This window comes from Tachyglossus aculeatus, unplaced genomic scaffold (assembly GCF_015852505.1).
Source record: "Tachyglossus aculeatus isolate mTacAcu1 unplaced genomic scaffold, mTacAcu1.pri scaffold_96_arrow_ctg1, whole genome shotgun sequence".
NCBI classification, from domain to species: domain Eukaryota; kingdom Metazoa; phylum Chordata; class Mammalia; order Monotremata; family Tachyglossidae; genus Tachyglossus; species Tachyglossus aculeatus.
This window is the reverse complement of record NW_024045099.1, coordinates 18,902-80,279: the sequence shown is the minus strand read 5'-3', so window position 1 is coordinate 80,279 and position 61,378 is coordinate 18,902. Positions and strand designations below refer to the sequence as shown.

General features: G+C 43.0%; 1 protein-coding gene and 2 pseudogenes across 1 annotated transcript; all 3 read left to right on the top strand.

The window, feature by feature from the left end:
- Positions 1-10,441: 10,441 nt before the first annotated feature.
- LOC119924332 (olfactory receptor 4P4-like) lies at positions 10,442-11,338 on the top strand (the record flags this gene model as incomplete). The annotated part of the gene is made up of 1 exon (XM_038743214.1): positions 10,442-11,338. A coding segment is annotated over exon 1 (897 nt), but the record flags the coding sequence as incomplete, so codon positions are not given.
- A 7,135-nt stretch (positions 11,339-18,473) lies between these two features.
- On the top strand, positions 18,474-19,403 carry LOC119924311 (annotated as a pseudogene).
- A 5,135-nt stretch (positions 19,404-24,538) lies between these two features.
- On the top strand, positions 24,539-36,172 carry LOC119924310 (annotated as a pseudogene).
- Positions 36,173-61,378: the final 25,206 nt, after the last annotated feature.

Sequence of the window (61,378 nt, the reverse complement as noted above, 5' to 3'; positions counted from 1 at the left end):
AACATAACAATCTATTAGTAAAAATGGATGATGATAATTGTGCCTCTATTTGCTAAGCACTGTGGTAACTGCAAGGTAATCAGATCCCACATAGGCTTCATAGTGTAAGTAGAAGGGAGAACAGGTATTGAATCCCCATTTTTTTGATGAGGAAACTAAGGCCCAGATAAGGGAAGTGACTTGCCCAAGGTCACATAGGTACATGAAGGAGCTGGGATTAGAACCACATTCCTTTAAGGTAAAGAATCACTTATATGAACAAGACATTGAAAACAAATGATTACTTTTGTATATTTGGTATTATTTCAGATCATTTAAAGCTTTCCTGCCCCCTCACTGATTTCACTGAACACAAGGACAGCAGCGTCACTAAATTTGTTCTCATGAGAATTTCCCCCAAACCTGGAGGTTCAAACACTGTGATCTGTCCTGTTCTTAACATGTTGGCTTATAGTCTTCTTGGGAAATCTTCTCATTTTCACACCATCAGACTTAGCCATCTGATTGACTAGCCTATGCATTTATTTCTCAGTCTGTTGTCTGCCATGGATCTCTACTATACCTCCACCATTGTGCCCCAGATGATCTGAAGCCTACTTGTTGGGAGAAAAACAATTTCTTTTTCCAACTCTATGGCTCAACTCTTTGCTGTGCATTTATTTGGCGGGGTTGAGATCTTCATTCTAGTGGGAATGGCTTATGGCCACTACATTGCGATCTGCAAACCCCTGCGCTACATGGCAGGGTGAAGTTTCTAGTTGGCCATCTTTATATGATGCCCAGATGTTAGGCGCTATAAGCCAAACCACCTTTTTGCGGTGTATGTTAAGTGCTTACTATGAGTTAAGCACTACTCTAAGGACTGGGTAGAGTACAGTGTAATAGAGTTGGTAGATGCATTCCCTGACACATACATACAGTCTAAATAGGAGGGGCAACAGACATTTCATCCCCATTCGACAGTTGAGGAGACTGAGGCCCAGAGAAGTTAAGAGACTTGCCCAAGGTCAAACAGCAGCCAGGTGGCAGATCCAGAAATAGAACCCAGATCCTTCTGATTCCCAGCCCTGTTCTTTATCCAAGAGGCCATGTTACTTCTCTGTCTCACAAGGATGGAACTTTGGCCTTCTCCTCAACTCATTTCTCTTATTCAACCCACATATTAAATCTGTTACCAAATCCTGTAGGGTCTACCTTCTCAAATCATTAAATTATGCCCTTTCCTCTCCATCCAAACTGCTAAAATCTTGATCCAATCTCTTATCTTGTCTCTACTTCCATGGTAACTCCCCAACTAGTCATAGATATGCTGTCTGAGAAGAAAACCTTCTCTTTAGACCACTGCATGATGCATTTCTTCACCGTGCACTTATTTGGAAGGATTGAAATCTTCATTCTCATGGGGATGGCTACGATCGCTATGCTGCCATCTGCAAACCCTTACACTATATGGTCATCATGAACAAGCAGCGGTGTGCCACAGTGGTTGCAGTGTGCTGGGGAGGAGCAGTTCTCCATTTCATCTTCCAGTGGCTCCTTGTCATTTTTTTGCCCTTCTGTGACCCTAATAAGATTGATCACTATTTCTGCGATGTTTACCCTCTCTGGGAACTGGCTTGCTCAGATACTTATGTTCTGGAGCTTTAGTCCTCGCCAGGTCAGGAAAAATTGTGTTGGTTACTTTTGCTGTCTTGGTCTTCTCTTACATCACCATTTTAGCCAGGCTGATGACCCGCTCTTCGGAACGATGTCACAAAGCCCTTGCCACCTGCGCTTTCCACATCATGGTGGTGGCATTGCCTTTCTTGCCCTCCATCTTCATTTACCTCTGCCCAGCCCATATCTTCCACGAGGATAAGGTGTTTGCTCTGTTTTTCACCATCATCGCCCCCATGTTCAAACCCTTCATCTACACTCTGAGGAACAGAGAGATGAAAACGGCCATGAGAAAGGTGTGGTGTTGGAAGCCATGTTTGAAGGGAAAATCAGACAGGTGGAATAGATGTCCACATGCCCTGTCTTCCCCTCCTCCATTTGGCCTACTCTATCCACCCAATTCTTCTCTGTACAATCAACCTAGGTTTTCTCCTAGGCTCAGGGGAAACGAGAACTCTTACTGTTTATTGGACTGTAAACATCTCTTCCTCCACCTCAGTGCCTATATTTAATACAGCCATCCATTATCCTTTGCCATTTCAAATAAAATATTTTCAAGAAAAGGAAATGCTTACTTAATAGAAAGGAGAGCTTATTACTGTCTTCAGTTAATGTTGAAATTAATTGTAAGCATCTTGGGAGAGGGAGTTACATCTTTGATGTGTGCTGTGTAGCAATGGCAGATGTGCGTTTTAGTAGATACAGTTTCTAGTAAATGTTTCTGTGTAAAGCAGGTTTCTCAGGGGGTTCTACTCATCCAGTTGCCTCAGTACCTCCTTGCTAGTAGATGAGGCACAGAACAGAGGTTGAAAACTCTTTTCAGACATGGGTTGGGGGCAACATTTATGATTTTCAATGGGACGTAGTGTGTTCAGTGGTAGGAGTACAAGTCTAGTAGTCAGAGGATTTGGGTTCTAATCCTGTTTTTGCCACTTGTGTCCTGTGTGACCTTGCGCCAGTCAATTAATGTTTTTTTCTGTGTCTCAGTTACATCCTCTGTAAAATGGAAATTGAGACTCTGAGCCCTATGTGGAATCTAGACAGTGCCCAAAATGATTATCTTATTTTTACCCTTGCACTTAGTTCAGTATCTGGCACACAGTAAGCACTAAAAAAAAATCATTTAAAATCATCATTACATCACTTAATGCATGTTATTGGTCTATAATATTGTTAAGGAACGAATACATTAGGCTGAGCTCTTTTAAACAAGTTGGGTAGTCCTGGAATTGCTCAATGGAATGAATTAATTTGAGACCATATTTTTCTTTGAAGGAAAGGGGGTAGTGTTCTTCGTAATACGTTCTTCTGCTGTTGAAACTATGATGGGAAGATTTATGACTCGAAAAAGAAGAAACTCAGAATAGGGAGATGGCTGCTGTTAAGATAAAGTGGAAAACCTACTAGAATGGAAGATAAATACTGGGAAAAGTAGATTTCAGAATGTTGGAGACAATAATGTGCGTGGCCATGGAGTTTAAAAAATGTGATGTAGAAGTAAGAGGAGCAGTAAGGAGCTATCCCTATGAGAATGTTCAGATATCTTTGTTGCATCTTTATGTTATAATGTGGAAGGGAATTTGTCCCTCACTTAGCAGGTAGACAATCAGTACTGTACTATCTAAAAGATGATTTTTGCAAGCAAGATGCATAGTAGTAGGGTCAGAATTTTTCTTCTTTTTGTCTTTTTTCTAAAGGTATTAGTTAAGTGCTTACTATATGTCAGGCACTGTACTTAAGCACTGGGGCAGATACAAGCTAATCAAGATGGACAGAGTCCGTGTCCCATTTTACAGGTGATGTAACTGAGGCATAGAGAAGTTGAGTCATTTGCTCAAGGTCAAACACATTCATTCATTCAATTCATTCATTCATTCAATTCATTCATTCATTCAATCATATTTATTGAGCGCTTACTGTGTGCAGAGCACTGTACTAAGTGCTTGGGAAGTACAAGTTGGCAACATATAGAGACAGTCCCTACCCAACAGAGGGCTCACAGTCTAGAAGGGGGAGACAGACAACAAAACAAAACATATTAACAAAATAAAATAAATAGAATAAATATGTACAAGTAAAATAAATAAATAAGTAGAGTAATAAATATGTACAAGCATATACACCTATATACAGGTGCTGTGGGGAGGGGAAGGAGGTAAGGCGGGGGGATGGGGAAGGGGAGGAGGGCGAGAGGAAGGAGGGGGCTCAGTCTGGGAAGGCCTCCTGGAGGAGGTGAGCTCTCAGTAGGGCTTTGAACGGAGGAAGAGAGCTAGCTTGGTGGATGTGTGGAGGGAGGGCATTCCAGGCCAGGGGAATGACATGGGCCAGGGGTCGACAGCGGGATAGGTGAGAACGAGGCACAGTGAGGAGATTAGCAGCAGAGGAGCGGAAGGTGTGGGCTGAGCTGTAGAAGGAGAGAAGGGAGGTGAGGTAGGAGGGGGTGAGGTGAGGCGAGGTGCTGAATGGGATTTATTGAGCGCTTAGTGTGCAGAGCACTGTACCAAGCATTTGGAAAGTACAATCTGGTAAAAGATAGAGACGGTCCTTACCCAGGATAAAAATCCAGTTCCTTCTGATTCCCAGGCCCTTGTTATATCCTCCAGGCCAGGCCACAAGAGTTGGAACTATGACTCAGACCAGGGCTCTGGGTGGAATTTGGCTTAGACTTCAAGCTGGATTTAGATCCCCAGAGAGAAGAGAATGTCAACCCCAGCTTCTCTTAAGTAGCATGGGGTGGCTTGTATCCATACAGTAAGCACATAACAACTACGATAATAAAAATAAAGACCACTTGCTTGCCGTGTGACTTTTGACACATCCCTTAACTTCTCTGTGTTTCCATTTCCTCATCCGTAAAATGGGGATTCAATACCCGTTCTCCTTCCTACTTTAACTGTGAGTCCTATAAGGAACAGGGACTGTGTCTGAGCTGATTATTTTCCATCTACCCCGGTGCTAAATACAATGTTTTGCACATAGTGAGCATTTAACAAATATCACATTTCCAACTATAACTTCTCTTAGACCTCCAGTAACTATAGAGAACCTTTACAAAAAGGACAGGAATATAACAGGGTGTAAGAGAAGTCATTGTTTCCCTCTGAGACACAGAGCGCTGGAGCGTGGCTTAGTGGATAGAACATGGGCCTGGGAGTCAGAAGGATCTGGGTTCTTATCCCTGCACCATACCTCTCTGCTGTGTGACCCTGGGCAAGTCACTTCACTTCTCTGTGCCTCAGTGACCTCATATGTCAAATGGGGATAAGACTGTTAGTCCCATGTGGAACAGGGACTGTGTACAACCAGGTTAAATTGTATCTACCCCAGCTCTTAGAACAGTGTTTGGCACATAGTCAGCGTTTAACAAGTACCATAATGATTATTAGTATTCCCTTGGGAAAACAGTGCTGGGTGATAGTACCACAGTACTTGAGCTTGGGCAGGGACGATTTTAATCAATCAAGAAATCAATCAATCAATTGTTTTTATTGAGCACTTACCATGTGTACGGCATAAATTCATTCCATTCAATTGCATTTATTGAGAGCTTACTGTGCACAAAGCACTGAACTAGGCAATTGGAAAGTACACTACAGCAATAGAGTCAATCCCTGCCTAAAATGTTCTTAATTGAGTCGCATTTATTGAGCATTTACTGTGTGCAAACCACTGCACTAAGCGATTGAAGCACTTAACAAAGTGCTTCGGAAAGTGCAATACAGCAGAATTGGTAGACATTACCCCTACCCACAGTGAGCTAATAGTTTACAGAGGGAGATAGACATTAAAATCAATTACAGCTGGGGAAACATTAGAGCATAAGGAGGTATAGTATGAATGATGGGGGCCGCGGTGAAAACCAAAGGTACACAGCCAAGTGCAGAGTCATTGCAGAGCGAAGGTAATTGAAGAGAGAGCTTATTCAGGGAGGGCCTTCTGGAGGATACCTTCTCCACTCACGGCTGGTCTGTGTGTTTATGACCTGCTCTTCGTTCCACATGCTGAGGTGGGCTGTGCTCAGGAGGGAGACACAAACTCCATGACTAAATTTCCAGTTGATTCTTTGATTCTGAAAAAATTTAAAGACCACCAGCAAAGATTTCTTCTATGATTTAGAACTACTAGGTAAACCTGAGTGCATGCATGTGGATGATGTATAATTTATTATTTCCAAAGGGCATTTTTAAACAGCTTCCCTATAAACAAGACACCTGAGCTATATCATTTATGAGTTTCTTCAATGTTTTCTATAACTGTATAATTCTGTAGCCAACTAGTAGAATGAAATAGTTTGAAATTTAAAGGCGACTGAACATCTATCCTTTATGTTGACCATTAGGGTTATTGTATGCTTTCTGTAACTGGCTCATAAAAAAATCAATCCATAGGATTTCCTGAGTATCAGCTGTGTGTAGAGCATAAAGCTAAGCCCTTGAAGGAGTATAATAAAGATAAAAGACATGATCCCTGGGCTCAAGGAACGTGCAATCTATTGGATGTGAGAAGTACAGAATACGTGGATGAAAAAGAAAATGGAAAGATGGTTAAATGAGTCTTTAAATTCTTTAATAGCGTCTAAGGTGTATGATTGGCTGTGAGTGCAAATGAACTGACTGGGTAGTTGAAAGGGTATAATCTGGGGAGAAGAAAATAATCAACAAATGGTGAAATTATAATCGAAAATATGGGCAAAGTTACAGAATTGATAGCAGTGCCTACGAAGCTGTATCTAACGTGTTTTCAACGTGATGAAGAAAAGTTCCTGGGTTTGTTCCACCCCCACCTCTGATAAGGAAAATCTTCAGGGACTTTGGGAGCTGACACAGTCCCTGGACCTTTACAGTGTTTAGCTTTAACAGCCGGGTCTTCTAGGCAAGGTTTATTCCAAAGGTAGCTCTGCAGCAAGCATTTGCTGGATCGAGGGGGAATACTTTGTAGCTGTCATTGTTTTTATTTCCCTCTGAGCTCAGACATAGGTGGTTGAGGTGGCATGTCTCAGACCGCCCCAAGGATACAAATTTGACTCTTGGGAAACCAGAGATGACTCGAGATTCAGAAACTCCAGTGTTTTTGGAAACTGTCTCCATCCAATATGAAGGTTGAAATCCACTGAGACTTGAGTTCTGTCCTGATGCAGCTCTGCAACTCTGAAAAGCCTTTGTTTCCCGTGACTGGACATCAAGATCCAAGCACAGAGAAATGCATCACTGTGGGAAGACTAACAAAGGGGTAAGGTTTTTTTTTTCTTTTTATAACAACAGAGTTTTATCTTAATTTCCCGGTTCTCATTCTTAGATTCCCTCATTCCCTCCCATCTTTTGAAAACTCTCGCCCCTTCCCTCCTCCCCTCCTTAACTTCCATCTTCAGCTGCCCACTCTCCACTGGTTCCCTTCCCTCTGACTTCAAACATGCCCTCATCTCCCCGATCTTATAATAGAAAACCCACACTTGGCCCCAACTCCCCTTCTAGTTATCGCCCTATCTCCATCCTACCCTTCCTTTCCAAACTCCTAGAACGAGTCGTCTACACTTGCTGCCTCGAATTCCTCAAATCCAACTCTCTCCCGGACCCCCTCCAACCTGGCTTCCGTTCCCCTACACACCACCGAAGATGCCCTCTCAAAGGTCACCAATGACCTCCTTCTTGCCAAATCCAATGGCTCCTACTCTATCCCAATCCTCCTCGACCTCTCAGATGCCTTCGACACTGTCGACCACCCCCTTCTCCCCAACAAGTTATCCAAACTTGGCTTCACAGACTCGTCCTCTTCTGGTTCTCCTCATCTCTCCAGCCATTCATTCTCAGTGTCCTTTGCGGGCTCCTCCTCCCGCTCCTATCCCCATACTGTAGGGGTTCCTCAAGGGTCAGATCTTGGTCCCCTTAATAATAATAATAATGACGGTATTTGTTAAGCGCTTACTATGTGCAAAGCACTGTTCCAAGCGCTGGAGAGGTTACAAGGTGATCAGGTTGTCCCACAGGGGGCTCACAGTCTTAATCCCCATTTTACAAATGAGGTAACTGAGGCACAGAGAAGTTAAGTGACTTGCCCAAAGTAACACAGCTGACAGTTGGTGGAGCCGGAATTTGAACCCATGACCTCTAACTCCAAAGCCCGGGCTCTTTCCACTGAGCCACGCTGCTTCTTATCTTCTATTCTCTATCTATACTCACTCCCTTGGTGAACTAATTCGGTCCCACGGCTTCAACTACCGTCTCTATGCTGATGACACTCAAATCTACATCTCCACCCCTCCTCTCTCTCCCTCCTTCCATGTTCGTATCTCCTCCTGCCTTCAGGGCACTTCCATCTGGATGTCTGCCTGCCATCTAAAACTCAACATGTCCAAGACTGAGCTCCTTATCTTCCCTACCAAACTCTGCCCACTCCTTGACTTTCCTGTCACTCTATATGGCACTACCATCCTTCCCATCTCACAAATTTGCAAGCTTGGTGTCATCCTTGACATCGCTCTCTCGTTCACCCCACACATCCAATCCGTCACCAAAACCTGCCAGTCTCACCTCCACAACTTCGCCAAGATCCACCCTATCCTCTCCATCCAAACTACTACCTTGCTGGTTCAATCTCTCATCCTATCCCGACTGGATTACTGCATCACCCTCCTCTCTGATCTCCCATTCTCCTGTCTCTCCCCACTTCAGTCTATACTTCACTCTGCTACGTGGCTTATCTTTGTACAGAAAGGCTTTGGGCAAGTCACTCCCCTCCTCAATATTCTCCAGTGGTTGCCTGTCAACCTACGAATCAAGCAAAAACTCCTCACTCTCAGCTTCAAGGCTCTCCATCACCTCGCCCCCTCCTACCTCACCTCCCTTCTCTCCTTCAGCAGCCCAGCCCGCACTCTCCACTCCTCTGCGCTAGCCTCCTCACTGTGTCTCATTCTTGCCCATCCCGCCATAGACCCCCGGCCCAGGGCCTTCCCCTTGCCTGGAATGCCCTTCCTCCACACATCCGCCAAACTAGCTCTCTTCCTCCTTTCAAAGCCCTACTGAGAACTCACCTCCTCCAGGAGGCCTTCTCAGACAGAGTCCCCTTTTTCCTCTCCTCCTCCTCTCTCCATTGCCCTCCACTATGCCCTATGGCACTTGTATATATTTGTACATATTTATTACTCCATTTATTTTCCTTGTACATATTTACTACTCTATGTATTTTACGAATGATGTACATATAGCTATAATTCTATTAGTTCTGATGGTTTTGATACCTGTCTACATGTTTTGTTTTGTTGTCTGTCTCCCCCTTCTAGACCATGAGCCTGTTGTTGGGTAGGGACCCTCTCTATATGTTGCCCACTTGTACTTCCCAAGCGTTTAATAGAGTGCTCTGCACACAGTAAGCATTCAATAAATATGATGAATGAATGAATGAATAAATGTGTGTATCGCCTCTGTTATATTGTACTCTCTCATGCACTTAGTACAATGCTCTGCACATAGTAAGTGCTCAATAAATAGGATTGATTGCTTGTTTTATAATATTTATGGTATTTGTTAAGTATTTGCTCTGTTTTATACACAGGAATAAATTCAGGATAATTATTCCTGTTATTATTTGTTAAGTCCTATGTGCAAAGCACTGTACCAAGTATTAGGATGGATAAAAGATAATCCGTATAGACTAGCCGTGTGATCCAGTGAAGAAATCATGGACCTTGGAGTCAGAAGGACCAGGGTTCTAATCCTGGCTCCACACTTGTCTGCTGTTTGACATTGGGCAAATCACTTAACATAATAAGACGGTGAGCCCACTGTTGGGTAGGGACTGTCTCTATATGTTGCCAACTTGTACTTCCCAAGCGCTTAGTACAGTGCTCTGCACACAGTAAGCGCTCAATAAATACAACTGATTGATTGATTGATAATAATAGTAGTAACAATGGCTTTTTAAAGTACTTATTATGTGCCAAGCACTGTTCTTAAACTTGAAGTAGATACAAACTAATCAGATTGTACCATGTGTGGCTCACGGTCCCAAGCCCCATTTTACAGCTGAGGTAATGGAGGCACAGAGAAGTAAAATGACTTGTCCAAAGTTGTGCTGCTGACAAGTGGCGGAGCCAGGATGAGAACCCACTACCTCTGACTTCCAACCCCAGCCTCTTTCCACTAAGCCAGGCTGCTTCTACATGTCAACATGTGGGACACAGACCCTGTCCAACCTGATTAGCACTGTTCAAGTGCTTAGACCAGTGCCTGGCACATAGTAAACACGTAACAAATAACATTAAAAAATGGGAACACTGAGTCTAAGTAGGAGGGAGGTAGAATTTAATCCTCCTTATACAAATGGGGAAAATGTGGCACAGAGTCGTTCAACTAATTGGCCAAGATCACACGACAGGCAGGTGGGAGAGCTGGAATTAGAACCCAAATCTTGTGACTCACTGGCCAGTGCTTTTGCATTGCAAAATGGGGATAAAATTTTCCATCTCCCTTCTTGTTAGATGGTGAGCCCTATATGTTAGAAGGACTGTTTCCTACCTGATTAGCATGCATTCTCGTACTTTACACAATGCCTGGCACATAGTGAGCTCTTAATGAATAAAAATATATTTTTGTCATCTCACTAGAAATAAAAGGGACGCATATCCAGAAAAGATATAAAGTTTCTCTTGCAGTGTTCTCATATACATTGACACAGTATTGTAAGTGGTATTTAATTATAAATACAATGAACTTGTCACTGAAATTTTCTAAATGTTATTTACGATGTTTCATTTTGCAATTATTTCAGGGAAATATTCCCCATTCCCAGGATGGAAAATAAGAACAACGTCACTGAATTTGTTCTTTTAGGTCTGTCTAGTGATATAAATTTGCAGATGTTCTTCGTTGGGCTGTTCGTCTCCTGTTATATTGCAATCCTAGTAGGGAATCTCGTCATCTTCATCACTGTCAGAGGCAGTTCACTAATCAAACAGCCCATGTACTTCTTCCTCTGCCACTTGTCCTTCGCGGACCTCTGCTACACTTCCACGGTGACTCCCAAACTAGTCAGAGATTTGCTGTCCGAGAAGAAAACTATCCCTTTCGACCACTGCATGATGCAACTCTTCACCTTGCACTTATTTGGTGGGCTAGAGATCTTCATTCTCGTAGGGATGGCCTATGATCGCTATGTTGCCATCTGCAAACCCTTACACTATATGGTCATCATGAACTCGCAGCGATGTGTCACAATGGTTGCAGTGTGCTGGGGAGGAGCATTTCTCCATACCTCTGTCCAGTGGCTCCTTATCATTCTTTTGCCCTTCTGTGGCCCTAATAAGATTGATCACTATTTGTGCGATGTTTACCCTCTCCTGGAACTGGCTTGCTCAGATACTTATGTGACTGGATTTTTAGTCCTTGCCAATACAGGGACAGTTGTGTCGGTTTCTTTTGCAATCTTGGTCTTCTCTTATGTCACCATTTTAGTCAGTCTGAGGACCCACTCTTTGGAAGGACGTCGAAAAGCCCTCTCCACCTGCGCTTCCCACATAACCGTGGTGGCATTGTTTTTCTTGCCCTGCAACTTCATTTACCTCCGGCCAGCCCAGACCTTCCCCGAGGATAAGGTATTTACTCTGTTTTACACCATCATCGCCCCCATGTTCAACCCCCTCATCTACACCTTGAGGAACAGAGAGATGAAAACGGCCATGAAAAAGGTGTGGTGTTGGAAGCCTCGTTTGGAGGGAAAATCAGTCAGGTGAAATGGATGTCCACATGTCCTGTCTTCCCCTCCTGCATTTGGCTTACTCTATCCACCCAACTCTTCTCTGTACAATCAACCCAGGTTTTCTCCTAGGCTCAGGGGAAAGGAGAATTCTTACTGTTTATCAGACAGTAAACATCCCTTTCTCTGCCTCAATGCCTATATTTAATACATCCATCCATCATCCTATGCCATTGGAAATAAAATATTTTCAAGAAACAGAATAACTCCTGCTTAATGAGATGGAATGCTAATTATGGCCTTCATTTGATACGAAAATTAATTGTAAGCTTCTAGGGAGAGGGAGTTACATCTTTGACATGCACTGTGCAGTGATGGCAGATGTGGGTTTTAGCAGATATAGTGTCTACTAAATGCTTCTGTGCAAAGCAAGGTTCTCAGTGGGTTCTACTCATACAATTGCCTCAGTCCCTCTTTGCTGGTAGATGAGGCACAGAAGGGGGTTTGAAAACTATTTTCAGACATGGGAAGGCAGCATATATAATTTCAAATGGGAAGTAGTGGAAAGAACACTAGACTAGTAGTAAGAGGATTTGGAGTCTAATCCTGTTTCTGCCACCTGCCCGCTATGTGACCCTGGGCAAGTCAGTTAACGTCTTTCTGTGTGCCTCAGTTACTTCATCTGTAAAATGGAAATTGAGATTCTGAGCCCCATATGGAATCTAGACTATGTTTAAAATCATTATCTTAAATCTACCCCAGCAGTTAGTACAGTGCTTGGCACACAGTAAGCTCTAAAAATGGTTACTAGAAAATCATCTTTACAATCCTTAGTGGATTTTATTGGTGCATAATATTGCTAAGGGACTAATTCATCAGGCTGAGATATTTCAAACAAGTTGGAGAGTCCTGGAATTGTTCAATGGAAGGGATTTATTTTAGTTCATATTTTTCATTGAAGGAAAGGGGGCACTGTTCTCAGTGGTACCTTTTTCTGCAATTGAAGCCATGAAGTGAGGATTATTGTGAAAAGAAATTCAGAATAGGGAGATGGCTGCCTTTAAATTAGGATAAATGGAAAACCTACTAGAATGGAAGATATATACTGGGAAAAGTAGCTTTTAGAATGATGGAGACAATAGAGAAGAAACGTGGCTCAGAGGAAAGAGCCCGGGCTTTGGAGTCAGAGGTCGTGGGTTCAAATACCGGCTCCACCAATTGTCAGCTGTGTGACTTTGGGCAAGTCACTTCACTTCTCTGGGCCTCAGTTACCTCATCTGTAAAATGGGGATTAAGACTGTGAGCCCCCTGTGGGACAACCTGATCACCTTGTAACCTTCCCAGCGCTTAGAACAGTGCTTTGCATATAGTAAGCACTTAATAAATGCCATTACTATTATTATTATTATTATTAATAATGTGCATATCCATGGAGTTTGAAAAATATGATGTAGAAGTAAGAGGAGCAATAAGGAGCTATCCCCATGAGAATGTTCAGATATCTTCGTTGCAGCTTTATGTTATAATGTGGAAGGCAATATGCCCCTCACTTAGCAGGTAGACAATCAGTAGTGTACTGTCTAAAAGATGAATTTTGCAAGCATAATGCATGGTAGTAGGGTCAGAGTTTTTCTTCTTTTTTTCTTTTTTCTAATGGTATTTGTTAAGTACTTACTATCTGTCAGGCACTGTACTTAAGCACTGTGGTAGATACAAGCTAATCAAGTTGGACAGAGTCCGTGTCCCATTTTACAAGTAATGCAACTGAAGCACAGAGAAGTTGAGTGACTTGCTCAAGGTCAAACATATTCATTCAATTGTATTTATTGAGTGCTTACTTTGTGCAGATCATTGTACTAAGCAGTTGAAAAGTACAATTTGGCAAAGGTTAGAGTTGGTCCCTACCCAAGATAAGAATACAGTTCCTTCTGATTCCTAGGACCTTTTTATATCCTCTAGCCCAGGCCGCAAGAGTGAGAAATATTACTCAAACTAGGGCTCTGGTTGGAATTTGGCCTAGATTTCAAGTTGGATTTAGATCCCAAGAGAGAATTGGAATAGAATGTCACCACAGGTTCCGCTAAGTAGCATGGGGAGGCTTGTATCCATACAGTAAGCACATAACAAATAAGATAATAATAATAAAAATAAAGACCACTTGTTTGCCGGGTGACCTTGGGCACGTCCCTTAACGTCTCTGTGTTTCAGTTTCCTCTTCCATAAAATGGGAATTCAATACCTGTTTTCCTTCCTACTTTGACTGTGAGTCCTATAAGGAAAAGGGACTATGTCTGAGCTATTTTCTGTCTACCCTGTTGCTAAATACAATGTTTGACAAATAGTGAGCACTTAACAAATACCACATTTCCAACTATTACTTCTCTTAGACCTCCACTAACTATAGAGAACCTTTACAAAAGGGACAGGAATACAGAAGGGTATAAAATAAGTCTTTGTTTCCCTCTGAGACCTGGAGCACTGGAGCATGGTTTAGTGGATAGAACATGGGCCTGGGAGTCAGAAGGATCTGGATTCTAATCCCAGCAGCTTACTTGACTGCTGTGTGACCCTGGGCAAGTCACTTCACTTCTCCATGCCTCAGTGACCTCATATGTCAAATGGGGATAAGAGTGTGAGTCCCATGTGGAACCGGGACAGTGTCCAACCAGCTTAAATTGTATCTATTCCAGCGCTTAGAACAGTGTTTGGCACATAGCATTTAACAAGTACCATAATGATTATTAGCATTCCCTTGGGAAAATAGTGCTGGGAAATAGTACCACAATATTTGAGCTCAGGAGGGGATTATGTTAACCAATCAAACAATAGTGTTTTTTGAGCACTTACCATGTGCGGAGCATTCATTCATTTCACTCAATTATATTTATTGAGCGCTTATTGTGTGCAGTATGCTGCACTAAGCACTTGGAAAGTACACTACAGAAATAAAGAGAGTCAATCCCTGACCACAAGGGGCTTCATTCAGTCGTATTTGTTAAGCGTTTACTGTGTGCAAACCATTGTACTAAGTGGGTGGAACACTTTACTAAGCACTTGGGAAAGTGTAATACAACAGAATTGGTAGATATCACCCCTGCCCACAATGAGGCTGACAGTTTACAGGGGGAGATAGACATTAAAATCAATTACAGCTGGGGGAAAATTAGAGCATAAGGACATGTACTATAAATGATGGGTGTTGGGACAAAAACCAAAGTTCTTAAGAGGTACACAGTCAAGTGCAGAGTCACTGCAGAGCAGAGGGTGGGGAGAGAGAGCTTATTCAGGGAAGGCTTCTGGGAGGAGACCTTCTCCACTCACGGTTGGTCTGTGTGTTTATGACCTGCTCTTTGCTTCACATGCTGAGGTGGACTGTACTCAGGAGGGAGACACAAACTCCATGACTAAATTCCCAGTTGATTCTTTGATTCTGAAAAAATTTAAAGACCATCTTCAAAGACTTCTTCCATGATTTAGAAATAGATAAACCTGAGGTTCAATGCATGTGGATGATGTATAATTTATTATTTCCAAAGGGCATTTTTACCAGCTTCCTTTAAAACAAGACACCTTACCTATATGATTTGAGAGTTTTCTCAATGTTTTCATAACTGCATAATTCTGTAGCCAACTAGTAAGATGAAATAGTTTGAAATTTAAAGGTGAATGAACATTTATCCTTTCTGTTGACCATTAGGGTTATTGCATGGTTTCTGAAACTGGCTCATAAAACAATCAATCCATAGGATTTCCTGAGTATCGACTGCATGCAGAGCACAAACCTAAGCCCTTGAAGGAATATAACAAAGATAAAAGACAGGATCCCTGGGCTCAAGGAACGTACGGTCTATTGTCAGTGAGAGGTACAGACTAATTTCCAATTAGATGAAAAAGAAAATGGAAAGATGGTTAAATGAGTCTTTAAGTTCTGCAATTCTGTCTAAGGTGTATGGCTGGCTGTGAGGGAAAATGAACTGACTGGGTAGTAAAGAGGGTATAATCTGGGGTGAAGAAAATTATCAACAAATGGTTAAATTATAATCAAAAATATAGGCAAAGTTACAGAATTGATAGCAGTACCTACAAAGCTGTACTCAAACTTTTTTTCAACATGATGAAGAAAAGTTCCTGGATTTGTTCCACCCCCACCTCTGATAATGAAGATCTTCAGGGACTTTGGGATCTGGAAGAGTCCCTGTACCTTTAAAATGTTTAGCTTTAATGGCTGGATCTTCTACGCAAATTTTTCCAAAGTTAGCTCTGCACCAAGCATTTGCTGGCTTGAGGGGGAAAACTTTGTAGTGGCCTTTCTATTTTTTTCCCTCTGAGCTCAGAAATAGGTGGCTGAGGTTACATCTCTCAAACAGTGCCCAGGAAATAATTTTGACTCTCGGGAAACCAGAGGTGACTCGTGATTCAGAAACACCAGTGTTTTGGAAACTGACTCCATCCAGTGTGAAGATTGGATTTCCACTGAGACTTGAGTTCTGTCCTGATGCAGCTCTGAAAAGCCTTTTGTTTCCTGTGACTGGACATTAAGGTCCAAGCACACAGAAATGCATCACCGTGGGAAGACTAACAAAGGGGTAAGTTTTTTTTTCTTTTTTATGACAACAGAGTTTTCTCTTAATTTCCCAGTTCTCATTCCTTGATTCATGGACTTTTCTGAACAGGTCCCTTGTCGTTTAAATATAAAAAAGAAGCCAGATTGCAAGACCCTAATTTCTAATTGGCTGACTCTCCTTGGAAAATTGAGCATGGATTGTGAATTTTGGTCTTCACCAAAGTCACAGTCTTTATTCTGAAATACTGTGAGACAGATAAAATTCTTTTTTTTTTAGCCCACCGTTTCTCTTTTAGCAGATCTCCAGAACTGTTTAAAAATATCTGAATGACACCCTCATATGATTTTCTGGTTCTAATCAGGTGGTCCGCTAAGGAATCCCGTGACTGATGGGCTTTATGGTTGTTGTCGAGTGCCTTTGAGTCGTTTCTGACCCATGGTGACTCCTTGAACACGTCTTTTCCAGAACATTGCATTTTCTTTCTGTGCTTGTTCTGGTACGTAGTACATAGAGTTTTCTGGGTCAAAGAAATGGCAACTCCTTTTCTATTGCCTTCTCTCTGGTGATGCTGCTGCCCAGCACAGGTGAATCAACTTTGTCTGATGCTCTGGCTTAGACCTTACCATTATGGGTAAGCCTGATGAGAGTATAGCTCTCGTGCTCTAAGCTCTAAGCTTCGTCAGCATACACAAACTCTACTGCCACGATAAGGTGTGTAGTCAAAGGAAAGTGGGATTTATTAGAAAAAGGAAATCAGATTGTTTGAATTCTGAAACATCCTCATGCAACAGACATGATCTCTAGAGGAATATATTTACTGCTGGACAGTATTGCCCAGTAGAAAGATGATAGGACTGGGAGTGAGGGACCTGGATATGGGAAGCAGCACGGCCTAGTGGATAGAGCACAGGCCTGGGAGTCAGAACGACCTGGGTTCTAATCCCAGCTCCACCACATAGCTGCTCTGTGACCTTGGATAAGTCACTTCACTCTCTATTCCTCAGATACCTCATCTGTAAAATGGGGATTAAGAATGAGAACCACCAGTGGGACAGAGACTGTGTCCAACCTCATGAACCTGTATTTGCCCCAGACCTTAGAACAGTGCTTGGCACATAGTAAGTGTTTAACAAGTACCATAATTATTATTCTTATTATTAGTTCCTGCTCTGCTCCTGGACTGCTGGGTGATTTTGAACAAGCCACTCAATCTCTTAATAATGATATTCACAGTAATTGGGCAGGAAATGTCTGTATAAACTCTGTTATATTGTACTCTCCAATGTGCTTAGTACAGTATTCTGCACATAGTAAGCATTCAATAAATAGGATTGATTGCTTGTTTTATAATAGTTATGGTATTTGTTAAGCATTTACCCTGGGCTATACACAGGAATAAATTCACGATAATTATTTTTTTTATCATTTTTATTATGGTGTTAAGTCCTATGTGCTAAACACTGTACTAAATATGAGGATAGATAAAAGATAATCAATACAGACAAGATCTGTTACCTAGTGGATAAAGCATGGGCCTGGGAGTCAGAAGGACCAGGTTCTAATCTTGGCTCCACCACTTGTCTGCTGCTTGATCTAGGGAAAAATCACATAACATAACAATAATAATAATGATAATAATAATAATAGTATTTGCTACGCACTTATTATGTGCCAAGAACTGTTCTAAACACTGGGGTACATACTAAGTAATCAGCTTGTACCATGTGTGGATCACAGTCATAATCCCCATTTTACAGATGAAGCAACTGAGGCACAGAGATGTTAAGTGACTTGTCCAAAGTCACACAGCTGACAAGTGGTGAACCTGGGATGAGAACCCACGACCTCTGACTCCCAACCGTGGCCTTTTTCCACTAAGCCAGGCTGCTTCAACATATCAACATGTGGGACACAGACCCTGTCCAACCTGATTAGCTTCTACGTATCCCAGTGCTTAGAACAGTGCCTGGCACATAGAGAGCACTTAACAAATGACATAAAAAATGGGGGCACTGAATCTAAGAAGGAAGGAGGTAGAATTTAATCCCCATTTTACAGATGAGGAAACTGAGGCACAGAGACGCTAAATGAGTAGGTCAAGGTCACACAGCAGGCAGATGGGAGAGCTGGAATTAGAACCCAAATCTTGTGACTCCCAAGCCTGTGCTCTTTCCATGAGACCAGGCTGTTTTTCTTGTGCCTCAATTTTTTCCATTGCAAAATGGGAATAAAAGTTTCCCTCTCCCTAGTTCCTAGATTGTGAGCCCTATATGGAAGAAGGACTGTTTCCTATCCAATTAGCTTGTATTCTGGTACTTAACCCAATGCCTGGCACATGATGAGCTCTTAATGTTTTTTAAAAAATTATCACCTCAATAGAAATGAAAGGGATGTATATCCAGAAAAGATCTGAAGTTTCTTTTGCAGTGTTCTCATACGTATAGACACGGTATTGTAAGTGATATTCAATTATATGTACAATGAACAGGTCACTGAAATTTTCTAAATGTTATTTACGATGTTTTATTTTGCAATCATTTCAGGGAAATATTCCTCATTCTCAGGATGGAAAGTAGGAACAACATCATAGAATTTGTTCTCTTAGGACTGTCCAGTGACAGAAAGTTGCAGATATTTTGCTTTGGGCTGTTCCTCTCCTGTTGCATTACAATCCTCTTAGGGAATTTCCTCATCCTCATCACCGTCAGAGGCAGTTCCCTAATCAAACAGCCCATGTACTTCTTCCTCTGCCACTTGTCCCTCATGGACATCTGCTACACTTCCACGATGACTCCCAAACCGGTTAGAGATTTGCTATCTGAGAAGAAAACTATCTCTTTCAGCCACTGCATGATGCAACTCTCCACCATGCACTTATTTGGTGGGGCAGAGATCTTGATCCTTGTGGGGATGGCCTATGATCGCTATCTTGTCATCTGCAAACCCTTGCACTTTGTGGTTATCATGAGCAAGCAGCGGTGTGCTGTAATGGTTGGAGTGTGCTGGGGAGGAGCACTTCTTCATTCCACTGTCCAGTGATTCCATGTCATAGTTTTGGCCTTCTGTGGCCCTAATAAGATTGATCACTATTTTTGCGATGTTTACCCTCTCTTGGAACTAGCCTGCACAGATACTGACAAGATTGGGTTTTTAGTACTCGCCAATACAGGGACAATTGTGGTGGTTCCTTTTGCAGTCTTGGTCTCCTCTTATGTCACCATTTTAGCCAGTCTGAGGACCCGTCCTTCGCAAGGACATCGTAAAGCCCTCTTCACCTGTGCTTCCCACATCACCGTGGTGGCATTGTTTTTCTTGCCCTCCATCTTCATTTACCTCCGCCCATCCCAGACCTTCGCCGAGGATAAGGTGTTTGCTCTGTTTTGCACCATCATCGCCCCCATGTTCAACCCCCTCATCTACACGCTGAGGAACAGAGAGATGAAAATGGCCATGAGAAAGGTGTGGTGTTGGAAGCCGTGTTTGGAGGGAAAATAATTCAGGTGAAACAGATGTCTACATCTCTGCCCCTCCTGTGTTTGTCTTATTCTATCTACCCAGCTCTTTTCTGTACAATTTACACGAGTTTTCTTGTAGGCTCAGGGGAAATGTGAATTGTTAACTGTTTATCGGGCTGTAAACATCTCTTCCTCCATCTCAAAGTCTATATTTAATACAGTCTTCCATTACATTATGCATTTTCAAATAAAATATTTTCAGAAAAACGAATATCTCCGCTCAATGAGATGGAAAACTGTTGATGTTGAAATCAATTGTAAACTTCAGGGAGCAAGAATTACTGCTTTGATGTGTGCAGTGCAGTGATGGCAGTTATGGGTTTTAGCAGTCACTATTATATGTTTATGTGCAAAGCAGGGTTTTCAGTGGGTTCTACTCATAAAAAGTGCCTCAGTCCCTTCTTGCTGGTAGGTGAGGCACAGAGGGAGGGCGGTTGAAAACGCTTTTCAGACAAAGGGGAGGAGGCATTTAGGATTTTCAATGGGAAGCAGTGTTACCTAGTGTAAAAAGCACAAGCCTAGTAGTCAGAGGATTTGGGTTCTAATCCTGTTTCTGCCACTTGGCTGCTGTGTGATCTTGGGTAATTCACTTATCTTCTCTGTACCTCAGTTACTTCAGCTGTAACAAAGGAATTGAGACAGTGAGCCCCATGCAACCAACCTGATTATCTTGTATCCACTACAACACTTAGTATTGTGCCTTGCATATAGTAGAAACTTAAATAACAATAAAAAAGTCATCTTCACTTTGCTCAGTCTATTGGTGTATAACATTTGCTAAGGGAATAGTTCACCAGGCTGAGGTAGTTTAAACCATGGGGGGCCTGGAATTGCTCAGTGGAAGGGATTTATTTGAGATCATAGTTTTCATTTAAGGAAAAGGTGTACCTTGTTCACTTGCATCCGTGATGTAAGGATTTAGGAATAAAAAGAGAAAGAAACTCAGAATGGGGAGCTGGTTGTTGATAATGGGAAAAAAATGGAAAACCTACTGGAATGGATAATAAATACTGGGAAATGTAAATGTAAAAAGTCTAGAGACAATAATATGCATATCTATGGAGTTTAAAGAGTAAGATTTAGAGGTCAGAGGGATAATAAGGAACCCCTTATTGTTCAGATGTCTTTGTTAACATTTTAAGTTATAACGTAGAACTTATTTGCCCCTCATTGGCAGGCAAAATATCAGTTAATTGTTGGAAGAATGATGAATGATGAGGGGTGTTAATGTCAGTGTTTTTTTAAATGGCATTTGTCAAGAGTTTACTATGTGTCAGGCACTGTACTTTAGTGCTGGGGTATATACAATCTGATCAGATAGTACAGAGTCCATGTCCCATATGGGGCTCACAGGTCTAATTCCAATTTTACAGATGAGGTAACTAAGGCACAGAGAAGGTGAATGACTTGCCCAACATCACATTGTCGGCAAGTGGCCGAAGCAGGAATAGAATTTATGTCCTTCTGACTCCCAGGCCCACGTTCTATCCACTTATCTGCAAAAGTTAGGACTATGACTTGAATGTGTCTGTTTATTGTTATATTGTACTCTCTGAAGCACTTAAATCAGCATTCTGCACACACTAAGTGCTTAATAAATATGATTGAATGAATTGAATGATTGATTTCTGGCTAGATTTCAAGTTGGGTTTTTATCCCAGGAGAGGATTGGGATGCAGCGTCCAACTGGCTTCCCCTAAGATGTGTGGGGCGTCACCCTGAAGAGACGAAGATGAGCACGGTGGAACAGGACAGACCTGGCCCCGAGAGAGCTGAGGAGATCCGGGCAGGGCCAGAATGGATCTGGAGGAGCCAAGGGGAGTCGGGCCGGACCGATCTCAGCAGAGGAGAGCCCGATGTTGCTGTGCAGGCTCTGAGTGGGACTTAGCTTGGAGGTGTCTCAACCTATCAGTTTTTCTTGGGAAGCAGCACCATGGTGTAGTGGCTAGAGCATGGGCCTGGGAGTCAGAAGGTCTGGGTTCTAATCCCAACTCCACCAATTGTCTATTGTGTGACCTTGGGGAAGTCACTTCACTTCTCTGGGCCTCAGTTACCTCATCTGGAAAATGGGGATCGAAACTAGGAGCCCCAGGAGGGACAGGGACTGTGTCCAAACCTCTTTGCTTGTATCCACTCCAGTGCTTAGTACGGTGCCTGGCACATAGTAAGCGCTTAGCAAAGACCATTATTATTATCATTATTACTTATTGAGTGCTTACTGTGTGCAAGGCACTGTATGAAGCTCTTGGAGGTGTACAGTATAACCAAGTTGGTAGGTACGATACCTGCCCACAGAACATACGATCTAGATGGATAGAAAGGGGATAAGGAACAAACTAAAAAACACCCAAAAACATTATTTAGAGGAACAGATAAAGTTTAAGGGCACTATCATAAATTCTTATCTCCTACTAGACCCTGGTCTTCAAACCTTGCTCCACCTACACCAATGCACTTGGGTCTATACCCGTTAAGGACTATAACGACCCAGAACCACAGAATTTATGTTACTGATTACTTTACCAGTTCCTCTATATGGTGTTTCCTTCTTTTCGTTTTAAGAGTTCCTTCAGTGTTTTCATAACTGCCTAATTCTGTAGCCAACTGGTGGAATGAAATAGTTTGAAGTTAAGAATGAATGGACGTTTATTCCTTTGGCTGATCGTTAGGGTTATGCATTTACTTTCTATAACTGGCTCATGAAACAATCAATCTGTAGTATTTATTGAGTTCTGACTGTATGTAGAACAGAATTCTAAACCACTGATGGAGTACAATAGAGGTATAAAATGTGATCCCTGCACTCAAAGATATTACAGTCTATTGGGGGTGATTGGCAAAGATTAATTTCCAAGTGGGTTAAAAAGAACATGAACAGATGTATAAATGAATCATTAGTTAGTTGAATAATAGCATACATTAATCTTTGTGTGCCCAATTGGTATGGATGGTCACAAAGGAACCAAATGATTAGTTTCTTAACTATAAAACTTATACCTCCTGGATATAATCTGAGGAGAAGAAAATGATCAGCAAAGAGTTCGATTATAGTGAAAAATACGGGCAAAGTTAAAGAATCGATAGCAGTGCCCATGAAGCTTGTTTTCAACATGATGAAGAAAAATTCTTAGGTTTGTTCTCGCCACCTCTGATAATAACAATAATAATTATGATATTTGTTAGAGCTTACTATGTTCTAGGCATTGTACTAAGCACTGCGGTGGATATAAACAAATTTGAGTAGGACATAGTCCTTGTCCCGAGTGGGACTCATAGTCTCAAAGCAAGATCTTCAGGGACGTTGGGGTCTGGTAGGGTCTCTGAACCTCTAACAGTTAGCTGCATCTTCTATGCAAAACCTTTCCCAAAGATAGCAGTGGACCAAACATTTCCTGGGTCGTGGGGGAAAAACTTTGTAGTTGTCTCTTTTTTTTCTCTTCTGAGCTCACACATAGGTGTGTGAGGTTGCACGTCTCAGACAGCCCCAAAGAAATAAACTTAACTCCTGGGAAACCAGAGATGACTCGGGATTCAGAAATTCCAATTTCTAGGAAACTGCCCCTATCCATTGTGAAGGTTGGACTTAAATGAAGATTTGAGTTCTATCTTGATGCAGCTCTGAAAAGCCTTTTGGTTACCATGATTGGAAATAAAGATCCAAGCACAAAGAAATGCATCACAGTGGGAAGACTAACAAAGGGGTATTTTTTTTTTGTCTTTTTATAACATGAGCATTCTCTCTTGATCTCTCAGTTCTCATGCTTTAGTTCATGGACTTTTCCTGTGCAGGTCCCTGGTCATTTTTGTATATAAAAAAGCCATATTGCAAAGACTTAGGTTCAAATTGGCTGACTCTCCTTGGAAAGTTGAGAATGGAGTGTAAATTTTGGTCTTCATTTAAATCACAATCTTAATTCTAAAATAACATGAGACAGACCAGACTCATTTTTTAACCTGCCACATCTCTTTTGGCAGATTTCAAAGTCTGTTTAAAAAATATCTGAATGAACACTTTCATGTGATTCCTTGGTCCTAATGAGGTGGTCCTTAAAGGAATCCCATGACTGATCGGCTTTGTTAGAGACAGGAAATCAGATTATTAAAATTCTGAACACTCCTCATTTAACAGATATTTCTAGAGGCATATATTTATTGTTGGTCACCATGGGCCAGTGAGAAGATCGTAGGACTGCGAGTGGAAGATCTGGGTTTTAGTCCCAGCTCTGCATTAGACTGCTGGACTTCTGGGTGACCCTGGGAGAGCCACTCAATCTCTTAATAACAATATTGATAATAAGGCAGGAAATGTGTCTACCAGTTCAGTGATATTATACTCTCCCAAGTGCTTAGTACAGTGCTCTGCATACAGTAAACATTCAATAAGTGTTTGAATGAATGAATAAATATGATTTATTGCTTGATTTCTAATAGCTAGGGTATGTATTAGGCACTTACTCTGTTTTATGCTCAGATGAAGAATAATTATTATTTTTATCATGATATTTGTTAAAGCCATACTATTGCCAAGCACTCCACTAAGCACTGGGGTAGACAAGAAATAATCAGTCCAGGCACAGTCCCTATACCATCTGGGGCTCTCTGGCTAGGTAGGAGAGAGGTAGGATTTAATCCCCATTTTACAGATGAAGAAACTGAGGCACGGAGATATTAAATGATTTGGTCAAGGTTACACAGCAGGCAGGTGGCAAAGCTGGAATTAGAACCCAAGTCTCATGACTCCCAGGTCAATGTTCTTTCCATTAGGCTGGGCTTCTTCTTGTGTGCCTCAGTTCTCTCAGTTGTAAAAAGGGGATAAAATTTTCCCTCTCCCTACATCTTGGATTGTGAGCACTATATGGGTGAAAGACTGTTTCCTGCAGTTCTTAACACAATGCCTGGCACATGGTGAGCACTTAATGAATAAAAAAATATTTTTAGCATCTCACTAGAAATGAAAGGGATGTATATTCAGCAAAGATATGAAATTTCTCATACACATTGAAACAATATTGCAAGTCAAATTCCATGATATGTGCAATGAACTGCAATTTTCTAAATGGTATTTACAGTGTTTCATTTTGCAAACATTTCAGATAAATACTTTTTATTGCCAGGATGGAAAATAGGAACAACGTCACAGAATTTGTTCTCTTAGGACTGTCCAGTGACAGAAATTTGCAGATATTCTGCTCTGGGCTGTTTCTCTCCTGTTATGTTGCAATCATGTTAGGGAATCTCCTCATCTTCATCACTGTCAGGGGCAGTTCCCTTATCAAGCAGCCCATGTGCTTCTTTCTCTGCCATTTATCACCCATGGATGTCTGCTACACTTCCATGGTTATTCCCAATCTGGTCCGAGATTTGCTATCTGAGAAGAAAACCATCTCCTTCGGTGACTGCATGATGCAACTCTTTACGATGCACTCATTTGGTGGAGTTGAGGTCTTCATCCTTGTGGGGATGGCCTATGATTACTATATTACCATCTGTCAACCCTTGCAATGTATGGTCATCATGGACAAGCAGCGTTGTGCCACAGTGGTTTCAGTGTGCTGGGATGGAGGATTTCCATACTAAACACTTGGGAGAATATATGAGAAGTACGTTTATATGTGGTCCCTGCCTTGCAAGTAGCTAATGAACACAATCTGACACACTCAACAGAAAATCAACATCTTCAAATTCAAAATGTCAAGGTGACAATCAATCAATGGTATTTACTGAGCCCTTACTGTGTGCAGAGTACTGTACTAAGCATTTAGGAGACTACAATACAATAGCCTTGGTAAATATGATCTCTGCCTGCCCACAAGGAGGTTACAGTCTATGGGAAGAAGTTAAAAATTCTAAGACATGAACAGTAGATGATCTGGCAGTGAAATCCTGCCTTGATCAATCAATCAATACTCAGCAATATTTATTGAGCATGCACTATCAGAGACATCTCAGTACTGCAACCAAAAATATGCTGCTTCTTTTCCACATTTTAGGTTTGGGGCAGGCTAGAGCTCTGTGACTGATTGCCACTCTTGAGCTGGGCAGAGTTTGCCCTTTTTTATGCTGGAGCAAAAAGTTACCCTGGTCTCCTCCTTCGCGGATCCCAGAAATGTGGAAGATTCATTCATTTATTCATTCAATCGTATTTATTGAATGCTTACTGTGTGCACAACACTGTACCAACACTTGGAAAGTAGAATTCAGCAATAAAGAGAGAAAATCCTTGTCCACACCGGGAGAGATTTGATCCATGATTACTCACTGCACCTTGATCACATCTATCTTTTTTATGGCATTTATTAAGCGCTTACTATGTGCAAAACACTGTTCTAAGTGTTGTTCTAAGCGCTGGGGATAGTCTTTTAGACTTTGAGCCCACTATTGGGTAGGGACTGTCTCTATATATTGCCAACTTGTACTTCCCAAGCGCTTAGTACAGTGCTCTGCACACAGTAAGTGCTAAATAAATGCGATTGATTGATTGGGGAGGTTGCAAGGTGATCAGGTTGTCCCACGGGGGCTCACAGTCTTAATCCCCATTTTACAGATGAGGTAGCTGAGGCACAGAGAAGTTAAGTGACTTGCCCAAAGTCACATAGCTGACATTTGGCAGAGCCAGGATTTGAACCTGTGACCTCTGACTCCAAAGCCCGGGCTCTTTTCACTGAGCCACGCTGCTTCTCTCAATCATCAATTATTATTATCAATCATAATTCTAATCTCAGGAGGATTAATTCTCTGGAGAAGACACTAATGCTAGGAAAAGTCCAGGGAAAATGTGGAAGAGGCAGACCAGCAGCTAGATGGATGGAAACCATAACAACGATAATGGAAGAACCGTTATAAAGGTTGTGGATTATGGCAGAGAACAGGACATTCTTTGAAAGCATATTTATAAAGTCGCTACGAATCGGAAATGACTCAATGGCACAATAATAATAATCTTATTTTTGTGAAGAACTAATCCTAGCTCTGCCACCTGGCTGCTCTGAGAGCTTGGACAAGTCACTTAACTTCTCTGTGCATCAGTTACCTCACCTGTAAAATGGAGATTAAGACTAGTAGCCCCATGTAGGTTATGGACTTTATCCAACCTGATTATGTTATATGTACCCTAGCACTTAGTGCAGTGCCTGGCACATAGTAAGTGCTTATCAAATACTATTGAAAATTGAAAAAAAAAACAATAAAAAACCTAACTATGGCTGTACTAGGTTCTTTGAGGTTCCATGGAATGACCGCCCTTCTTTATATCCATACTAATGCTTAGTGTTGGGCCTTTTAACATCCCTAACTTTTCCCTTCACATTGCCAACTTTCCCTCTCGTTCTTGAATTTATTCTACCCCAGCTTGAACCTGTTGGAGCTTTCTGGCCCAGCTTCCTGTGGAAATGAATTCCTTGTGCTTGTGTCCACTGTGTGAACAAGGTTACTCTGGTTAGGGGAGGTAATTGTTTTTCCCATCATTACCACACCCTGGTTACCCTTCTTGAAAATGAACAACAAGAAGTAGCATGGCCTAGTGGATAGAGTATGGGCCTGGGAGTCAGAGGACCTGAGCTCTGTAGGGATTCACAGTGTCTGCTATGTGATCTTTGACAAGTCATTTTACTTCTCTGTGCCTCAGTTACCACATCTGTAAAATGGAAATTATAACTGTGAGCCATGGATGGTGTCCAAAATGATCAACTTGTATCTACCGCAGCACTTAGTACAGTAGGACATCGTAAATGCTAAACAAATACCACAAAAAAACAAACAGAGAAAACCCACAAACAAATGGAAACCAAATTGTCTCTTCTCCTCTCTGTGCCCCAGGATCCAGAACTCTTCAAGACTGGCAAAGTGCTTTGAGCTGTGAAAGAAAGACATTCCTGTAAATTCTTTTTATAATGAACCATGAGCCAATTGCATTTGAACACTGCAGATATTAAGCTGGAGTCTCTGTTTTCATTCATTCATTCATTCAATCGTAAGGAATGTGTCTGTTTGTTGTTATATTGTTCTCCACCAAGCACTCATTACAGTGCTTTGCACACAGTAAGTGCTCAGTAAATATGATTGAATGCATTTATTGGGTATTAAGCTCTGTGCTAAGCTCTTGGGAGAGTACAACATAAAAATAAACGGTCACATTCCCTGCCCACTACGAGTTTACAGTCTAGAGGGACTAGACTTCTGCACCAGGAACACCCTCATCTCACGGTCTCTGTAAGCTCTGCTTCTAGACTGGAAGCTCACTGTGGGCAGGGAACAAGTCAACCACCAACTCTGTTATATTGTACTCTTCCGAGTCCTTAGTACAGTGCTCTGCACCAAGTGCTCAATAAATACCACTGATAGATTGCTTGGTTGTTCCCTCCGGAGGACAGAGAACTTTCGAGGGAAAAAAATGCTCAGATTAGAGTTCATTGCCTTCAATCAAGAGCTCTAACCAGCCCTGCAACCTGGCATCTGTTGGAATGTGGCCCAATGGTTCAATGCAGAAAATCCAGGAGGGTCTTCTTTTGCCTTTTTAATACTTACTATGTGCAAAACACTGCTCTAAGCACTAATGTACATACATGTTAATCGGTGGAACACAGTCCCTATGTCACATTCTAAGTAAGAGGGAGAACAGATACTGAATCCCAATTTTACAGTTGAGAAAACTGAGACACAAAGACATTAAGTGCTTGCCCAAAATTACCCAACAAGCAATTGGCAAAGCAGTGGTTAGAATCCAGGTCCTCTGGATCCCAGTACGTGGTCTTTCCATTAGGCCTCGCTGCTTTCACAACACCCCACTGTCACAGTCCTCCACTGAAAACAAAATCAGAGATCAAGGCCACTGATAGGATAATACGAATGCATTTTTTATAATTTTTTTAAATTGTCATGATTCAACACCATCAGTATTTATGGAGACACCTTCTGTGTGCAGACCACTGACCCTGAATAACATTTCTCAGAGGTTTTCTAGGACATCGATTCACTAAAGAGCATGGGCTTGGGAGTCATAGGTCATGGGTTCTAATCCCACCTCTGCCACTTGTCACCTGTGTGATTTTGGGCAAGTCACTTAACTTCTCTGTGCCTCAGTTACCTCATGTGTAAAATGGGGATCACGACTGTGAGCCCCATGTGGGACAACCTAATAACCTTGCATCTATCCCAGCACTTAAAACAGTGCTTGACACATAGTAACCATTTAACAATAATGACACATCGTAAGTGTTTATTCATAATGAGTGCTTACTCAGAATAAATCCAGGGAGTCAGGGTGTCCTAACTTTCATGATGAGGAGGGGAACACCAGACCAAAATAATACCCTAGAGTTGGCTTTAAAGCACCTTCAGGGCTTTTCACAGGACGAGTAGAGATTAACTCCACCCTTGGAACTTCAGGGCCCAGTTCTAAAGAGATCTGAGCTAGGTTGCAAGATGGGCCTCACTGCTGTACTTGAAGGTATGGGCAGTGGTAGATCAGGGGACTTCTGGGGTCACAAAATGATAATTGCAATAACTGTGGTAATTCTTAAGCTTTTACTATGTACCAAGCACTATTCTAAGCACTGGGGTCCCAATTCAAAGTCTGTGCTGTTTCCTGTAGGGCATACTAAGTCTCGCTCCCTCTTCAGGATTGAAGTCATGGAAAATTAAAGGCTTTTCTTCAAACCATGAGATAAATGAGCAGACTAGACACGTGGACATGTTTTAAGAGGTACGTTCTGGCTTCTTTCACCATCACCCTGTATGCACAACTCTATTTATACTGAAAGAATTTCAGGTAGTTAATGGAGTATTGGATTTGGAGTTCAGAAAACAGGCTTCTTTAACTGTTTGACCAATGTAATTACTTTAGGCAAATTACCCAATAACTTTCTGCCTCAATTTCTCCATCTGTAAAATGAAGATTAAAACTAACCTCTCTGTCTCTCCTTTCCCCTCTGGTCACACTGTTTCCAATTGCTCTGATTTTGGGCCTTCCCACCTTCCTCTCACCCAAACCTCCAAACACCCTAGTGTCCCCACCCCCAGTTCTGTAGACTATTCTCAGTTACTTTGGAAGGAAGGGTATGTGTCAACCTACTCTGTTACAATGTACACTTTCAAGCGTTTAATACAATAAGCACCCAGGATATTCAATAAGTATGATTTTATTGATTCTACATCACTGTCCTTTAGAAAATATGGTCACCAAAAATGACAAACTGATGGTACTTCATGTATGTGAGAAGTCTGTGTTATCCAATCAGTCAATCAATCAACAGTATTTATTGAGCATTTACTATGTGCAGAGCACTGTCCTAAGTGCTTGGTAAAGTACAATATAACAGAATTAGCAGACACGTTCCCCATCCATAGAAAGCTTACAGTTTAGAGCTTACAGTACTGCTGGGGCTATTATACTTTTGTATCATTAGTATGCTTGTGAGGAACTCACTCTCATTTCTGGAAGTCAGGTGGTGTGCAAATGGACTTGGTCAATAGAACATCAAGTGTGGGGCACATTCAGGGCACATTTACCATGACCAGGTGAGAATCTGGAATTTGGCTTCTGCGGGCTTCTGGATTCTGTACATAACCTACTGCAAATGTACTGTACATTTAGTAGAAAAACTCCCTGAGCCTAGTCGTAGAGAGAAGCTGAGAAGAAAAGTAAAGCAATTCATCTGATGTAACATTTGAGCTCTGTTCCTGGCCAGGGAGAAATGGAAATGAAATCTGGTTCTTGGCTTGTGACACTTTGGAGAGAATCTGTTTAAAATGCCTCTGGAGAATCATTTCCCAGCTCACTGTAAGGCCCATAAATCATCCTGTTCTGCTCAATCCTTTTCAACACAGCATTTCCTGCATTTCTTTCATATTTATAGAGAGATTAACTGAATGTGTTTCTTTTTCATGCTAGCAGTGACAGATTTATTTCTTGTGTTCTTCTGAGCTGTAGACGAAAAGATGGCTTAGCTCTTGAGAATCCAGCAGAACAAAGAAATTCTCAGTAAATCTGGGAATCGTGTCGGATTCATCAGAGAGAAGAGAGGTGTAACTTGAGTCTAGGGGTGTGTGTGATCCAAACTTTGTAAATTAAGATGGTTGGAACCAGGCACGACTGAACAATTTTATTGTCGGGCTGGTTGGAGTTGTTTTACCCCACTGGATGCTAGAAATCTACTGGATCCATAAAATATATTGGATCCATAAATCACCATCCATACACTTTTCAGCCTTTCAGCAACTACAGACTGAATCTTTTCAGGTTAGTCCCTGTTACAATTGGGCTGCAGAGAAAGGGGAGTGGAAGTAAGGATTGCAAAACTTTAGGCCACTGTAGAGGTGGTCATCAGCTAGTCTAAAAGGGGAAATCAGGCTGGGAAATATGAACACACCTAGGCAGTAACAACTGTCCCATTTTTGTTTGTCCCCACTGCAGTGTGGTGTTGAGTATGCTATTGATTCTCCATTACCTCAGTTTCCCCTATTATTAGTCTCTACACAGCCAACGCTTGAGTGTCCTCTGCTAAATATTTGGATTGATGGTATTCTAAAAGGGAATATGAGCCTAAATGTGTGTGTGTGCGTGCGCGCACACACACACACACACACACACACACACACACACACACCCTGTCGTTCTATGGCTGGGTTACACAAATGATAGTCTTTTCTCACCCTGTTCCTTCTCCCTTCTCTTCTTCCTCTTTTGCTTCTAGTGGCCTCTCCCCTCTTTTTATATTTTACATTTTACATTTTCCTGCCTTTGAAAACACATTCTGATTTCTGGGCAGGATTTTATTTTTTGGTCATTCGACTCCCTTTCATGTGTGTCTGTTTGGATTCCAGCATTTTTTCATTCTTCTCAAATACTTGGAAAATTCATTCAATCAATCATATTTACTGAGTGCTTATTGTGTGCAGAGCTCTGTACTAAGCACATGGAAAGTACAATAGAGCAATAAAGAGAGACAATTCCTGCCCACAACCGGCTTCTTCCATAGTTCTTCCACAAAGTCAAGGGGACTTTTTGCAAGTATTTTTACTTTGTGTTCAGGTATATCTGACTAACCCTTTTCCTCTGCTTCTCTCTTTTTTCAAGTAATTTTCCTTTCTTCTCAACTTGTTTCTCCCATGTTTTCACAGTATTTTGTACTTTCACTTGTCTTTCCTGTTTTTTCACATACCCATCTTTCTCCTCCATATATTTCCCTCCTTCTGCTTTCACTCTAGTTTTTGCTCTTATAACCCTAGACCTTCTATTTATCCATTTTTCTAGTTGCTCTCTTTCCCCATACCTGGTCTCCTGGGATCTTACTCTCTGATTCCTTTCCAACACCAGCAGCAGCGTGGGCAGTCGAACTGAAAAAAAAGCAGCGTTTTTTAAAATAGTACTTGTTAAGTACTTATTATGCGTCAAGCATCATACTAAGTGCTGGGCTAAGTAATCAAGTTGGGCACAGTCCCTGTCCCGGATGGGACTCTAAGTAGGAGGGAGTAGGATTTAACCCCCATTTTACAGTTGAGGTAACATAAATTAAGTGACTTGACAAAGGTCACGTGTCATGGGGAATTAAAACCCACGTCCGTTCACTCCCAGGCATGAGCTCCTTCCACTAAACCACACTGCTTCCCAGCATTTTGGATACTGTCAGTTACTCTCCTTTTCCTGGTATTTATTCATTTCTCAAATTCTCCACTTTCATCCATTCCCTTACTCTCAGCATTTATTCTGACCTTTTACCTCTTTCCCTCTTTCCTCAGTTCTGATACTTCACCTCACTTTGTTTGGATTCACTAGTACTCCTCTATTATCAGCTATTTCCCTCCCGACTCTTGATTGTTATTATGGTATTTGTTAATAATAATGATGGTATTTGTTAAGTGCTATGTGCCAAGCACTGTTCTAAGCCCTGGACGTGCTTGCTATTCATTCATTCAATCATATTTATTGAGCGCTTACAATACACAAAGCACTGTACTATATTCATTCGATAATTCGTTCAATCACATTTATTCATTCATATGTATTGAGCACTTACTGTGTGCAGAGCACTGTACTAAGTTCTTGGAAAGTACAACTTGGCAACAGAGACAATTCCCTACCCAACAATGGGCTCACAGTCTAGAAGGGAGAGATAGACAACAAAAGAATAATATCAATTACATCAAAATAGATAATATTATTGAGTGCTTACTGTGTGCAGAGCACCGTACTAAGCTCTTGGAAAGTACATTTTTGCAACAGAGACAATCCTTTCCCAACAACGGGGTGGGGTAGGGGGAGAGACAGACAGCAAGACAAAACAAGTAGACAGGCATCAATAGCATCAACATAGATAAATGGAATTGTAGATATTTGGGAGAGTTCAATATAACAATAAATAAATACATTCTCATCCCACAGTGAGCTTCCATATGTCAAGCACTATTCTACGTGATGGGGTAGATACTGAATCGTCATGTCAAACATAGTCCCTCTACCCCATAGGAGTCCAGTTTTGGTAGGAGGGTGAAAAGACATTGAATTCCCATTTTAAAGATGAAGAAACTGAGGCACAGAGTAGTTAAGTGACTTGCCCAAGGCCATAGAGCAGAAAGGTGACAGAGCCAGAATTTGAACCGTGGTCAACTGAGTTCCAGGACTGTGCTCCTCATTAGAAGACATTTTTTTCTCAGTTGAGGTGCATTGTGTTCTCAATTCTTTCACAGTGGTTAACTCCCCCTTGTTCTTTGGGGTGATCTGGGGAGGTTTCAGTTTGGAGTAAGTTGTACTGTGCTCTCCTCCAATCATTTTTGGTTTGTAACTGGGGGGTAAGCTTAGCAGTGGCTGGGTATCTTTTTCTATATCTAGTTTTTATAGGTGGGTGTTGTATGTGAAAAATATTTTATAATTTCTCTGTATAGCACCTGAGTTTGATTCCTCCCAGTAACATCATCCAATGTGGAAACTGCGACATCCAACCCCTGAGAAACACTTTAAAGAATTCTAGTAGATTAAAATATTTATTAAGTGCTTATTGTGTGCAGAGCACTGGACTGAGGGCAGGGAAAGAATACACTAGTGGAAATTAGACATGGTGCCTGTCTCTCATGGGCCTTACAGAGCCCAGGCTTGGAAGTCAGAGATTGTGGGTTCTAATAACGGCTCTGCCACTTGTCAGCTGTGTCACCTTGGGCAAGTCACTTAATTCTTCTGTGCCTCAGTTACCTCATCTGTAAAATCGGGGTGAAGACTGTGAACCCCACGTGGGACAACCTGATTACCTTGTATCTACCCCAGTGCTTAGAATAGTGTTTGGCACATGGTAAGCGCTTAACAAATGCCATTATTATTATTATTATTATTATTATTATTATTATTATTATTATTATCATTATTATTATTATTATTGTTAACAGTTTAAATGGGGAGAAGGGATTGGAGACAGAAACACCAGGAGTGAAGATACATTAAAACACAACATAAAAGGATGAATAAAATAATCTCCAAGTCTTAGAGGCGATGGAGGAAGCAGCTTTTATCCCTGGCCCGGTGTATATGGAATATGCCGGGAGTCGGGACCTGGATGGTGGGAGGGAAAGGAGCAGTTACCCTAGAAGCTTTTCTCCGTGGCAATGGAGGAATGGGGTGTGAGCAGGGGAAGCTTTTATCCCTATCCTGGTGTGTGGAGATAATGCTGAGAGCAAGGACCCTCGGTGGAGGGAGGGAAGGTGGCGGTTACCATGTGCTTTTCTCATTGGTGATGGAGGATTCTGAGAGAATATGGGAGTCGCTTTTAACCTGGTGCACAGATCAGACTCGGAGGAGGGACCCACGGGGGAGGGAGGGTAGGTGGTAGTTACCACAGTGCTTTTCTCGAAGAAGATGAAAGAAACCTGAATTGAAATAGCAATGGAAGAAATCAAGTGCACTCAGCAAAATCAAAATTAGGAAACTTCTACTATCTTCTGTCAGTTGTAAAAACTCTGACAAGTCGAAGGATGAGCACCCCTCTCTGTCTTTCTGCCTCTCTCTCTACATATTAATTCTATGTATCTAAATTTCTAAATTTCAAGATGGCCCCAATGGAAAATACCGTAATAATCAAGGTTTAATAAGACTTTGGTTGAAAACAGAGCTTATACAATTCTGATCAACTACACTGATCACCTCTCTCAGAGAGATAATCTTTCCAAATACACTACCTGGGAAAGGGGAGGCACAATTATGAACATTTACCTGGATGGAGATGTTCAAAATAAATTAAACCTTTTCTCAAGGCAACTCTGGACCCACAGTTCTTCAATCTTATCACTATTGTTCAGGTTTCCCCCAACAACTCTAATGAATATGGATTTTGGGAAGGGTAGAGACAACTCTTGAGGGAAACAGAATCTGGAGTATGTATTTCAGAGCCCGTCAACTCTTTTTACTGATCAACTAAATTAATGTTTAGAGAGGCTGGGCTCTTGGATCAATACAGTTAAATCCCAATAAACCATGTTTTTAAATCATTTCAGGCACAGAGCACTTGATGTCTTTTCACCACCTGAAAAAACTGAATAGGCAATAAGAGAAACATCACAGAATTCATTCTCTTGGGACTTGTACAAGATCAGAATGTTCAGATATTTTGCTTTGTGCTCTTTTCGTTCTGTTATATTATACGCTTAATGGGAAATCTTCTCGTTCTCATCACCGTTAGATGCAGCCATCTTATCAACCAACATATCATCATCATCATGATGGTATTTGTTAAGTGCTTACTGCAAAGCACTGTTCTAAGCTCTGGGGGATACAAGGTGATCAGGTTGTCCTGCGTGGGACTAACAATCTTAATCCCCACTTTACAGATGAGGTAAATGAGGCACAGAGAAGTTAAGTGACTTGCCCTAAGTCGCACAACTGACAAATGGCAGAGTCGGGATTAGAACATATGTATTATTTCCTGGCACACTTGTCTTCTATAGACGTGTGCTATACTTCTACCGTAACCCACATACTGATCCAGGACAAAAGTCATTACCTTCGACAATGGCACATTGCAACTCTTAAGCACGCCCTTCTTTACATGCATCGAGGTCTTCATTCATTTATTCAATTGTATTTATTGAGTGCTTACTGTGTGCAGAACATTGAACTAACTGCTTGGGAAGTACAAGTTGGCAACATATAGAGACGGTCCTTACCCAACAATAGGCTCAATGGCCTTTGACTGATATGTGGCCATCTGCAGACCTCTACACTATGTGGTCATCATGAGTAGGAAGAAATGCAAACTCCTGATCTTGGTTTCCTGGGTGGGTGGGTCCGTCCACATATTTCCCTGATAGTTCGTCATTTTCCTGTTGCCCTTATGTGGTCTTAATGAAGTTGACCACTATTTCTGTGATATTTCTCCCTTGCTGAAAATCGCCTGTGTGGATACCTACCTTGTGGGCATCCTGGTCGTGGCAAATTCGGGGATGGTGCCCTTGGTCACTTTCATCATCTTGTTGGTTTCATATGTCATCCTATTGTTTTCCCCAAAAACCCATTCAGTGGAAGAACAATGCAAAGCCTTCTCCACCTGTGGGTCTCACATCACAGTGGTCGTCTTATTTTTCATGCCTTCCATCTTCACTTACCTGCGGCCCCCCTCCAGCTACTCTGAGGATAAGGTGTTTTTCCCCTTTTACACCATCATCCCGCCAATGTTCAATCTTTTAATTTACTCACTGAGAAACACAGAGATTAAAAATGCCATGAGAAAGGTCTGGTGTAGAAAGGTGTCTTCAGAAGGGAAACTTAATTAGCGACATTAATTCAATGGGAGTCCACTCCGAGGAAGGGAAAGCGATTTCTGACTGAACCTAATTCACCAGATGAATCACCCCTTCAACGTCCAGCATGACAATACTGACAATACTCAGTGGAAACAAGGTCCCCAGACTCCCGTGCATTCCATATATGAATGAATTGCTGTTTATTGATCCTTAATGGGAAGTGAAAGTGGATTTGCCTCCCTCTCTGGACTGTAGGCTCTTTGTTGGCAGTGAACATGTCTATCAACTTTGTTATACTCTCTCAAGGGCTTAATACAGTGCACTGCACACAGTAAGCGCTCAATAGATACTATTGAATGAATGAATAAGTACCATCTATTGACTGACTTGGGGAATGCGATTAATCTCTTGGACTATTATCTAGTGTGTGTTATATTCTGTGTGATTCTCGTTCACTTGGGGAAATTCTACTTTGGTGTTAAAGTGGTATGATTGGACTTTATTGTTATGTTGTACTCTCCCGAGCACTTAGTACAGTGCTCTGCACACAGGAAGCACTCAGTAAACACGACTGAATGACTGAATATTCTGCTCAGGAGGAAGAACTTTACATAAGTTAATTGTCTTCAGAAATGCTTTACTGCTCAGAAAAGTATCTTCCCCAACAAGCCTCATTTCAAAAGGCTTACCCATTGCTAAAGTAATATGTTTCACAATAGGAAACATTGTTGCCAACTTGTACTTCCCAAGCGCTTAGTACAGTGCTCTGCACACAGTAAGCGCTCAATAAATATACTTGAATGAATAAATACGATTGAATGAATGAATGAATGACTGGAGGATATACCTGCCTTCCTGAATGTTAGTTCTCTTACTCAAGCCCTAACTCTCTGCAGGGGCAGAAAGCTCATAAACTTTTTTATGTTGGGATTCTCTACCTTTCACTGGACTGCGATAACAGAAATGCTGGTGGAGAAAAGGGGATAGTCTCAAAGTGTTCCACTGAAGGGTTTCACTAGGTGAAATGAGTGTCTCGCATTGATTAGAGTTGAATTTATAATGTGGCACTGTTATTTTTATTCTGGCTTTCTCTGCCAGTGAACTCCTTAAGGATGGGCCAGTGTCTAGTCACATTTGCCATATCCCCATGTGTCTAATTCAGCACTCTCTGCAGAATATACACTCAATAAATCATTTTCCTGATGATGAGCTCTGCCTCAGGGCTGTTGTTGATTGTGTTTCAGGATCTCTGTGCTCAGGACCACTTTCTTCCATTTGGCTATGGCTCATCTAATGCTCTGAAAACTTCTTGAGAACGTATGTGGGCCTCCTGTAGTAGAGTCGTGTCTTATAACTACATAGAGAGTTGGTGAGTTTTATTATAGTATACAGTATGCTATATTGTATACCATAGCATTCAATACTAGTATACTGTAGTATACTATACTAGTTTAAGTATATGGTTTTCTATCTATAATTACTAGATATACTTAGATTATTATGAAAATTGACTGCCCTCAGTCTCACTTTGAAAAGCAGCATGGTCTAGTGGGAAGAATATGGGCCTGGGAATCTGAGGACCTGGATTCTCATCCTGACTGTGCCACCTGCCTGCTCTATGAGCCAGGTCAAGTCACTTAACGTTTCTGAGCCTCAGTATTTTCACCTGTACAATGGGGATTCAGTGCTTGTACTCACTCCTACTTAGACTGTGATCCCCATGTAGGACAGGGACTGTGCCTGACCTGATCATCTTATATTCACATATAAGACATTTACAGTATCTATATTTACCCCAACACTTAGTACTGCACCTGATATGTAGTAAGTGCTTAACGAATGTCACAATTATTATTGTTATAATTGTTGTTATTATTATTCTTAGGAGGAGTAATGATGGGATTTATTGAGAGCCTATTGAGGATAATGCACTGTACTAAGCCCTTGGGAAAGCATACCAGAAGCACAAGGCAAAGTCCCTGTCCATGAGGAGCTAACACTCTAATGGAGGAGATGGAGATTCAAAAGAAATAAATTGAATGTAAATATATTTGATTTTGTTTTGTTTTGGTTGTTTTTATGGCATTTATTAAGCGCTCACTATGTTCCAGGTACGGTACTAAGTTCTGGTTGGATAGGGCTCACAGCCTTAGTCCCCCTTTTACAGATGTGGTAACTAAGGAACAGAGAAAGTGAAGTGATTTGCCCAAAGTCATCTGGCAGACAAATGGCAGAGCTAGGAATCGAATCCAGGTCCTTCTGACTCCCAGGCCTGTGCTCTATCCATTAGGCCATGATAATTCTCTGAATGTTCAAAGGAATATACAAATAATGCTATATGGATGTGCCCAGATACTGTGAAAATATTTCATTCTCTCAGTAGGTTTGCAACAGCGAGATTTGAGATAGAGTAAGTCCTTTGGAGAAGGGTGTTCTAGAAGAGTCTATGTGGTCTGCAAATGCAGCCTCCAACTTTTGGCTAATACAAAAATGTGTTACCCCATTTCCAGGTAAGGGTAAGTATGGCAAGGTGGTTGGAGAAATGCCCTAGGGAAACTGAAATCCACAAAAGCTCTACCACCTCTACCCAGAATTCCTCCTTGCCCAGATCCATGCACTCTCGTTATTAATTAGGGAACAGATTATCCTGAGAGGGAACAATATTACTTCCTGCTCTACAGATTGGACTCATTTGCCTGATGCAAATATATTATGGAAGTGACAATGTGGCATGCCCTAGCATTGTGGATTTATATTGAGCAAAAACAAGTAACAAGAAACCTCCCACTCTTCTCTACCTTTTGCCAGACTGAGGTTTAATGGCAAGGGATGGAAATAATACCCTTACCTATCAAGGGTATTTACTGAGTGCTTCTGTGTGCAGAGCACTGTACTAAGATCTTGGGAGAATACAATCTCTTGTATGGAAAATATGACGGTTGAGAAAAAAAATATGAGGTGAAAGTGTCTTTGCATTTCTGGGACTGCAATTTTATTTAACATTTTCCTCGTTACAGTGCATTTGCAAAATTTATGGATTAATAGGTCAGTTGATCACAGTTGTCCAAGTCGAGGAAATTTGAAAAGCTCGATACTTTTAGAGTAAACTGGACTGATATTTTATCCCAATTGTCTCAAATTAATAATAATAATAATAATAATAATAATGGCATTTATTAAGGGCTTACTATGTGCAAAGCACTGTTCTAAGCGCTGGGGTGGTTACAAAGTAATCAGGGTATCCCATGTAGGGCTGACAGGCCCATAAAAGTGAAGTGAGTTGCCTAAAGTCACACAGCTGAGAAGTGGCAGAGTTGGGATTAGAACCCATGACCTCTGACTCCCAAGCCTGGGCTCTTTCCACTAAGCCATACTAGTTTTTATAGTATTTGTTAAGCTGTCAGTATGTGCCAGGCACTGTACTGAGCACTGGGTTAGATACAAGTTAATCAAGTTGAACACTGTCCCTGTCCCTCATAAGGCTCAGAGCCTTAATCCCCATTTTACAGACGAGGTAACTGAGCCCCAGAGAAGTTAAGTGACTTACCCCAGGTCGTACAGCAGACAAGTAGTTAGGCCGGGATTAGAACCTAGATCCATCTGACTTCCAGGCCTCTGCTCTAACAACTAGGCAACGCTGCTTCTGTGTAATATGCTTTTCATATAATTAGAAACACGGACTAGATTGAGGTACTGCGGGAGGTACATGGATTCCCATTATTACTCCTACACTGAAGTGGGGAGAGAGATACCGAAAGTCCAGGTGTAAGGATGGATTTCTCAGGCGAAGTGATGGGGCTGAGACCAAAGACTCCAGAGGGATTAACAGGAGGAAGTAAATTTTACGGTCCTTTTGACTAGACATGTTAAAGGGATTCTGTGAATAATTCTCCAGGGTAGCGATTTTGCACCAGGAGGTATTTGGTGGGTTTTTTTGGAACAAAAAATTCTTAGCTACTCAAATGGTTAGGAAAGGATGCAATGTCAGGGTTGACAGGTAAGCAGATTTTATGCATAGCCTTCTTGACAGGGTAGTTCTAATTGTACAGTTAGAGTAGCATGTTAGTTCATTCTGGGCAGGTAACATGTTTATCGACTCTGTTTGCACTCTCCCAAGTGCTTAGGATGGTACACACCCAGTAAATACTATTGATTGATATGAGAACCAACGCAGATTCCAATGTTGACTCTAAAGAGGATTTGATAGAAGGATGGTATTCACACACCCCTTACTTTCAAAATGATTTTACTATTTAAATACCTTCATTTTAATAAAATTTCTTAATTTTTGAGTTTGAGTCCCATTTATTTTATTGCTGAAGAAGCCACGAAAAAAAAGAACAAGAACTCATTTAAAGGTTTCGGTGTTTTCTTGCCTCTGGTCAGATGCATGTGCTTGATGATCCTACTGCTACCTAACTTTCAAAAGTCAGACAGACTGAAGAGGTAATAGCAAATCAATCAATCAATCAATCAAAAAGTATTTACTCAGGGCTTACTATATGCAGAGCATTTTACTAAGTGTTTGAGAAAGAACTGAGTTGGTAGATACATTCCCTGCCCACAGGACCTGCAAGTGAAAACTAAACCGACACAAACATCAGGGATTCCGGCAAAAACTATGTTTATTAAATGAAACAATTAATTGTGAAATTCACGATTTCAAATCACTAAAACATTACTATCACTCTCTGTGATTTGGCAATTTGAAAGATTTAGTGACATAGCCTTATTTAAGTGAAGAGGATTTGAAAAATGAGATGACAAGACCTTGGAAGTACATGAGACCTGTATATGGAATGAACATAAATGGAGGAATCCTCAAATATTTCCTAAGGAAAAAAAAGGTGGGTTTTTTTGGTGACAGAGACAAGATAGTCTTTCCATTGAGGTAATAGGGGAAGCCATTTCCAATACTAATGGTGACATCTCCTTAATCAGTTGGCAAACTGAAATCATGTGTAATGGGTCTTAGATGCTCCTTGAATGTAGCTTTTAGTTTCAGCGCTGTCAGTTGAAAATTTATTATGGGTGAGGGAATGTGCATAGAAACTTTGGAAAAATGCCTATAAACAACATCATACATTGTATAATGAATCTTGGCATTATTTACAATCAATTATTCTTGGAAGGTTGCCTAAGATCATCTATAGGTGACAGGTCAGGAAATTGAAGGGCTCTAGCAGAAATACTTTCTATGTTAAAATTCAAACTGAACCTGCCAAGTCCTCACATCTTAATTGGCAAACCAATTTGATACAGTCAAAAGAATGACACTTCTAAGATATGTTCCATTTCGCATATGTCCAGTTGCATTAAAAAACAACAACAAAAAACTACTGGAAGACAGAGTTTCTCAAGGGCAGGAACCATGCCTTGAATGTCTTTTGGAATACCTCTCTGATTACCTTTGAACCCCTATGCCCATTTGCTGTTCAATAGAGAATGTTGACAGACTGTAATCGAATCAGTTCCTTAAAAGAAACTTTCCAGAGAAAAAGAAAGTGCTATTGGCTAGTGGGGCCAAACAAAAGTAGAACAGTCATAATGAGACTTAAGGCTAATGTTCTGTAATAAATCTGCCCCCCTCTTTCGTGAAGTACAGCTGAATTGTCTTCCTATTTTTTGTATTTGTTAAGCGCTTACTATATACCAGCACTGTACTAAGCCCTGGGGTAGATACAAGGTAATCAGGTCAGACACAGTCCCTGTCCCACATGGGGCTCTCAGCCTAAGCATTGAATCCCCATTTCACAGTTGAGGAAACTGAGGCACAGAGAAGTTAAGTGACTCACCCAAGGTCACACGCAGAAAGTGGAAGAGATGGGATTAGAAGCCAGTTCCTCTGCTCCTAGGCTAGTGGTCTTTCCACTAGGTCATGATGCTTCTCTATTTTGTAGTGTAAAGCTAATTTCTACGTGGTTGCTTGTTTCTAGAATAAGCAGGGACAGAGACACTAGACTGTAAGCTTGTAATGGGCAGGGAAGGTAACTACCAACTCTTTTATATTGTACTCTCCCAAACGCTCAATAGTAAATGCTCAATAATTATTGAATCATTGAATTAGACATTTTATCATTGTTTTATTTATTGAATTTGTTAAGCTCTTACTACTTGCCAGGCAGTATACTAAGCGCTGGAGTAGATAGAAGCTATCAGATCAGACACAATCCATGTCCTACATGGGGTTTACAGTCTTAATCTCCTTTTTACAGATGAGATAACTGTGGCAGAGACGTTAAGTGAGTTATCCAAGGTCATACAGCAGTAAGATGGCAGAGTCAGAATTAGAACCCAGGTCCTCTGTACGTACTACCCATCCCGAATGAATCAAATTGAGGTTTTGCCATTTCTTTTACTTTTTCCTTGGAGCATTTCTCCTATTTCACCTTTATAGAATCTCAATTTCTATTTCCATTAATCAATCAATGGAATTTATTGAGCACTTACTGTGAGCAGAGCACTGTACTAAGCACTTAGGAGAGTACAACACAACAATATAATATGTTTCCACTGGGTGGCAATCTTCTGCTGTGTGACTTTGGGCAAGTCATTAAACTTCTCCGTGCCTGTTACTTCATCTGTAAAATAGGGATTAAAACTGTGAGCCCAACGTTGGACAACCTGATTACCCTGCATCTACCCCAGTGCTTAGAACAGAGCTTGGCATATAGTAAGAGTGTAACAAATGCCATAATTATTATTATTACCTTTAGATTTGTTCCAACAGATCGCAGCTTCTGAATGGCCGAGGACAATCACACAGTTGTGAGGGAGTGCATTCCTATGGGATTCACCGAGTTCCTGATGCTGAAGAGAATACTTTTTGTGCTATTTCTAGGCATCAATCTCACCACATTAATGGACAATCTAGGGATGACGGGATTAGTCAGAGTGGAACCCCAACTCCACACCCCACTGTACTTCTTCCTCAGTAACTTATCCTTTGTGGATGCCTACTACTACTCCTTGACCATCGCCCCCAAGATGCTGGTGAAGTTCTTAGTGGAAAAGAAAACCATTTCATTCAGTGGATGTGCTACCCAGCTGTGCTTCCTCATCATTTTTGCCACAACGGATGTCCTGCTCCTGGCTGTCATGGCTTATGACCATTACATCGCCATCTGCAACCCTCTGCTTTACCCAGTGATGGTGCTGAGGAAGACATGCTTCTCGACCGGTGATGGGTTCCTTTCTAGGAAGGAGTCTGAGTTATGTGATCCACACCAGCTTTATCTTCCAGCTCTCCTTCTGCCAATCCAACATCATCCGCCATTATTTCTGTGATATCCCTCCTATATTAGCCTTCTCCTGCTCTGACACCGAGTACTGATGTTTCGGTCTAGGGAGTTTGGAATTGATAGTCTCGCTTTTAACCATCTTCTTCTCTTACTTGCTCATCCTCATAACCATCCTGAAGATCCACTCAGCAGAGGGCAGACACAAAGGCTTGTCCACCTGAACCTCCCACCTGACAACCGTCGTTCTATTATACAGGATGCTGATCTTCACATACTTGCACCCCAGCTCCAGCTCAGTGTTGGATCAGGAACCGGTGGTGTCCGTGATCCCCATGTTGAACCCTCTGATTATAGCCTGAGGACCCGGGAAGTAAAGCATGCCCTGAGAAGAATCCTGGAGCAAAAACTGGTGTCTTGGTCTACGTGCTGATCTGACTCAGCACCCGTGATGTCCCGATGATGAGTATAGGGAATGTCTTCTATACATTTTTCATTCTGTAATATGTCTTCTAGACATTTTTCATTCTGTAATCTGAGACTTCCTCGGGAAAAGACCACAAAATACAACCAGAGGCACCCTGTTAATGGCGATGGTTTGGGAAAACAGGGTGTATTGCAAAATAAGAACCGAGGGATTGACATGTTTATTGATTCAACGTTACTGAAGATACTGATTTTCTCTGAGATGCTGATCATAAGTAGGTATGAGATAGAAAACCTCGAGCATTTTAGAATACCGAATTGTACCTCTAAACTCACTTTCTTTTACTTGCAAGGGCATTAGAAATATTGTCTTTACTCTCTGACTCATGGTATCATTGATTTAATAGGCAAAAGCCTAATTTTATTGTAATGCTGTGTTAACTGTCAGAGTGGGCAGGATTCAGCAGATGGAGGCTTTGATGAGGAAGTTTAAAAGGAAGCAGCTAAAGTACGCCAACCCTACTGCCTATAACTGGAAACAATATCATTGAGAAAGTTCTGAACTGGACAAGGTAATAATGGACAATGAGTCAGCGCACAGCAGAATCAATTTGGAGAGTTGGCCCAGTGTTATGGACTGATTATTAGCCTGAAGAAAACCAAGGATATGCATCATTGTACACACAGGAAACCATAATAATAATAATAACAATAGTAATTATTATTATTATTATTATTGTATTTGTTAAATGCTTACTATGTGCCAGGCACTGTTCTAAGTGCTGGGATGGATATAACTCAAATCTACATCTCTGCCCCTGCTCTCTCTCCCTCCTTCCAGGCTCGCATCTCCTCCTGCCTTCAGGACATCTCCACCTGGATTTCTGCCTGCCACCTAAAACTCAACATGTCCAAGACTGAACTTCTTGTCTTCCCTCCCAAACCCTGCCCTCTCCCTGACTTTCCAATCTCTATTGGCGGCACTACCATCCTTCCCATCTCACAAGCCTGCATCCTCGACTCCGCCCTCTCGTTCACCCCTCACATCCAAGCCATCACCAAAAACTGCCGGTCTCACCTCCGCAACATTGCCAAGATCCGCCCTTTCCTCTCCATCCAAACCTCTACCTTGCTGGTTTAATCTCTCATCCTATCCCGACCAGATTAGTGCATCAGCCTCCTCTCCGATCTCCCATCCTCCTGTCTCTCCCCACTTCAATCCGTACTTCACGCCGCTGCCCGGATTGTCTTTGTCCAGAAACGCTCTGGGCATGTTCCTCCCCTCATCAAAAATCTCCAGTGGCTACCAATCAACCTACGCATCAGGCAAAAACTCCTCACCCTCGGCTTCAAGGCTCTCCATCACCTCGCCCCCTCCTACCTCACCTCACTTTTCTCCTTCTACAGCTCAGCCTGCATCCTCTGCTCCTCTGGCACTAAGCTCCTCACCGTGCCTCGTTCTCGCCTGTCCTGCTGTCGACCCCCGGCCCACGTCATCCCCCTGGCCTGGAATGCCCTCCCTCTGCACATCTGCCAAGCTAGCTCCCTTCCTCCCTTCAAGGCCCTACTGAGAGCTCACATCCTCCAGGAGGCCTTCCCAGACTGAATCTCCTCCTTCCTCTCCCTCTCCTCCCCCTCCCCATCCCCCCGCTTTACCTCCTTCCCCTCCCCACAGCACTTGTATATATGTATATATGTTTGTACGTATTTATTACTCTATTTATTTATTTATTTATTTATTTTATTTGTACATATTTATTCTATTTATTTTATTTTGTTAATATGTTTTGTTTTGTTCTCTGGACTGTGAGTCCACTGTTGGGTAGGGACCGTCTCTATATGTTGCCAACTTGTACTTTTCAAGCGCTTAGTACAGTGCTCTGCACACAGTAAGCGCTCAATAAATACGATTGGATGAATGAATGAATGAATGAATGACTATAAGCAAATCAGGTTGGACACAGTCCCCTGTCCCACGTAGGGCTCACAGTCTCCATACCCATTTTATAGATGAAGTAACTGAGGCACGGGGAAGTTAAGTGACTTGCCCAAGGGCATACAGCCAGACAAGTGGCAGAGCCAGTATTAGTACCCATGACCTTCTGACTCCCAAATCTGTGCTTTATCCACTTCATCAGGCTGCTTCCCTACACACAACGTGGTTTAGTAGAAAGAGAACTGAACATGGGGGTTCTAGAGTCTACAGTGTAAGCTCGTTCTGGTGGGGAATGTGTCTGTTTATTGTTATATTGTACTCTTCCAAGTCCTAAGTAGAGTGCTTTGTACACAGTAAGTGTTCAATAAATACAACTGAATTAATGAATGAATGGAACATGTCGACCAACTCTTGTCATATTGTACTCTCCCAAGCACTTAGTAAGGTGCTCAGCACACAGTAAGAGCTCAGTAATTATGCTTGATTGATTAATTCTCATCCTAACTCTGCCACTTGCCTGCTATGTGTTGTTGGACAAGTCACTTTACTTCTCTGAGTCTCAGTTCCCTCATCTGTAAAGTGGGGATAAAATACCTGTTATCATTTCTTCGTAGCTGTGAGCCCCATGTCATAATAATAATAACAATAATAATAATGTCATTTCCTACGTCCTTACTATGTGCCAGGCACTGTACTAAGCACTGGGATGGATACAAGCAAATTGGGTTGGACACAGTCCCCTGTCCCACGTGGGGCTCACAATCTCAATCTTCATTTTACAGAAGAGGTTACTGAGGCACAGAGAAGTTAAATGTCTTGCCCATGGGTCACAGAGCAGAAAACTGTCAGAGTCAGAATTAGAACCCATGACCTTCTGCATCCCAGGCCTGTGGTCTATCCACTACACCACGCACTGTCTGGTATGATTACGTTGTATTTGTCAGAGTTCTTAGCACGGTGCTTGGTGCATAGAGAGAGCCTAATAAAGACCATTAAAAATAAAACCAACCAAAGACGACCTCAGTGACCACACAAGAGCAGAACAAGTAAAACTGTCCCAAACATCCTGGGTAGGAAATGGCGTGGTCCTGTGTTAAGATGTTGGTCAGCATCTTGGGCACGATAATGGTGGAATAGCAGACATCCACAAAGGGCAGGTGACTGAGGAAAAAGTACATGGGTGCATGAAGTTGGGTGCTTGATCAGATCTTGATCCGAACAATTATGCCCAGATTCCACACCATCGTGATCCCATACGTGACTAAGAATTCCAGGAAGAGGAAGAGCTGCAGTTCACGGTGATCTGAGAATCCAAGGAGTATGAATTCAGTCACCATAGTGCAATTTTCCATCTCCATTTCCCTGGTGCAATAGAAAGTGGGTAAACCAAGTCACTGATTCATTCCTCAGGGATGGGTGACTAAAGAATCTTTAGTCATTCTTCAGGGATGGGTGACTCTTATCCTTTCCTAGGAAGAGAACATGAAAATGATATTTGACATATTGCCCTTGAGGCATAGAATAATAATGATGGTACTTGTTAAGCTTTTGCTATGTGCCAGGAACTTTATGAACAGTGGAGTGGATACAAAGAAATCGAGTTGGACAGAGTTCCTGTCCCTGTCCCATGTGAGGCTCACAGTCTCAATCCCATTTTCCAGAAGAGGAAATTAGGCACAGAGAAGTGAAGTGACTTGCCTAGGGTCACATAGCAGACAAGTGGCTGAGCCAGGATTACAACCCATTCATTCACTTATTCAATCGCATTTATTGAGCGCTTACTGTATAAAGAGCACTGTACTATGCGCTTGGGAAGTACAATTTGGCAACATATAGAGACAGTCCCTACCCAACAGAGGGCTCACAATCTAGGAAGGGAGACAGACAACAAAACAAAACATATGGACAATTGTCAAGTCGTCAGAAAAAATAGAATTAAAGCTAAATGCACATCATTAAAAATAAATAGAACAGTAACCTTCTGACTTCCAGGCCTCTGTTCTATCAACTATGCCATACTGCTTCTTATCATTAAAATATGATTATCAGGGGTTTTGATGCACTGAGTAGAAGCAAGAGACCCATGGTTTTAATGGCACCTGAAGCTAAAAAAAAGAAAAACTGGAGAAGGTGGAATTTCAAGGAAGAATCTTCTCCCATCCTTACCCAGTAAATAAATATTTGTTCCCTGAACAGATGGGGAAATTAAAACCAACAATACGGGAGATTTGAGGATGTGTCAACCAAACTAAAACAGAGATAGTAAATAAGTATTTCCACAAACCTGCCTTCTGAGAATTCTTATCAGATGCATGCTTTCCTCAATCCTGAGTATTTTCCCAAGGGCTTGATCCCAGAGGAAAATATCTCTTAAGGAGTTACTCTAATGACTAAAATTTTTGAAAGCCCCTTCTACTTTCAACTTCACCAGTAGCATTAGTAGGTAGACGCAAGGTGCTTTTCAGAGACCCACTTAAATTGGAGAGGACAGTATGCAACCTTGAGCAAGTCACTTAACGTCTGTATGCCTCTCTTACCTCAACTGGAAAATGGGAATTAAATCCTCCTCCCTTCAACATAGACTGTGAGCCCCATGGGCTCAGGGTCTCTTTCGAACGTGATAAAACTGTATTTACCCCGGCACTTATAACAGTGAATGACACATAGTAAGCACTTAGCAAATGCCATAAAAAAGCAGTCAGTCCTACTGGAAATGTTGGGTGAGGTGAGACTGCAAATTGGAACCTACTTTTGTTCAGTCATTAATTTGTCTTTGAGGCACTGTTGTTCAACAGTGGACTCTGAATAAAACATAGTTCAGAAGAAAAAACGGTACCTGACTACTTTGTCAATATGGAGGCTTTCTTTTCATTCATCAGATTTTGTGCCCGGCTTCGGAATACTGGGGTAAATAACGCTACCATGCTAGTACAATCACTCATCCTACCCCGACTGGATTACTGCATCAGCCTCCTTTCTGACCTCCCAAATTCCTGCCTCTCCCCCCTCCACTGCCTGGATTAACTTTCTACAGAAACGTTCAGGACACATCACCCCCCTCCCCAAAGATCTCCTGTGGTTGCCTATCAACCTCTCTATTAAACAAAAACTCCTCACTACTGGCTTCAAAGTTCTCCTTCACCTTACCCCTTCTTACCTCACCTCCCTTCTCTCCTTCTACATCTCAGCCACCACACTCCACTCCTCTCGTGCTAAACTTTACACTGTGCCTTGATCTCACCTGTCTCGCTGCCAGCCACTGGCCCACATCATACCTCTGTGCCCTCCGTCCTCAAATCCACCAATCATTCTTCTTCCCTTCTAAGCCCTTCTAAAGGTGTACCTCCTCCAAGAGGCCTTCCCAGACCAAGCCACTTTTTCCTCAGCTCCCCCTCCCTTCCAGTTACCTCGACCCACTCCCTTTGGTCTTCCCCCTCTCCCTGCCCCACAGCACTTAGGTATAAATAGAATATATATATATATATATATAGATATTCTATAAATATTCGATTCATTTATATTTTATATTCTATTTAATTATAATTTTGCCTGTTTAGTTGTTTTGATGTCGTTCTCTCCCTCCCCACCCCCCTGCCCCACCCCCAGACTGTAAGCCTGTTGTGTGCAGGAATTGTCTCTCTTTATTCCACTCTCTGTATTGCACTTTCCAAGAGATTAATACAGTGCTGCACACACAGTAAGTGCTCAATTAATATGATTGAACAAATAGAAGCAAATCAGGTCAGACACAGTCCTTGTCCCACGTAGGGTTCACAGTGTAAACCTCCATATTATAGATGAGGTAACTGAGGCACAGAGAAGTTAAGTGACTTGTCCAAGGTCACAAGTGGACACATGGTAGATCCAGATTAGAACCCAGGTCCTTCTGACTCCCAGGCCCTTGCTCTATCCACCAGTCCTCACGGCTTCTCCACGGAGACAATGCCAACTACATACTCACCCCACTTTATCACCCCACTACCAGGAGGAAGAAGGAGCCAAGGTGAGTTCAGACACAAGAAGGAGGAGAAACCCAGTGGTCCCAGGATCAAAGATTCCACTCCATCTACCTGGAAACAAGAATTAAAGGATCGCCTAATCCTGGGAAAGTCACAATCATTCCCATTGCTTGAAACATAAATATCTGACTGGAAAGCATTCAGTCAGTTCTCTGATTAGGAATACTGCTCTTCTGGAAAGTGCAGGTGTTTTCGTACTTCACTCTGGGGCCCTGCAGACTGGATCCTGGAAATAACCAATATTATTGATCACAGTGGGACAGCCTGCAAGAGCACGACAAGCCTGCTCTCTTGTGACTTTTTGCCAAATTCAGTTTTAGACACTGATTTGAAGATATACCACAGATTGCACGATTAGCATTAGGATATACTGCAGCTCACTCACAGTAGTGTGTTCATATTTCACATTCTTTCCCAGAGTCCTGGATCTACATAAAGTCTTACAGAAATGACTCAAAGCCGTGACTCCAAGAGCTAATAAAAGTTTCCCATTATTCTGTCCATCGCCTTGGACTGCCTTCATAGACGGGCTGACAACGAATGAAGCCAAAGTTAATATTGAAACTACTAAAGTGGTTCTGGTGCTCGCCTTCTATGTGACCCAGGGAAAGTCACTGAAATTCTCTGTGCCTCAGTTTCCTGAACTACAAACTGCAAAATGGGAGTTCAATACCTTTTCTCCCCACTCCTTAATAATGATAATTATGGTACTTGCTGAGTGCTTACTATGTGCAAAGCACTGTTTTAAGCACTGGGGTAGTTACAAGGTAGTAGGGTTGGACACAGTCCCCATTCCACATATTGCTCACACTCTTAATCCCCATTTTGCAGATGAGGGAACTGACATCCAGATAAACCAAGTGATCTGCCCAAGGCTCACAGCGGACATGAGGGAGAGCTGGGATTAGAACACATGACCTTCTAACTTCCAGGCCCACGATCTATCCACTAGACCATGTTGCTACTGTAAACCCCACGTGGGATAGGAAATGTGTCTCATTTTGTATCTACTCTAGGCCTCAGGCTTGGCTGTTCCGGTATAAAAAAAAAAGTTATAGCAATTATCAAGGCTTTGTGGTTTTTCTCCTGGGCCTTCTTTGCCATTTTCTTTTTATTAATGGCATTTGTTAAGCACGTACTATTTTCCAGGGACTGGACTAAGTGCTGGGATAGGTACAAGGTAATTGTGTTGGACAGAGTCCCTGACCCACATAGGGCTAACAGTCTTAATTCCCATATTCCATATGAGGTTGTGAAGTGATATACAGCAGACAAGTGGCAGAGTTGGAATGAGAACTCAGGTCCTCTGACACCCAGGCCCATGCTCTTTCAAGTAGGCCATGCTGGCTGTTTACGGGAGAAGGAGACCAGCATGGTTCTTACTAGTTCATTTTTCTACATGATTTTCAGCCTAATTCTTTCTATCCTTTACCTCAATTCTTCTTCCTCTCTCTACTACCCTTTCCCTTCAGTCCCCTTCTTGTAAAGGTCCTAGGCAGCATGAGTTTGCTCAAACTTGCACACCCTCAGTTCTGCACTCGGCCACATGGGAAAGTGGTGACTCCTGGCATTCAATCCTGAAAGGTAAATTTAGCACGTTCTCAGGATACCAACAGCCTTCCTCTCTTCCCTTTCGCTACTTCAATGATCAAGATTTTCACTTTCAGTCCCATTCTCCAAGTTTTCTGTACAGCTCCCATTGGAATCCTGGCCAGACTTCTTTTCTCCTTCATTCATTCATTCATTCATTCGTTCATTCATTCATTCATTCGTATTTATTGAGCGCTTACTGTGTGCAGAGCACTGTACTAAGCGCTTGGGAAGTACAAGTCGTCAACATATAGAGACGGTCCCTACCAAACAACAGGCTCACAGTCTAGAAGGGGGAGACAGACAACAAAACAAAACATGTAGACAGGTGTCAAAAACGTCAGAATAAATATAATTACAGCTATACACACATCATTAATAAAATAAATAAAGTAGTAAATATGTACAAGTCAAATACAGAGAGTAATAAATCTGTACAAATATATACAAGTGCTGTGGGGAGGGGAAGGGGGTAGGTCGGGGGGTATGGGGAGGAGGAGGGGGCAAAGGGTGTTCAGTCTGGGAAGCCTCCTGGAAGAGGTGAGCTCTCAGTAGGGCTTTGAAAGGAGGAAGAGAGCTAGTTTGGTGGATGTGTGGAGGGAGGGTATTCCAGGCCAGGGGAAGGACATGGGCCAGCGGTCGATGGTGGGACAGGCAAGAATGAGGCCCAGTGAGGAGGTCAGTGGCAGAGGAGCAAAAGGTGTGGGATGGGCTGTAGAGGGAGAGAAGGGAGGTGAGGTAGGATGGGGGAGAGGTGATGGAGAGCCTTGAAGCTGACCGTGAGGAATTCTGAATGTTGTGAGTGGAGGAGTGGTCTTAAATCTATTTTATTTGTACTTGCTAAATGGTTACTATGTGCCAGTATTTTTTTATTTTATTGGTACTTGCTAAGTGCTATGTGCCAGTCACTCTATTAAGCTCTGGAGTTAATACAAGCTAATCAATTTGGACACAGTCCAGGTCCTACATAGGGCTCACAGTCTTAATTCCCATTTTATAGATGGCGTGAATGAGGCACAGAGCAGTTAAGTTACTGGCCCAAGGTCGCACGGTAGTCAAGTGGCAGAGACACTTAGAACCCAGGTCCTCTGAATCCCAGGCCTGTGTGCTTGCAAGTAAGCCATGCTACCTCTTAAAGGCTTCATTTAAGGAAACCTTTAAAGAGCAAGGAAAGATCACGGGCTTTGGAGTCAGAGGTCATGGGTTTGAATCCCGACTCCACCACATGTCTTCCGTGTGACCTTGGGCAAGTCACTTCTCTGAGCCTCAGTTACCTCATCTGTAAAATGGGGATTAAGACTTTGAGCCCCACGTGGGACAACTTGATCACCTTGTATCCCCCCAGCGCTTAGAATAGTGCTCTGCACATAGTAAGTGCTTAACAAATGCCATTATTATTGGGAGAAGCAGCGTGGCTCTGTGGAAAGAGTGTGGGCTTGGGAGGCAGAGGTCATGGGTTCGTATCCCACCTCCCCCACATGTCTGCTGTGTGACCTTGGGCAAGTCTCTTCACTTCTCAGTGCCTCAGTTCCCTCATCTGTAAAATGGGGATTAAGACTGTGAGCCCCACGTGGGACAACCTCATCTCCTTGTGTTCCCCCCAGCACTAAGAACGGTGCTTTGCACATAGTAAGCGCTTAACAAATACCAACATTATTATTATTCATTTGCTCTGTCTTTCCTACTTTTTATCGTTTTTCTCTGGATCTTCTCCACCTTCTCCATGTCCTATTTAAAGATTGGTGACCAAGACAAAATACTTGCAGGTTTCACCAATGCAAAGTAATGAAAAAGATGGCTTTTCAGCTCTTGCTGCTTCCCTGCTTCCAATTTAGCCTAGTTACATGCTGGGAAATTGTTTCTTAATATGAGCCAGCAGCATGACTTAATGGAAAGAGCACGGGCCGAGGAGTCAGAAGATCACAGGTTCTAATCTTGGCTCTGCCACATGTCTGCTGTGTGACCTTGAGCAAGGCACTTCAATTCTCTGGACCTCAGTTACCTCATCTTTAGAATGGGGATTAGTAGTGTGAGCCCTATGTGGCATAGGGACTATTTCCATCCTGACTATCCTGTATTTAGCCCTGTGCTTAGAACAGTGCTTGCCAAATAGGAAGTGCTTAACAAGTACCATTATTATTATTATTATTATTATTATTATTATTATTATTATTTCTAAATGTGTTCATCCACTACATTATCCATTATAATACATGGATCTGAGCAATGAATAATATTTCTTGGGAAACAAAATTAGGACAGAGAATCCAAAGGAAGTAAATGAGTTATCAACTTTAAAAAATTCCCTGAGAGCTTCTTGGACCAAATCACAGGCTTAATTCATTCAATCGTATTTATTGAGTGCTTACTGTGTGCAGAACACTGTACTAAGCGCTTGGGAAGTACAAGTCGGCAACATATAGAGACGGTCCCTACCCAACAACGGGCTCACAGTCTAGAAGGGGGAGACAGACAAGAAAACAATACATGTAGACAGGTGCCAAAATCATCAGAATAAATAGAATTATAGCTATATGCACACCATTAGCAAAATAGAGTAGTAAATATGTACACGTAAAATAATAGAGTAATAAATCTGTACAAATATGTACAAGAACTATGGGGAGGGGAAGGACGTAGGTAGAGAGGGATGATGAGGAGCAGGAGAGGAAAAGGGGGACTCAGTTTGAGAAGGCCTCCTAGAGGAGGTGAGCTGTCAGTAGGGCTTTCAAGGGAGGAAGAGAGCTAGCTTGGCGGATGTGTGGAGGGAGGGCATTCTAGGCCAGGGGGAGGATGGCCAGGAGCCCGGCAGTGGATGGCCAGGAGCCCGGCTGTGGGGCATGGATTCCTGATAGCAGGCTGCTTGGGGATGGACGGATGGAGGGAGAGTGGGGGAGCCCCGGCCTTCACGGCCGTGTCCAAAGGAGAGGATCCTTCCTGGAGCAGCAGAGTCATGCAGCGTGATGGCGGGAGGGCCTCTCAGCGTCAAGATCCCGGGCACCTATGGTGGCACACCTGGCATCGCCCTAGGGAAAGGATCCTTCTGGGAGTGGCAGTGGCCGTGTGGTGTGATGGCGGGCCGGCCTCTCAGGATCGGGAACCTGGGCTCCTATGGCAGTGCTCTGAGGAGACTGTGAGCCCACTGGTGGGTAGGGACTGTCTCTATATGTTGCCAACTTGTACTTCCCAAGCGCTTAGTACAGTGCTCTGCACACAGTAAGTGCTCAATAAATACTATTGATGATGATGATGAGAGGATCCTACTGGGAGAAACAAGGCCGCACGGGGAGCAACATGGGAATTAAGAGTGGGAGCCCCATGTGGGGCAGGGACTGTGTCCAACCCAATTTCCTTTTATCCACCCTAGCGCTTAGTCCAGTGCCTAGCACATAGTAAGTTCTTAAGAAAACCCACAGTTATTATCAATTTCTTAATACAGTGCTCTAAACACAGTAAGGGCTCAGCAAATATTACTGATGTAACTGGGAGGCAATTCAAACACAGGGATCAGCTGAGAGAGATTCAGTCATTTATTTTGACCCCTAAATTAGAATGAAAAGTCAGGTCACCTGGGTTCTAATCCTCTGCCACTTGTCTGTTTGACTGTGGACTCATCTCTTCATTTCTCTGGGCCAAGGTTTCCTCATCTGTAAAATTCATTCGTTTATTCATTCATTCGATCATATTTATTGAGCGCTTACTGTGTGCAGAGCACTGTACTAAGCGCTTGGGAAGTACAAGGTGGCAATATATAGAGACAGTCCCTTCCCAACAGTGGGCTCACAGTCTAGAAGGGGGAGACAGACAACAAAACAAAACATATTAACAAAATAAAATAAATAGGATAGTAAATACGTACAAGTAAAATAGAGTAATAAATATGTACAAACATATGTACAGGTGCTGTGGGGAAGGGAAGGAGGTAAGGAGGAGACGATGGGGAAGGGGAGGAGGGGGAGAGGAAGAAGGGGACACAGTCTGAGAAGGCCTCCTAGAGGAGGGGAGCTCTCAGTAGGGCTTTGAAGGGAGGAAGAGAGCTAGCTTGGCGGATGTACAGAAGGAGGGCATTCCAGGCCAGGGGGCAGACATGGGCCGGAGGTCGACGGCGGGACAGGCGAGAACGAGGCACAGTGAGGAGGTTAGCGGCAGAGGAGTGGCGGGTGCGGCCTGGGCTGTAGAAGGAAAGAAGGGAGGTGAGGTAAGAGGGGGAGAGGTGATGGAAAGCCTTGAAGCTGAGAGTGAGGAGTTTTTGCCTGATGCATAGGTTGATTGGTAGCCACTGGAGATTTTTGAGGAGGGGAGTAAGATGCCCAGAGCGTTTCTGCACAAAGATGATCCGGGAAGCAGCGTGGAGTATAGATTGCAGTGGGGAGAGACAGGAGGATGGGAGATCAGAGAGGAGGCTGATACAATAATCCGGTCGGGATAGGATGAGAGATTAAACCAGCAATGTAGCGGTTTGGATGGAGAGGAAAGGGCGGATCTTGGCGATGTTATGGAGGTGAGACCGGCAGGTTTTGGTGACAGATTGGATGTGAGGGGTGAACGAGAGAGCAGAGTCGAGGATAACACCAAGGTTGTGGGCTTGTGAGACGGGAAGGATGGTAGTGCCGTCTACAGTGATGGAAAAGTCAGGGAGATGGCAGGGTTTGGGAGGGAAGATAAGGAGTTCAGTCTTTGATGTATTGAGTTTTAGATATCGGGCAGACATCCAGATGGAGATGTCCTGAAAGCCGTAGGAGACCCGAGCCTGAAGGGGGAGGGGAGAGAGCAGGGGTAGAGATGTAGATTTGGGTGTCATCAGCATAGAGATGTCATCAGCATGGGAGTGAATGAGTTCACTAAGGGAGTGAGTGTAGATAGAGAACAGAACGGGACCGAGAACTGACCCCTGAGGAACCCCTACAGTAAGGGGATGGGAGGGGGAGGAAGAGCCCACACAGGAGACTGAGAATGAACAGGGATAAGAGGAGAACCATGAGAGGATGGAGTTTGTGAAGCCACGGTTGTATAGAGTGCTGAGGAGAAGCGGGTGGTCCACAGTGTCGAAGGCAGCTGAAAAGTCGAGGAAGATTAGGATAGAGTAGGAGTCGTTGGATTTGGCAAGCAGGAGGTCATTGGTGACCTTTGAGAGGGCGGTTTCAGTGGAGTGTAGGGGACGGAAGCCAGCTTGGAGGGGGTCGAGGAGAGAGTTGGCATTGTGGAATACGAGGCAGTGGGTGTAGACGACTCGTTCAAGGAGTTTGGAGAGGAATGGATGGAGAGGAATGGGTCAAGAGAGGGTTTTTTTAGGATGGGGTGATGCGGGCATGTTTGAAGGCAGAGGGGAAGGACCTCTTGGACCTTGAAGATGGAAGTTAAGGAGGGGAGGAGCGAAGGGGCGAGAGATTCCATAAAATGAGAGGGAATGGGGTCAGAAGCACAGGTGGTTGGAGTAGCACTTGAGAGGAGGGAGGAAATCTCATCTGAAGATACTGCTGCGAAGGATGGGAGAGTAGCAGAGAGGGTTGAGAGCATGGGGGGGGTGTAGAAGTGGGAGAGGTGACTTTGGGGATCTCAGACCTGATGGAGTCAATTTTACTAATGAAGTAGGAGGCCAGATCGTTGAGGGTGAGGGTTGGAGGAGGGAGAGGAACAGGGGGCCTGAGAAGGGAGTTGAATGTATGGAACAGCTGATGGGGATGATGGGCATGGGTATCAATAAGGGAGTAGAAATAGTTTTGCCTGGCAGAGGAGAGGGCAGAGTTAAGGCAGGGAAGAATAAACTTGAAGTGAACGAGGTTGGCTTGGTGTTTAGACTTTTGCCAGCAGCGTTCAGCAGCTCGAGCATAAAAGTGAAGGAGGCAGACAGTGGGAGAGATCCAAGGCTGTGGGTTAGTGGTACGAGAGCGGTGAAGGGAAAGGGGAGCAAGCGAGTGGAGAGGAGAGGGTGGAGTTGAGAGCAATAATCAGGTCATCAGGATTGGATAGAGAGGATAGGGAGGCGAGGTGGGGTGTGATGCACTGAGAAAGATGGATGGGGTCGAGAGAACGGAGGTCTCTGTGTGGTAGTAATATAGATTTGCAGGGAGGAGGAGTGTGAGTGAGAAGGCAGGTGAGAAGGTTATAACCAGAGAGAGGGATTACAGAGTTGGTGAGGGTGGAGATAGTGCAGCGGTAGGAGATGACGAGGTCGAGGGTGTGACCAAGTTGATGAGTGGGCGAGGTGGGATGGAGCAGGAAGTTGGCAGCGTCAAGGAAAGATAGAAGGCAGGAGGCAGAGGAATCACCAGCGACATCCATGTGGATGTTGAAGTCTCCGTGTATCAGAGTGGGCATGGAAAAGGAGAGAAGGAAGGTGGGAAAGAGGTCGAAATCGTTTAAGAAGTTGGAGGTGGGGTCAGGGGGGACGGTAGATGACAGCTACAAGAATCTGGAGGGGGTGATAGAGGCGAATAATGTGGGCTTCAAAGGAGGGGAAGGAAAGGGAAGGGGGAGGAGGGATAGTGCGAAAGCGACATTGGGGAGCGAGAGGGAAACCAACACCTCCTTCTTTTCTGGTGAGTCTGGGGTAGTGGGAGAAGAAGAAGCCTCCGATGGAGAAAGCAGCAGAAGAGACTGTGTCATCCGGACTGAGACATGTTTCGTTTAGGGCGAGGAGGCGTAGTGAGCTGGAAATAAATAGGTTCAGGATGAAATGAGTTTATCCATAATGGAATGGGGGTCCCAAAGGCCACACTTGGCAGCAGCTGTGGAGGGAGGGGAGGGAGGGGGAAGGGTGTGAGGGGTGGGGAGGGTTTGGATTGCAATGAGTTGGCGGGGGCCTCGGGTGGTGAGGAGGAAGAGGGGTGGTGATGAGAAAGGAGAACTGGGATGGGGTGGGGCGGGGAGGAGAGGAGGGTGGTGATTAGAAGGGAGGAGTTGATGGTGCTTGTACAAAGGGATTCTGGGGAGGGAGAAGGGGAGGAGTTGGGGTGGGGCAAAGGGAGGGAAAGATCTGGGTGGGAGAGGGGAAGGGTAAGGTGAGGAATGTGAAGGGCAGTTGGGAGCAGGGGAATTGATAGTTCATGGTGAGGTCAGCAAGGTAAATGACAGCACAGCGGGTAGACTGGCTGATCTTTGTGAGCTCACTCTGTCCCCTCCCACCCGGGCCGGCAGCTCCTGTCTCACCCGTTGATTGGCGGGTGTGTGTGTGAGCTGGTCCCGCCCCTTCCCTAGGGCTGACTGAGGGTGCAGCGGCCAGCTGACCTCCACATCCTGCCTGTGAAGGGCCACGGCCCAATTGTGACTGACGCCATCTTGAACTGTCATACTGAGGCCTCCTTCCCCCTCCTTGACGAGTGACAACCGTCAAGGAGAGGGTGGATCCAATAGGGGCGGGGCCCAGAAAGGGTATAGCCTTGAACCTTTAGTGGGTGGGGCCTAGATGGGTAGGGCCCAAAGGGCAGATGGAAGGGACACTGTGGAGTTATCGAGTGTGTGGGGCTAAGTCCTCCCCAACCATCTCATGCAAAATGGCCTGCTCAAGTCACCCAGCATACAGGTTTGCAGAGCTGGGACAAGAACCCAGGTTCTTGCGACTCCTAAGCCCACCCTATATTCACCAGAGCACACCAATTCCCTCGCTATGTGTCAACCACTGTAGCAAGCATCAAGTTAGGTACAACCTAAGTACATTGAGCACAATCCCTGTCCCACCTGGGGCCTTTTCTTCCCCCTTGGATGCACCACGATTTCAGTTTGTACCTTTCCTAAACAGCGAGTTAAATATAATGCCCTCGGGCATGTCGTATCTGTAATCACAGACAGACAGACAGATAGGCTCCAAGCAATGGCCAAAGAATAGTACATATTGCTTTATTCCTTGCATTTTTCTGGATATCGAGTCACCCAACACTACGTTGTTTCCCTCTATGTAAGGGATTTCAGGACTGTAGCTCCCACAGTCCAGGCTACTCACAGTCCGGACACGAAGTAATCCAGGGCCAAAGTCTTGCTGAGATGGAGGTGGAATGTTGAAGGAAAATAGGCTAAACTAAATACCCTGGCATTTACTCAACCCCTAGATCCACTTCTTGAGACTAACTCTTTTAAACATGAATTCGACCCCAATACACTTCCTAAACTAACTCTCAACAAACACGACCCTCAGTTCTCTGCTTATCACAACCTGCCAAAGTGGAGGAGCCCCCAACTTAATGATCTGCAGGAGAAAGAAAACCAGAGAAGAAAGACAATGCACTGTCATCACAAATACCAAAAACCAAACAATGATAGTAATAGACTAGGGAATACCGAGAAGAAGCTCTATGTTATGCTCAACAAGCATAGTATAAGAGGACGGGGAAATTACACACCCGAGCTACTGCTCACTATCCTCCAAAGGGAAGGCAGGGGCAGCCAAGTCCCGAGGGACCTCTTTGGGAGGAGAAGCCTGCGCAAGTCCACCTCGTTACAGAAGTGTCCTCTGTATGGGACTAATCATCTCGTGGTAGAAAAGATTCATCCCTGGGTTCAGCGGGTTACAGTTGTGTTCTCGCTATAGCTCAATATTTGACATAAGTATCTAGTTTCTACGTTGTGGTGCTCATTCCCTCGGCTGCTCCAAGACATGAACCCTCTAATAGAGTTCGAGTAACGAGTTGGGCACTCGAGACTCGACATCATTGGTGTCAGAAGTGGGATTCTTGTGTCTTGGGCCCCCCAACTGGAACACACTGTCCTTCTCAGACTAAGCCCCCCTGTTGCTCTGCACCTCCTCCTCTCCCCACCGCACAACACTCGTGTATATATGTACATATTTATTATTCTATTTATTTTATTAACGATGTGTATATATCTATAATTAAATTTATTTATGTTGATGCTATTGATGCCCGTTTACTTGTCTGTCTGTCTGTATCCCCTCTTCTACACTATGAGCCAGTTATTGGGTAGGGATTGTATCTGTTGCAGAATTATACCTTCCAAGTGCTTAGTACAGTGCTTGGCACACAGTAAACGCTCAATAAAGACGATTGAATGAATGAGTCTACCAAATCCATAACCTTGGTGTTATCCTTGACTCCTCTCTCTCTTGCAACCTACATAATCAATCGGTTACCAAATCCTGTTGGTTACTCTTTCACAACATCACTGAAATCAGCCCTTTCCTTTCCATCCAAACTGCTACCACGTTAATACAGTAACTCATCCTTTCCAGCCTAGATTACTGCATCAGCCTTCTTGCTGACCTCCTAACCTCCTGTCTCTCCCCACTCCAGTCCATACTTCATTCTGCTGCCTGGATCATCTTTCTACAAAAACGTTCAGGACAAGTCAGCCCCTTCCTCAGAAATCTCCAGTGGTTGCCTATCTACCTCCATATCAATCAAAAACTCCTCCCCATTGGTTTTAAAGCACTCTGTTAACTTGTACCTTTCTACCACACCTCGTTTCTCCCCTACAACCCAGTTTGCGTACTTGGATCCTCTGGTGCTAACTTTCTCACTATGCCTCTAGCTCACCTGTCTCATTGCCTACCCCTTGCCCATGTCCTGCCTCTTGCCCAGAATGCCCTCCCTCCTCAGATCTGACAGACTATTACTCTCCCTCCCTTCAAAGCCTTATTGAAGGCACAAGAGGCCTTCCCAGACTAAGGGTCACTTTTCCTCATCTCCCACTCCCTTCTGCATCGCCCTGATCAGTTTCCTTTGCTCTTCTCTCGCCCATGCCTTAAAGCACTTATATATATATATATATATATATATATATATATGCTTTAATATATATTATATATATATATATTATATACATATATACAACTCTCTCTCTCTCTCTCTCTCTCTCTCTCTCTCTCTCTCTCTCTCTCTCCGCCGCCCCCACCCCTGCTAGTCTGTGAACCTATTTTGGGCAGGAATTCTCACTGTGTATTGTTGTATTGTACTTTCCCAAGCACTTAGTACAACCCAGTTTGCGTACTTGGATCCTCTGTCCTCTCGTGCTAACTTTCTCACTGTGCCTCTATCTCATCTGTCTCATTGCCGACCTTTTGCCCATGTCCTGCCTC